Source organism: Thunnus thynnus, chromosome 12 (genome assembly GCF_963924715.1).
Source record: "Thunnus thynnus chromosome 12, fThuThy2.1, whole genome shotgun sequence".
NCBI lineage: Eukaryota > Metazoa > Chordata > Actinopteri > Scombriformes > Scombridae > Thunnus > Thunnus thynnus.
In genome coordinates, this window is record NC_089528.1 from 13,379,311 (window position 1) to 13,440,432 (window position 61,122).

The 61,122-nt window shown below is 42.5% G+C and overlaps 2 protein-coding genes across 5 annotated transcripts; one reads left to right on the forward strand and one right to left on the reverse strand.

Annotated features, from left to right (window-relative positions):
* The first annotated feature begins 514 nt into the window (after positions 1 to 514).
* On the forward strand, positions 515 to 16,068 carry onecut3b (one cut homeobox 3b). Its single transcript, XM_067605603.1, has 2 exons — positions 515 to 1,595; positions 10,881 to 16,068. Exons 1-2 carry the CDS (start codon positions 515 to 517, stop codon positions 11,240 to 11,242), a joined length of 1,443 nt encoding a protein of 480 aa, XP_067461704.1. The 3' UTR covers positions 11,243 to 16,068.
* A 1,902-nt stretch (positions 16,069 to 17,970) lies between these two features.
* Positions 17,971 to 57,189, reverse strand: LOC137194070 (leucine-rich repeat and immunoglobulin-like domain-containing nogo receptor-interacting protein 3). Of its 4 annotated transcripts, none has more exons than XM_067605605.1 (4): positions 56,901 to 57,189; positions 27,748 to 28,357; positions 26,416 to 27,159; positions 17,971 to 26,222 (listed from the first exon to the last, which is right to left on the reverse strand). In XM_067605605.1, exons 2-4 carry the CDS (start codon positions 28,300 to 28,302, stop codon positions 25,653 to 25,655), a joined length of 1,869 nt encoding a protein of 622 aa, XP_067461706.1. In that variant the 5' UTR covers positions 28,303 to 28,357; positions 56,901 to 57,189; the 3' UTR covers positions 17,971 to 25,652. The 4 variants fall into 4 exon arrangements, with proteins under 4 accessions (XP_067461706.1, XP_067461705.1, XP_067461709.1 ...); XM_067605604.1 differs by lacking the exon at positions 56,901 to 57,189 and adding an exon at positions 38,350 to 38,461; XM_067605608.1 differs by lacking the exon at positions 56,901 to 57,189 and adding an exon at positions 38,345 to 38,416.
* Positions 57,190 to 61,122: the final 3,933 nt, after the last annotated feature.

Genomic DNA, 61,122 nt, shown 5'->3' on the forward strand with positions numbered 1-61,122 from the left:
AATAAAAACTGCAGGGTCAGTTAAAAGTCTGAGATATGTGTGACAGTGTGACATTGTTGTTTTTTTTTTTCACTAGCCGCGATTTCATCCCAATGAGGAAGACTATTTAGAAAACTCTGCTCGTGCCCGCCCCACATTTTAAATACAAGGAGGCGCGCTCCCATCTCTCTGACACGCGGCTCAGCCTGCTCTTAGTGGAAGCGCTGTTGGACCAGAGATGAGATACAGCCCGGGAGAGCTGCCATCCACGTGAATGCATAAAGCGCCACGACGCCGCGGAGACGCTCGGTTCTGTACCTGCGCTGGAACATCAGAACTTATCCACAACACTCTGGATTGATCGGAGAATCTTAATCAATGGATTGGCGTTCAAATGGTTTGGTAATAAGATCGCTCCAGGAGGGCTAGGGGATTATAGAAAGCGCGAGTCCCTGGGTGAGAGACAGGAGTGAGAGTGAGAGACAGGGGGAGAGGGTGGGGAGGGTGGGACAGGGGAACATATATCCTTTCAGATATGGAGCTCACCATGGAGAACCTTCACAGCGTCTCCTCGCACTCCCAGGCGGGGGACCTCATGAGCTCTCCTCACGGGCGGCCGTCGCCGTCCCCCAGCTCCACTCCCCGGAATCTGGTCTCGCATGCTCCAGGCGCGCGGTCAGCCATGGTCTCCGGCATGGCCTCGATCCTGGAGGGCTCCGGTGGGGACTACCGGACAGACCCGTCCGCGCTGTCCGGACACCTGCACCAGTCTATCAGCATGTGTGAGACCGGGATGAGCCTTAGCAACACGTACACCACCCTGACCCCCCTGCAGCATCTACCTACGATATCCACAGTCTCGGATAAGTTTCACCACCCGCACTCTCACCACCATGCTGCCGCCCACCAACGACTCTCCGCAGGGAACGTCAGCGGCAGCTTCACGCTGATGCGGGACGACCACCGGGGACTCGCCTCCATGGGCAATCTGTACAGTCACTACCCCAAAGAGATGTCCGTGTCCGGCATGGGCCACGGCTCGCTCTCCCCGCTGTCCAGCGGGCTGGGCTCTTTGCACAACTCCCAGCAACCGCTCTCATCTTACGGTCCAAGTGCGCACCTCTCCGCCGACGCTAAGATGCTCTCTCCGGTGTCGGGGTTTGAGTCCCACGCCTCCATGCTTTCCCGAAGTGATCAAGAGCACCTGGCCAGGAGTTTAGGGGGTCATGGTCATGGCATGATCTCCAACCTCAACGGCATGCACCACCACCCACACAGTCACCTCCACTCCCAGGCGAACGGCGCGGTGATGCTGGGGGATCGGGAGAGGCACGGCCATGGAGGCGGCCAGGGAGTAGCAGGGTCAGGCGTCCAGGCGGAGGAGATCAACACAAAGGAAGTGGCTCAGAGGATAACGGCCGAATTAAAGCGGTACTCCATCCCGCAGGCCATATTCGCCCAGAGGATCTTGAGCCGGTCGCAAGGAACCCTCTCAGACCTGCTACGGAACCCCAAACCCTGGAGTAAGCTCAAGTCAGGCCGGGAGACTTTCAGGAGGATGTGGAAGTGGCTGCAAGAGCCCGAGTTTCAGCGGATGTCTGCTCTGCGGCTGGCCGGTAAGATACCGTCCTTTAAGTGTTATTATTTCACATGAAACTGATTAACTTTAAGAGACAGCTCGGTCATCTTCCACCGTTATGATCCAAAATTATAAACAGACACAAACAAACTTCCACAGGCCTAAAAATTTCAGCACCACGGACAGTTCAAGCTGCCAAAACAAAGCGCGCAGAGGCACAGCGGCTTCATCACTGAAATTAACTGTTTCCTCCTAAAACCTGAGACAAATATAGATTGTTTATATAGAGAAACAAGTCTAATTGTGCTTAATGTAGAGCTCTAGTAAGCAAAGGTATTCACGGTTGCTTTGGGCGTGTACATTTACGTTTACGCGGGCTGTTGTAGACTACATTTGCAGGTCTATATTTTTGATCGGCACATAGCAAATCGTCATTGATTCACAATAAACCTCGAAACAGTTGCCCTCCCCCCCGACGCTTTTTCTTTTTCCTCTCTGTCCGACTATAAACACACGGTGGTGCAGGTGGTGGTGCTGGTGGCTTCTGGGCCAACTAGTTGCGCGGGAGAAGCGGGGTGACCCCAGGCTGACTGATCAATACGCCAGTTCCCACTCTCCCTTTTAAATGTGGCACACGGATCAATACTCGTATCGGAGCTGAAAGACGCAATAACCGCACTCTCGTCTCTCCGGCTTTTCATTTAGTGCTCTGTAGTAAAAGCTCTAAATTTAGAACATAGACAGGTATGATCGCTCAAACTCATTACTGGTGTGAGCTTTTTACGCAGGACTTCCTCTGCGCCTTCAGTGGAGCCAGATGAGCTTGAATGTGATCATGAGTTCATTTAATTATAAAACTTCTTAAAATTACAAATTAAAAAAATAAATAAAACATAGATTATACATCTTGTAGCTCTTCATCCAACCCAGCCTACATATGAGCCCCCAGATCTAATTCAAGGCAGCCTTAAGAACTGTTCTGATGAAATATTGATTGCAACTGGGATGGGGAGCAGGGACCAGTATACACAAGATGATATAGAGAATATGGCCTTTTTCATGCTGTAAAAACCTGTAATTATGTACTACTGTTGGATTCAATATACTCAGAAGAATAGATCTCAAAAAGTGCAGCCGCTGTGTAAAATACATCACAGTTATACACCTGATATCCTTCTTTCCGGATGAATATTGCAACATTAGATTCTGCAGAATCAAGTGCTTACAAAAAGTATTGAATCAGACAATAGATAGATAGATAGATAGATAGATAGATAGATAGATAGATAGATAGATAGATAGATGGGGATTAGTAGCTGAGGCTTTGAGTGTCATTAATAGTGTAGTTCTGTCCTTTCAGTGTTTGCCTGGCTTTGCACATAGAAGATCAATAAGGCCGTTTCCCCTTCCCAACCCCCTTCTCTCCCACTCCCTGGTGCTCTCTCTCTCTCTCTCTCTATTTTTCTTTCTTTCACTCTCTCTCTTTCCCTCTCTGCAGCATATGACAATAATATCACTAATCTTTCACTGGTTAACCTGGCAACAAGCAGGCAGGTTGTTTGGCAGAACAAAACAAAGCAAAACAAACAAAACAAAACCCTGATTGGAGGACGAAGGGAGAGGGCGAATGAGAGCTGATGTTTCACAAACTTAAACAATGCACACAGCCATTTTCCCATCCTCCAGATCCCATCTTTTAATGCCCATCAAAGTTGCTCGTCCCATGAAAGATTAATATCGGTCTGCTGTTTCTCATATTTTCTGAAGAATCCAAATGGACAAAAATTGGGATGTACAAAACTTCAGTCGGCCCAGATTTAGTGCAAAAGTGAGAAAAGCAAAACTGACATGTGGAAAAAGAGCTGGGGGAGCCAGGAGATGCCATTGATTGAGCGAGGGCAGGCAGGTTTGGCTTTGTGTGAACAGCCAGATAGAGGCAGGGTAGTGAAAGGATCAATACCAACCTTAATAATTGATAAGTATAAGGGAGATGGAGGGGAGCGGGAAGAAAGAGAGAGTGCAGAGAGTGGTGGTGTTAGCGCTTGTAACAGCATCTTCTAGGTAAGCAACATCAAATATGTGGTTAACAGTTGAGGACCACACACACCAACTCACTGCCTAAACACACAGCAAAGGTTGTGTAAGTGGTTTTTGAAGAATCCTGTTTACACCCCCAAAACATCCTGTGAAATGTCAATAGCACAGATCTGACACCAACAAGGATGGTGTAGACTTACCAGAGCTGAAAACTCACATCAGAACCTATTCATGAAGGCTGGAAGAAGAGCATCTCTGACATGTGTAATTTGTAACAAAGGGGGGATGCGATATTTCAAGAGGAATCAGGGCAGGATGGCTGATACTGTATCACAAAACATCAAAAGATCAGAGCTTAAGGAGCTTCTTACAGTAGACAAAGAGCACCAGAGCATCCAGTTGCCTATAATGAGTGCTTTCTGCTCATGTCAGCGAATCCTCAAAGCAATCCAAGGTTGTGATGTCATTTGATTTTAAAGGTTGCTATGCTTTATGGGGTTTGTAATGCGTCTTTATGGAGGCATGCGAGCACATTTCACCAAGTGTGTGTGTGCATGCGTGTGTGTGTGTCTGTGTGAGTGCTTCCACATGCACGTGTGTGTGACTGGGTTATAGAGTGTGTCTGCACTATACATTGTTCAGGCTTATCTGACTCGCTCTGAATCGGTATTGATTTCCTCTCCTCTGCTCTCTTCGGCTCTCTCATTCTCTCTCTCCCTCTCTCCCTCCCTCCCTTCCTCCCTGCCTGCCTTCCTCCCCCCTTCTTTCTCTTCTGGCTCTGTACCAGCATCAGCAAAGCGGGTCCTTTTGCCTTCCGCTCTTGTTTCATCCCTGCTCTCTGGTCATGTCTTTCTGTAACAGACAGAAGTAATTTTGCAATTTAGCCAATATGCAGGCAGGAGCACTGATGTGTTTGAATGAGAGTGAATGTGTTGGATGGACAGGTTTTATATGACCTCATAGAAATGCCAAATATTTGAAATGACCTTTCATGACTTACACCTGATCAAATTATTAATTTCGGGCATTTATGGCCACCCAACTCTCCCCAACACTCTAATCAATCTCATCATTTTAACTCAACCAAACAACAGAAATAATGTGATTTGTGTACAGTGTGCATGGCTGGCTTCATTTAAAATTTGATATCTGTAATATTGCTAGTTAGTAGAAATATATTCACTTTCCTGTTGAAGTATAAACTGTCTTAAGGTCTAAAGTTGTTGATTTGATGTATCTCTAAATTCAAGCTCTTTATTTGGAGTCCAGCCTTACTTTGTTTTGGTGAACCTTCTTCAATTGCCTGATGGTTCTGAAGGGACAGTTCCTGTGAGGTGATTTACTTGTAAAGACCAATAAAAAATTTAAAGAGTCGATTTGTCTCATTAGACATAACTTGTTCCAACATGAGACTCTCTTTTGCTCTGTATGTGTGTGTGTGTGTGTGTGTGTGTGTGTGTGTGTAATTGCTTGGAGCTATATTTTAGACCAGCCTAATTTTTTTTAGCGAGACCCTGTATAGTTCAAGTCACATCATTTCCCAATTAGCCATATTTTATTTATTAAACTAACCGTCAGACATCGTTTAAATACAATTAATCCTCAAACTGGGAATGTTTTTATCCAGATTCATTTTTTTTTCAAAAAAGTAAATTTCAATATATTTTAGTTTAGCTTTTGATTATAGTCAACAGCTTCTAAAATTATAGTTAATTTTTAAAACTGTGTGGTAATCTATATATATATATATATACCGCTGTTGTCAGAAGTGTGTTATAGGCCGCATGTTGTTTAATAATCCTTCTTCTGCTTATCATCAAATCAGATATGTTCCGCGATAAAAAAATAAAACAACAGCATTTGCTTCAAAAACTATGCATGAAAACGATTATAAATACGTTGTTCGAGGCATTAATACGTTTTTTAAAACTAAAAACGCTGAGTAGGCTTTTTAAATTCCTGTAATGACATCTACATTTTAACTAAAGCAACGATCATTGACGTTATATTCTATTACGCTGCTGCTTTCTATTAAATGTTTTTAGGCGTTTCGATAAATATGTAAAGACTCATTTTTAGTTCCCTTTTGATTTAAGAAGTAAGTTTAATTGCTTTCAGTTTTATATTATATTATTATAGATAGAAGCTCTCTGGAGAGAAATTTAATCTTGAGTTGTATTGAAGTAATAAATAAAGTACGTTATTTTCTTTGGAAGAAAAAGGAGAGGCATATATATAAAAAAAACCCATTTAAAAGTACAAGCCAAGCAGACGGTTTATAGACTGCAAGCCGATATCTGATAGGCTGTAAAGCTGCCGATCACTTGTCTCAACAAGACAACACAGGCTTTACACTGACACATAAACGAAAGCTTTCAAATAATCCAATCCTAATCAATTGAGAGTATTTTAAGGATGCAGGGACGGTTTGGTTTGGTGTCACCGCTGCTGTGTGTTAGTAGCTGGGGAGAGAGCTATTCGGGCGTTTTACTTCCCAGCAATGAATAGGCCTATAATATGATCAATATAATCAATAACCGTACATCTGAGAGGTGTGACAGAGAGTGATTGACGCAAAACTGTTTCTCGCCTGCAGTAGTCCGTCCAGGGCGGGAGAGGGCCCGTCTCACCGCACACAAAGCCCGATCTCATCCGTCCGTCCAGGCGCCGGCTAGCAGCAGCACGGTGCGGTTAGTTCACCGTCTGCCCCTCATGCCCCCCCCCATCTCCCCCTTCCCTCCCTCCTTCCCCTCACACACACACACTCACACACACACACACACACACACACACACACACACACACTTTCTCTCTCTCTCTGTCTCTCTCACACACACACACACAAACACACACACACAGACACACACACACTTTTGAAACTGATTTTTTTAATGATAAATTATCAAATTGATTTTTATTGTTTGATAGTTTCCTGCAGCTACAAACTAATTGATTTTTTTTTTGTTTATATTGGTGGTTCTTTAGAGTCACATCATCACCACATCACAGGATATAGATAGACGGCCTTTTAAGTGTGACTCACATCCACTTATTGGTTTTCATCTCACTGTGGTACCTCCAGCTGCCATCTGAAAGAGTCACATTTCCTCTTGCACATTCCACAATTCAAAAACACAACAGGCAAAGTATCTTCAGACAAAATCTTGTTGTTATTTAGAGTCTGGAGTCAGTGTTACTCAGCTATAACACAGCTATAATCCACTGGTTTTATTAATGATTGACTGTCAGTGATAAAGGAGGGGATTTAAAGACCCCCTCCTCTCAAAAAAGTTGTTTATTGTAATTTAACTCAGATGTTTGACCTTCATTGCCCAGAATTTGACACTTTATCTGCTGAAGGAGGAAGGTTTTCCTGTGCTCACCTTAAATATGTACTTACCAGCATAATTTGTGACATGATAACTAGTTTGGAAGCCATTAATGGTCCAATATGCAACTTGCAGGAGTTTGATGCGGAAACTTGAAGCCTCCAGAACACAAACACTGAGAATGGACTTTACAGTGAAGGAGGAGATTTTATTTATTTATAGCACCTCAGAACAAAGTTACTTGGTGCTTTACAGTAAAAACAAGAAGAAAAAAGTAAATAAAATCCAAAACATGAAAAACAAGATAAAATAATCCAGAAAAGCTACACAAGTTACCATCACTTATGAGAAAGTCAGAAGATAAAAATGAGTTTTAAGTAGAGATTTAAAAGAAGATACAAAATTTACAGTTTTGGGGCACAGACAGCAGACAGAGATTGAGGAACCATTAATAACGCCCTGCTCAAGCATCATCAGGCTCATGTGGTGATATCTTGTGTGGTGGTGTGGTGATATCTTGTGTCTAGCTGTTAAACTTTGGAATTTAAAAATATTAGCATATTCATTTTGGATTTCTTAAGGAGAGAGAAGGAGCAGGTGTAATTTTAAGAATATCAAACACACAAATTATTATTCAAAGTTTTATTAGAACATGTCTGCAGGGGATCTTTAAAGAAATTTGGCACTTCTGGATATGAATGTTCATCCAACCCAGTGATTTTTGTCTCCTAGCTTGCTCTTAGCAGTACATCCCTATCAGGAAATCACATGTAATATAACACAAAAGTCATCCCCCATCCACCCATTGCCCTTCTCATCTTCATCTATATATGTGCACAGTCACTTACAGGGGAAGTAGAAACAACAGCCACTTAGGTGATGAAGCAGAAATGCTCTTAAATGATGCACGAGTGCAATTTAGAGCCAGGGAGTTAAACATTGGATCAGCCAGAGGTTGAGATTAAGCAAAGTAGCAGTTGTCATCGTTGACACCAGGACATATGAAAGAGACGACACGAGCAAGTGCCACTTGAGACTGCTCAGTGTCACCGCTTGTCTCTTCAGAAAAGCCCATTTGGTAATGAGGCAACTAAAGATAGCCTACAACGGTTTGGTTCTCGTCTCAAGAGAGGCCCGTTTAATGAGAAGCTCCATCTTTTCCTTCCCTGTGGTCCTATTCATTGCTGTGGAGGGGAATGTTCAGGGGCACAGAGGATTCTCATTTGAAATGGACCTATTGATTATCTGAAATATGTATTGACCAGGCTTGGGCCTTGTGCTAACCCCTTGCTCTCACTTGATGGCGGCTGTGTTGTTCCCACTTCGGGCCTCGGAGCTGCAGAGCTGCATTTGAGCTGATGGAGTAGAACCAGAGTGGTGTTGGCATTGTAAAATGGCCGGTAGCACAAGTTGTTCGAAAACAGGCATTACATATTAAATTATCACTATATTAGCACTAGCATTCAGTCATTACATTAGGGAGTATTGAGTTTGGTTTGAGACAGCACTTAGAGAGCCGCAAGGAGATTCTGGCATGGCTGGGCCTGAACCAATTGAATAAACGTTCCATGAAATGGTTCTGAAGTGCGGATCAATCAATATGGGGGCTATCAATCTGAGGGCAAATTAAAACAATTGAGAAAAACAACAAGAGGAAAACAGTTGAGGAAGTCTTAGAAGAGATGGAGTGATGTGTCTGTGGAGATGCTCTAATAGGGACAAAAGAGAGCATCACTGTTTACATGCATTTTGCTGAGGAAAAATATCTTGTAATTATGCTTTGCTTGCAGTAACAACGCATGAACAATGGCAATGCAAACACATGCACGCTCACACACAGGCATGCATGTGCACATTCATATTGATCCCCCCCCCAGTCAAATCTGTTTACTGCTGTTGTCTAAACCTGCTGTAAAGTCATCAATCATTTGCATACACCACCTCCACACTGCAGCCAGCCTTTCTCCCCCCTTTCGTCCTCTCATCCTTCCCCTTTTGCCTCCCTCCCACAGGCACAGTCCTCTGGGATTGGCTAAATATCAGTCCTCACTTTGTTTCTGTCTTTCTTTCACGCACGCCATATAGCTTGCGCACGCGCGCCCTCTTTCTCAAAAATAAAAATCAGTGACATGTTATGAGAGACATTCCTTTGTCCTCCTCCAGAGCTCTCAGACTGGATGGCTACCACTCTTTTTTTTACGCCACATCTCCTTTGTTCCTCCACAGATAAACAATTTCTTCTCCATCTGTCTGTCACAAAGCGCGCTCCCGAGCCATACTCCCCAGCGCGAGCCGGTGCACGCGCTAACTCCACACACACACACACACACACACACACACACACACACACACACACACACACACACACACACACACACACACGCATAGCCTACACACACACACACCTCGGTCTCGCGGATCGATGGGGATCGATCGGGTGGGGAAGGGAGCCCTGATTACTGGACCACGTGTTCGGGAGAAAACCGCGGAAAATCGATCATTGCAGCTTTTTAGGGCAGCAGAACAGAACAGACTCCCTCCAGTCTCCACAGCTACAGCCGAGCCTACTGACGGTGCATCCAGGCACGGCAGACCGCTTCTTTGTCAGCATTTCACATCACGCTCCTCCAGTTTCAACAAGACGCACACAGACCCACAATCAAAACCATTTTACCCCACTTGCCCGCGTTTTCCTTAAGATCATTTTGTCAGTAGACACAGAAAATAACATGAAGCAAATTGTTCACAAAGAGAAATAACAGTTAAAATCATCCTCTCATATTTAGCCACTGTGGCCCATTGACTAATTAGACTCCTTAATGTTTGTTTATTGTCATATTTTACAGCAGCTGTGAGCAGAGACCTTTAAAAACAAACCTTTGTGGAGCATTCAAGGACAGATCCAAGTGTTGGTAGCAATGTGCTAAAAGGCAGATTACTGCATATAAATTATGTAATGAATATAAACAAATATACATGCTGGTAGTAAAAAATATAATCTGAAAAACAGTTGTTTCTTCTATTTAAAGAAATGCTGTTTAGCAGTTTACTCTTATTCTCAGATTGTTTTTGAACACACCAACAGGAAGAGTTTTCAAACTGGTTCCTGTTTGCAGTTGCTGTAGGCGCCCACATGATGGTAATTTAACTTTGACACGAAAATTGTCTAAAGGCAACTAAATGTTGACTGCTAAGCAGGTTTCATAGCTCCTCAAGTTGATTTTAATGCTATAGTAAAATGAATGGTAAACAAACACTACCTGGAAGGTAAGAAATCAATCAGAAAATGTTATATTATGCTTTGGAAAATAGATGATGTTGAATATGTATTAGTGAAAGGCTGGGAACTTGCAAAAGCACCCTAATGTTCATAAAAGGATCTCCAGGGTGTTTCAGCACTCTGCTTTGGGAAGCAATGCGTTAGGTGAGATCGTGACCGGATGTCTCAGTTTTGACTTTTATCGTCTGTCATGAAATGAAAGGAGACGTTTTAATTTGGCCTCTTTCACTCTGCAGTGTCGACTCGCTGACTTATTGCTTTTCTTTTTGCCTTTCCACTTCCCCTTTGTAGCCTGCATTCCCATCATGTTACATGTTGTGTGTGTGTTATTTTCATCTTTCCATTCAACACAATCATGATACACATTCAGCTGAACTGACAATAAACTGAACACAATATTACAACTCAACATCCATGCATGCACACAAACACCTGCCACTGGTCCATTTTTTAACCCTTTGCTTTCACACTCTGACTTTAACCATTTTAACCTTCATCTTTCATTCATTTTCATTCTTGATTTCTTTGATATTTCCCTTTTTGTCATTATTGGGTGTCATGTTTATTTTGTAGCCATATAATTCTGTATTTAGTACATTTACAAAACCACTGAATATTTTAATGGGAATAAAACTCATCTCTCTTCTTCTGCCCTTTCTCCTCCTCCTCTCTCCAGCATGTAAACGTAAGGAGGAGGACCGAGGACGAGAGCGCAACCAGGTGCCAAAGAAGCAGCGACTGGTCTTCACCGACCTGCAGCGTCGGACCTTGGTAGCCATCTTCAGAGAGAACCGCCGCCCCTCCAAGGAGATGCAGATCACCATCTCCCAGCAGCTGGGCCTGGAGCTTTCCACCGTATCCAACTTCTTCATGAACTCACGCCGCCGCTGTACGGACCGCTGGGACACAGAGGAGCACAGTCACGGGGTGCACGGACACGGCCATGTGCACACTCCTCACGGAAACAGCAACAACAACAACAACGCCTCTCCAATCCACCCCGGTACCTCCTCTGCGACCACTTTCTCTAAGGCCTGATGCTGGCAGGACGGATGGTTGAACAGATGTGTGGAGGATGGAAGTGGGGGTGTGTTTTTCACTAAAGGAGTGAGCTTTAACTCCAATCCTGCAGAGCTACAGTGTGTGTAGCTGTTTGCTTCAGACCATTCATCTGATTCATCTGCTCAACATGCTGATAACTTGTGCAGATGAATCAGATCTTTTCAACGCTCCTTGTGTTTTTCTTTTAATCTGAATGTTACTCTTAGGGACTAAGTTACATCTCAAATTGTGGCTTCAAACCAAAGATCCAGTAGCTTTAAGAGAGTTGCCCTCAAACAACCACACGTGGCTCTTAGTAAATCCACTAAAAACCAAAGAAAATCACTTTACACTAAACCACACTGTGCTGAATAGAGTAGACGGATCTATTATGAAGGTTAAGACCTTGAAAAGGGAGGATTTTACTCCAGGAACTGTGCAGGTTTGCCTGTTGTCAGGGTGTAAACACACCAAAGAATCACACATGACAGGGAACTGATAGCTTTAAGACAGGAAAACCTTGAACAGCCACAGGTTACTCTTCAGAAATCAGCCAGAAATTAGACAACTGGGACGTGATCAACCACATCTCCTCCTCCTTTCCCGTCATTTCAGACACCGAGGCTGATTGAGAGGTGCGTATGTGTGTCAAGTGTCTGTTAAAACGCTCTCGGCAGGTCCTTTGACCTGCTAACCACATTACCACCTTACAGTTCCGCATCGCTGCATGCGTGTGCATGTGTGTAAACGTTCACATGCTGCTGCTGCTGCTGCGTGTGCTCCAGGAGTTTGATTCCTCTGCAGTGATTTGGCCCGTTCCACGTCAGAGCAACAGTGCCACCTGCTGTCCATTTAAACCACATCTGAACATGTTCTGAGGATGTCGATGTCCTGTGTAGTTACAGCTCATATCTCCAGCAGGCCTACAACGAAACTGTAGATTTCTATTTGGATGCAGATACCAAATACTCTATATAAGCATAAGTGTAGCCCCGCAAACACCAAACACACCGAGACAACATGATAGCCACACACCCTTTGATACACATTTGAATGTTCGTTTCTTAAGACTTCTTGTTGTAATGGCTACACGGCCGCTTGAGAGGTTATTTTCAGGTTACATGAGGAGAACAATCATAAAGGGACGGCACCCCCCCCAACCCCCCCCCCCAACGTTAAGAGTGTCGTCCCCGGAGTGTAGGGAGCGAGGGAGCGAGGGAGGGAGGTCTGCTCTGTTCTAGTGGCCAAACGCAGGAGGTCAAATGTCACAATATAGGATCCTGAGTGCCAATGATGTTTGCCTCTTTATGATAATCAGTGAACAGGTGCAGCTCGCTCCGTCGCAACACGCCCCCCCCCCCCTGCTGTGTCTGGCCTGTGTCATAACAACCTTCAAACTGCGAGCACTATGGGCAAGTTGCCTATTCCATACCTCAGATTTAAAAAAAAAAAAACATGACTTTATTGATGTGATCCACATGAAACACGATGAAAGTGTAAATAATCTTTGATTTCATCTCTCTTTCCCTCTATCTTATCTATCCTCTATTTATCTACTCTCTTGCTACTCCCCCCGTTGTGTCTTTCTTTCTCTTTTCCCTCCTTAATATTGATGCGGGTAATAATAGTACCATAGACACATGGTTTCTCTCTCATGACTATTGTGCTATGTTGTGCTGATATGTAAAGAAGCACCTTGTCGACAAAATGTAAAAACTTAAAGATGAAAAAAAAAAACAGAAAGAAGAATCAACATGTCATAGACTGATCCTATGCACAGACAAGGAAGGGTTACCATGAGTGACTAACTGTGCATTTATGTGAATACCTGTGTGATGGAATAGATGGACCTCTTCCTTGATCTCTGGACTTTGAATCCCTTTGAACTTGGACTGTCGCTGCATTCCTCTGCTGATGGTGTTTTTTGGTTACCACGAGAGCCGCCTCATTTCCTTTGTGTCTTTCTTATATTTTATTTATTTATTTATTTGTGGGCAAAGCCACTTGTTGTGTAGCATCTTCTAGCGGGAGATAATCATACTAGAGAGGAGACGCAGACAGGAGGAAGAAGGGTGCAGCAGGAGCATCAGAGGCCCATCATCAGACTGGAAGGAAAAAAAAAAATCTAAGTGACATTCCTCTGTTAATTTGGGTTGTGGTCGTGCACTATAACAGATTCCCTTTTGGAGGTGTTATTTAAGACTTCCTCTAGAGTCCAGAGGGGAAAAACTGTAGGTTTTCAGTGCAGATGTTTGTGCAGATACGCTCAAACCCAAAGCAGAGAGTTAGCGGTGGAAACAGTTGTGCGTGTGGCTACCTCACAGAATAGAGTGGACTGTGACACAGCCATCAATACCAAAGATACTTTAAGCCTGCCGTGTCCACACTGGACCTGGGACGTGCACATACACACACAGTCTTGCACATATGCGTACACATACACACACACACCGTTTCTGAGACGTGCACACACACATTTCCACAGAGCAGTCGTGCTGCATGGCAAACACACAGAGGTGTTTGTTATGTGGGAAGAGTTGAGTGCCTTTTTCCTTCAACCAGGGGTTGGACTGCTCTGAACACACACACACACACACACACACACACACGCAAACACACAGCGTTTAAAGTGAAGGGGGGCACACAAGGGGGAGCAACACTGGAGGGGTCCTCATGATGTTAAAAAGCCACTTTTGTTGTAATTCAAGTAGCACTTTTTTCACACAATTGGTTGCAAAAGATTGTTTACCAACACAATTTTGTTTTTTTTTTAAATATATTTTTTAAATTACTGTGAGATTACATCATCTCGCCATGATACACACATTCACACACACTCCTGCCAGAGATATTTTTGTGTAATTTGTAATCCGAGTGTATGTGTGTGTGTGTATCTGACTGTTTACAATGCCCTCTGATATCCCCCTCTCTCATTGGCTGGCATCCAAACTTAACCTGTGCAACAATCAACCAATGACCAATCAGTACAAAATTGATTTCCTCTCCCAAAGACATGATGGCCGCCGGTGACCCCGCCCGTCCAAACCCTCTTCGCTGGTCCCTCCGTCCAGGGTAGCATCACACCTAGGCAGGCATGTGTAGACAATTCATCTTGATATACCTCAAATCTTTATTGTAAAGGTTATGTAGTGAAACAATAATGACCATGTTTAGCAATGAGAGTGACATTAAAGTCACAGCAAAATGATTGTTCTGTTTTCTTTTTATTTCTTTAAGGAGCGTGTGAAGTATTTAAGCCGTCTTATGGTTTGACATTTGAGTTGTTTTGATTTCTTTGTGTGTTTGCACGTTGTCCTTTTTATGCTTAAGAGAAAGACTAAGAACGTCTCTGAAATGAAGAGGGCATAGGGAATAAATAAATTGGCATTAAAGGACATAATATATGATTAAGTAAGAGAGGAGAGGAAGACATCACTGACAAAGGATTATAAAAACAAAGCAAAGTGTGGAAATTGAGAAAATCAAGGTCAAAATGACACATCAAGGACACTCTGCGTTCTGTTTTGCATCTTTTTTTTGGCTTATTTTGTGTTTGAAGATTGTCTCCTATGTGTGTTAAAGTGATTCCCATATTAAAAAAAGAGAACCAACCAAAGCACCTCTGTCATTAGGGGTGGGATGAGCGATTCTTTTATGCATGGATACTATATAAGTGTATATAAACTGCAGGATGAACTGTACCTCTACAGGTGGAGGAGAGGGGGAGAAACAGGGAAAAAAACAAAACTGGGTTTTGGTTTCTAAGTAATCTTTACATTCTTTTTTAGCTCTGTCTCTCTTATGTGATGTGTATTTGTATAAAATATGTGTATTTGTATGTGTATCAGCTTCATCACTGTGTCTCCCTTCTGATCTCTATCAGTTGTAACCCCCTCCCTTTGTGTGGAAATAGTCTCCACACTGTATTTATCCTTTGTTTCATCACACAGGTGCGAGTGTGAGTTTGTGTGGTGCGTACGTGTGAGTTTCTTTGTTATGTTCCTGTATTTCAGCTCATCCGTATTTAATCTCGTGCTAACTTCGATCGGCCTGGGTGTTTGTCTGCTTTAGGAGCTGGCTGAAGCCTAAACAAACAGACAGCCAGGCAGCTGACGTACGGTTTCTTCCAGTGCATCAAAATAGCGTCATTTGCTTTTCCTTCAGACAGACCTCAGAGCTCTGGAAGCCCCAGTGTCAATGTTCTCTCCCTCTTCCCTTACCAATCAATCAATCAGAACCAAGTGTCTTTGTGATGGTAGAAGACAATCAATTTCAAATAGAGCAGAGACAAAAAAAAGAGAAGAAGGAGGGAGAGAGAAAAAGAGCGATGGAGGAGGAGGGCAGTGAAACTGACTGGACAGGAGAGATGAGAGGGAGAGAGGAAGGATGGCTCTCAGAGAAATGTGTGTGTGTGTGTGTGTGTGTGTGTGTGTGTGTGTGTGTGTGTGTGTGGTCACCTTTAACCTCTGAAGAGTGACCTTTACGGTGGGGGCCAAGGCACCCAGGACCCCACTCCCCTGGTGGGGAGGATGGATCTGACTTGTTAAGTGGACACCTAATCGAAGATGTTGATCAAATGCCTGCAGACATGCACATACAAACACGTGCACAAACACACACACACACACACACACACACACACACGCACATATATATATGTAACACACACACACACACAGCCATCGCCCACAGAGCTGTTCTTCTGATCTTCATCTCATGTAAGTCTGTCAGTCACGTTTGTCTGCCTTCACCCCATAAAGTAATAACTGGAACAAATAATACACCAAGTGATAAACCAGTATGGTTAAATTGTGTGTTTTGACTAAAACGAATAAAGAAACAAGCAATTGGCTAACTGGTCTTTTATTTCCTGTGTGATGGTTTCTTGCTGTGGTGCTCTGTTGCCATCTTGTGGCATAAAATTAAACTGTGCTTTCTCAGTCTGAGCCTGTTCATAATTTCTCACTATGAGTGATGGAGTCCAGCATCAATGCATAGTTATCTGTCAGAGTCAGAAGTTAGTGATTTTACATTTTTAGATTCCTGTCTGTGCTGTTTTCTCTGTGCTCTTCTAGGTGGTTTGAAGTATGTGGAGCCTAGTTGGAAAAAGCGTTTTCAGGATTTAGCAATATTTTAATATAACCTGGTGAGAGTTGTGGGGTTGTTTGCTTATGTTGCCAGGTCACTGTCAATCAAATGTAATCAAAAAACACCCACACAACCTGATGAAGTAGGATAACTGAATTTTTGAGTATAAAACCCTTATACTCAACCCTTAGGTGCAATATATGACATTCAGCCACACCAAATGTCACACTAGAGCAACAGCATCTCAGACCAAATCAAATGTGTGCTCAGATCAAATTGTCAAACTAGGCAGTGCTGATCAAATACCAATCAATATTCTGTTGCTGCATTGCATTTTTCAGAAACATATTTTAGTTTACTGTTTAGCTGTAATATGAGAAACTTTGTGATCCATCCACCGGTGAGGAGGGGAACCCACATGCGCGAACATGCACACACGGTTGGTCAGCTTCCAAAACAAAGAACAGAGAAGCTCGGATAACACACACAGAGGGAGTGTGACTTCATTCTCTGCTCAGGACGCCATTACTTCACTATATCTTTACATAGTAAATACTTGTTTGCTGACATCTAGCAGGGCTGAATGTTGTATATTGTACCTCTAAAGTCCCCCTCCACTAAAAAATGTGTTTTTCTACTTGTTGCTTCAGTTGGATGGTTGAGCTTCACTTTGCAGAATGATGAGTTTGACACTAGAAGGTTGTTTTTACATTTATCTGCTGAGGAGAAAGAGTTTCTCTGTGCTCACTGAAAAGCTGAGTCTAAGTTGTGTACCTACGAGCATAATTTGTGTCATCATAACTAGCTTGGAGGCAGTCGTGGTCCAGTATACAACTTACACAAGTGTGATGAGGAAACTTGAAGCCTTCAGTGCACATATACTGAGAACAGACTTTTCAGTGAAGTAGGAGACATGCTGTGTCTAGTAGTTAAACTTTTTAAATGAAAAATATTTGCATATTCATAGAATATGGATTTTTCAATGAGTGAGAAGGAATAGATTTTTAACAAGGTAATTGATTTTGTTTGGGGGGGAAACTGTATTGGACAAATTTTATTTTTCCAAGCAGAGGATTTTTATATATCTTAAAACATGACTGGAGGGGATCTTTAATAAATAGGATGTTTCTGAACTTTGGACCTTTTAAATTTGGTTGTTGCTAATTTAGTCATGAACTTTATAATTTCACTGAAAAAAACAAACTTTTAATTTTATTTCCCAATATCTATTTCAAAGCCTTCTTCACAGAGCCAGCAACACAATTCAGTTGGAGAAATACTACATCTAATCCTTCATGAATTATTTTTGTCAACTTAAAAACAATCAATTTCAAATACACTCAGTCTAAATTGACTGTAAAACAGAAAGAAACATTTATTTATTCAACACTTTTGCTCTCCACGCTTATCAACATCTGTTTCTGACCTAACAAATGGGAGCAAATTCCTGCAGGCAGCCTCAAACTCTTGTGGGAAGCCTTTTCTAGAAGAGTGGAGGCTGTTATAGCATCTTATTACGCCTGTAATTTTGAATGACATGTTTAACAATCACGTCGGCCATGTAGTGTAGCTTTCATGTGTGCGGCTGTTTAAACATCAGGCGACTCAAGCAGACGATGAAAAGAGACACAGGACACTTTTGACAGAGTCACATCATGCTTTTATGACGAAAAGGAGTTCATTTACAAGACAGACAGTATATAAAACATACATTGAAATAAAAAAAGAACTCATACGTGTTTTATAGACAAATACATTATTGTCTTATCCTTTCCGTTTGAGACCAAGCAGCCATGGGACTGAGCAAAACGTGGGTGATCCCTGGAGAAAAGAAGCAGCAGTTAAGTCCTCTGTTACTATACCTACAATATTTACAGTTCAACAGTCATTTTCCTCTGTCAGACATGGCAAGGAGGTCTACAGATTTGATGACATGATATGGCTAATAGATCTAATATGTACAGTTTCTGTTCTTCACATCCAAGGATCCACACATCACGGTGCAAAATATGAATGTTATAATTCAGGTACAGCCAGAGAGGATGAGAGTCCAGATTTGGTAATTACTCTGTAACAGTCTCTTTTATGAGCCAGTAATATGCTTTAATGATCGATCATTTCACACCATTCGATCCAACAAGCTGAATAGCTTGTCTTTATATTAGCTCTGCATTTAGTTGGAGCCCTCAGCACCCATTCCTAGGTTTCAGAAGTCAGCAACGGCCATGTCAAAGAGGAACAAATATGCATTAGCGCAAAAACTAGGACTATTCTATGAAATGTGTTCTGAAACGTTTAACGAGGTCGGTGCCAGGTTGATAGAGAGAGAAGCAGAAAGCGAGAGAAAGAAAGAAAGGGGATAAAGAGAGAGAAGCGGGGAGAGGGAGAGAGGAGAGAATACCCCAGCCAAATGTTGGAGATAAACTTGATAATTTTTCAATATTATTAGAGTATCAGAGGGCTCCAACAAATACAGAGCTATAACACAGCTTCCTCTGTAGAGTAAGAGAGGTGAGAGAGCGTTACATTGTCTTTGACCTGGGCAAAAACAAAAGTCAAAATCTGGCACCATCTCGTTTCTTAAAAGAGAAAAAAAGGAAACATTTTAAAAGCTAAAGTGGAAACCTAGGAATGAGTGCCAACCAGGTCTAAGAGCTCTGTACGCCTCCTCCTACTCCAGAGGGATTCTGGGAGTGACAAGGTTCAAGATAGATCAATGAAAGTATGTCATTAATAATCATATCCCCATACAGCATTGATCAGTCCCACCATCCTGCTTGGAATATCAATCGCTTTATCTACAGCTTACACATCTGAGCAGATCTGTGTATGTGGATAGATGCGTGTAAAAGTACAATCATCCCAAGTAAACAAGTGATTCTTTGTAGAATATTCGTGAACGCAGGTGCAGGTGATTATTTGCCCCTGGCTTTAATTGGTACCAGATTCAAAACATTTTAATGGTCTCACTTGCTCTAACTCCGAGTACAGCTTGACTTTACAGCAATTTGTTTCAACCAGTCCCATGGCCAGCGACAATGGCACCCATAGCTCTCCATACAAGTGTAGGTGAGAGTTTGGCAAGACCGATCACTGTATACAAAAGGCATGCATAGATTAAACCTGCTATGACCACAAGAAAGAAAGTTGTTTTTCTCTAGAGAGAAGCCGACCGCTTGCCGATCAGCTCTCAGTCATATACAGAAAAAGAATGATACTGTGAGTTATTATTGTTTGTTATGTTAGCGGTGTGACAGGTGGGGCATCAGAAAGTGTTGTCTAATCTACAAACTGAGTCCCAGCAAACCAGGTCACAACTGTTGCTTTTGATCAGATGGAGACCTCTCCTGATAACTACACTTCACTCTCAGGTGGCTGAGAGGAAACAATGTCCCAGACACCCAGAGCAGAGAGGAGGTCCAGCTATGGCCATAAGAAAATCAGTGAAGCACTGACTTATGAAGCTAACAGTCAATTTGCTCTCTTTAGTGTTTTGCTGTATGACACTCAGCTATTGTTTATTATTTTCCCCATACATACAATACTGTATAAGCATCAGCATGTGTTGCTGATGCTCACAGTCACCATCAGGGGGCAGTATTGCCATAGAAAGGGGGGCACTTGGAATTGTTTGGTCAAGGTTAAGATGAAGCAGTTTTATGTCCACTGTGCCAAAAGCAATCCTTCAGCAATGCTCTATTACATGTCCATTTATACCTAAATATCATTTGTATGAATATCTCTTTGTCCAATTAGAGAAAATTATCATATGTAATATATATCTGCCTGACAGATGTGTAAAAAATCTAAAAAAAGACAACAAAGTCAGCCTCCAGTGTTTGTAAAGCGCCCTGTTCTCCCCGTTCTGAGAGGTCTGTTATGGAAATGGGATTAATAAACCAAGTAATCACCAAATCAGCCAAGCTCTCTTCTTCATCATTCCATTACTGCTCCTCTCAGCTGTGATAATTCAACTCAAGTCTAATCCAATCAAAACAGCTGTTGTAGGATCTGGAGTGGGAGATAGGGAGACCATTGCTGTATTTAAGCCCAGTCTTAAAGGTGACAGTAAAATCCTCCTTTCTCAGCCAAAATAGTGAAAGAAGCGCTAAGAGTATTGAGAGAAAAACCTCCTTTCACTGAGAAGTAGAACATAAACAATGTTACAAACCAAAAAATGAATAATTCAGGCTTAGCTGATAATGACGCCATGATTATTGGTGTCTGGGGTTTGTCTTATTTTGGTCTGGGTCTTTGAAGAGTTCCCCGGTGGAAGGTATCCTGATAGTGAGTTTGGTGCTGCTGCTGTAAGTGGGCCGTCAAGACTACGGTACACCAACCCCAGGCAAGGACGAACCAGAGGAGGGAGCAGGGGGATCACTCAGCCTACTTTCTCAAGAATCACAGCAGAGGAGATGAATTGAGCTTGGCTCCACTGGTATCCACAAACACTAAGAGTCTGTCAACCAGACTGAGGCAACGGCTTGGCTCTAAAGCTGTGTGTACTGGCACCTTTTTTCGAGGAGAGCTGCTGAAGAATTGTTTGGCAAAGTGTCAGTTATATCAATTAAAATGTTTAACTTGCTCCAAAAACCTTTGATAATGGACCTCTGAGAGGCAAATGAGCTAGAGGGGACAGATTTATTTCAAAGAGTATTTAGCTTGAAGCAAAAATAAATTTCTCCAGGTTTAAAGGACTTGTGGGGCTTGAATAGATGATAGAAGCACTGATTTTCAACCCTGACCGACATGGAAATGTCCAATGAATGAGATGCTTCCTTGTGAAAATGACTCAGTGTACCACAGTAGGCAGAAAGTGAGTGTAGGCTTGTAGTCATGGTATTACAACAACCCAACCCCCCCTTTCTACATTTGTAAGTAAAAGTGTGACAAGATATCAGCCAAGGAAATACATACAGTCCATGTGTTTTCATATCCAGAGAAAGATCCCAGAGCGGCGCTGTGCAGAGCGGGAAAGTTGGTTTTTCAGGAATGGGGCAGGGTGCGAGATGGGAACCAATGTTTTTTAGGGAACCTGGGTCACCCCTTTCATCTTTTGTCTTCACCGATCCGATCACTGCTCCGTGTCCGATGGCATCACGAGGAGCAACAAATCATAACACGACGACACTGACTCACCAATCACACGGAACACGTGTCTACTACCACACAACCATATTCCAGCCTAATACTGTGAACAGGGACAAGGGTTGGAAATGTTAAGAAAACAGGGGAAAAGAAGGGGGAGCAGGACGGGAAAGAGCGGGAGAAGGAGAAGAAGATAAAATGAAACACACCCTCATCTACACTTACATTTGTGATTGATGTTTACACAATAACACCATCGACAATCACTACAGACATTCTCACTGTCTTCTAAACCTAGTTTCCATTGAGAAATACCGGGGAATGGAAACACAAAAGGGTCAGCTCAGGGAGAGGAAACGTCCGTGAAGGCAATGTCCTGTTCTCTACCACATGAGAGCCAAAATGGTCGCCGACACCATTAAAGGCAGTTTTAAAAACCAGGCCAATTTGTTCATCTATTCTCATTTGGCTTCATGAATCTTTAAGAGCTGCTCAGTTATTCATCCTGACACAGAAGCCGTGGTTTCATCATCCCTCACAAGGGATAAAAAAAGGAGTTTGCAGGATTATTTTGCAAATGTTTTGAGAATCTGAGATATTCTTTTTACCTGGGGCAAATTATTTCCAAACCATATCACCACCATTAAACAGTGTTTTAGTTGTGCTTTGTACCAGAGTTTCCCAACTTTTGTATGTATTCTTTATCTCTAAATGCTAATATCAGATTATGCTAACGTAATTGACATAACGTTTTATAGGCTGTGTCTGAAATCACTCCCTATGTACTATATAGTGCACTACATTTACCCTCCGTCCATTTATTTGAGTGTCTGAATACTGAGTGTGTAAATGTATGCACTATGTAGTGCCCTCAAAATTTCCACAATGCAATGAAAAAAGTAAGTGTCCATGGCATGTACACTACTTTCTGCTAACAATTGCACAATCGCCATCCTCCACATTTTGATGATGACATGACGACAAAAAAATGATTAGTTAGTGTCTGAAATCTTAATTTGCTGCTCGCTACTGAGTTAACTATTTAGTGCCAATTATATTGGGAGTAGTGAACAAGTGAATAAGGGAGTGATTTCGGACACAGCAGTAAAGTAAATTGTGTTATTTTTGTCAAATGTAATTCACAATTGTTAAACAACATCTGGCTGAGGTGTGAGTATGTCAACCATATTCCATTACTTCTTTAATCTAAACAGGTCACATTAGCAAGCTAATGTTAGCTGTGTCAGCTACATGTAACAGCCACGTAACAGTTACACCTGGCAGTTAATGGATTAAGTTATTTAGTATCTCTATGGAAGAACTAGTTCGTGTGGTACATCCTGCTTTAATTTAGTGATACAAATCTTCAGTTAGTAAACACTAAAGGACCAGTGTGTAGGATTTGGTGGCATCTAGTGGTGAGGTTGCAGGTTGCAACCAACTGAATACCCCTTCCATCAACCCCTCCCTTTTAAGCGTGTAGGAGAATCTATGGTGGCCGTGAAACTCACAAAAAATGTGAAAGACCCTCTCTAGAGCCAGTGTTTGATTTGTCCATTCTGGGCTACTGTAGGAACATGGTGGTGTAACATTGTGGGCTCTGTGGAAGAGGAACCGCTACCTATGTAGATATAAAAGGGTCATTCTAAGGTAATGAAATTACTATGATAACGATTATTAGTCTCAGGTGATTATACACCAATGAAAACATACTTATGAATATTATATTCCATTTCTGCCAATAGATCCCCCTAAATCTTACACACTCGTCCTTTAAGTTGTTACTGGGCTAAGTTTGAATTTAAGAACAGCTGGTACAACTCAACAAAAAAGTCAAATTTAGATAAAAGTCATCATCTCATGATGTCTACAATTTACCTTATGACACCACTACTGCTTTAGATTTTGGCTCATTTCTTGAACAAGATATTGCTCTGCATTTTTGCTTTTAGTTGGCATGCACACTGATTGCACACAACAAGCAGACACACTCTCTAGTGTTTGGGAACTTTGTTAGGTGTTGAGAACAGAACAGTCCAACACGGAGGACGGGGAGCTTTAAAACGGTAAACAGCCAAAAGGTCACTGAGAACAACAACCGAGGAAATTAAAATGAAGGACAAACAAGAAGCAACAGAACACTTCAACGAAAATTTTTTGTTATTTTTTTTGTGTTGTTTTTAAAACCACAGTACTACTCTCCACTATACGATGCACATGGCGTGGGTAGGGTTAACACGACTTCATTTACATTTGAATCCTCGGTCTCCAGCCAGGGACCCCTCCCAAAGGAGGACCCAGTGGGGGTGTATAGGGGATGGGGGTGAGGAGGGGGGATGCACTGGGCTAGGGGGGCAGAGACATTTGCACACTGACCGTCTCAGAGACAGAGAAAGAGCAGTCAGTATCACACTTTGTGATCGCTGTTGTGAATCAATTGGTATGCTTACTCGGGTGTAATTGTGATTGTTGTTCCTCTCAGTCCAAATCAATCTGATGTGGTTTTCTCCTGTGTGTGTACGTGTGTGTGTGTGTGAGTGTGTGTGTGTTATGGAGTGCAACTATATGCAAGCCCAGCGACAGCAGATGGTCTTGTGATCATCACAACAGCTTGTAAGATGGCAGTGGTAATAATTATTATTATATAACTGAATCATGCACACACTACTGTATAAAAAAACAGTGTTACCAAAAGACAACCTACACTTAGCCTACTATGGCTTTGTTTCTTCACTCAGTTCTCTCTCGGAGAATGAATCTTGGCTTTATGGCTATACACACAGTATTGCTGGAATGTTATCTTGTCACAGAGTTAGTGTGAATGTGTAATCACACTCACTCTGTTGGCTAGTCATTTCACTTTTCCTGAGAAAAGGTGCTATTCATGTGTTGCTGTATGTGCTTTCCACAAATGCTCATTGCCTTCTGCTAGGATGTGTATATGTTTATGTGGAGACCTCTACAGTGTTACCGTGTGTCCTCTGTCTGCCTCTGAGTAGGTCCCAACTCTTCCCGGCTGCTCCCCCCTGGCAGCACTGGGAAGGTCAGGCATCCACTAACGCAGCAGAGGGCGGGGACAGGGGGCTGGAGGCTTGGTGGGTCGTCCCTCTCCTGTTGATGAAAGGCCATGAATGGGAGCTTGTGATGGAGAGGAAGAAGAGGCCACATTGACTTCTTTCTTCCTCTCCCTCCCGTTTCATTCAGCAACCCTCCTGTAGCCCAGTCCTACATCCGCCGCTCTCTCTTGTGTTAGTCGCTATGGTTTCCGTGGCAACCCGTGTCCAGTGGGCTTGACTTCCTAACCAAACCCTCCGGTCCACGGGCTGCCACGGCAGCTCTCGGCCAGTGTGCTCGTCCCAAACTCACACAGCTAACGTTGTCGCAAAATCACACAAAGAAGAAAAGGCCAAATCATGTCTCTTTTTCAGAATGATCCAAATCCATCTCTTCTTAATAGATGTTGTTATAATATCATATTCTACATCCATTAGGTTTTTGTTTAAGCCTTGACCCTATAGAGCCTCTTCACCATTTAGCTGTGGTCAGAATAGATACATCTGACCCTTAGAAAACATATTCAAACTGTCTTTCAAAACCATTTGTTTTATTCAGTGGTATGAATTTACAACTTAACTCTCTACAAGCATGATCCTTAACAAGGCAGGCTTTAGAAGAGCATAGCTACAAATTCCATAAATGAATGGGAGTGAGGTCTTGCTGTATTACATTTCTTTTAAATTCCTGTACTGCACAGAGACAGTACAGGAATTTAAATGAAAAAGGAAATCATTTTCAATTTCTCATTAATATAACCAAGAGACAGGACTGCCCATATTCCACAGCTCAGTAATCATGCTAATTTACAACTTAACACCTATAATTCTTCACTCTATTATTTGTATCAGGCATGAATGACAAGTAGATCTTTCAAATCTATCAGAATTGTTTTTCCTTACAGTATCACTCAAACATGTTTTTAACCACATGCTGAATAAAACCACTGAGAGGCAGAAAGATCAGGGTCATTTTGTTTTCATTCACAGATCAAACCAAATCGAGACATGGCTCCGGTTTTGATGTGGTCATTCAATTTTGAATAGAGCCATGAACAGCAACTATTTTTGCTCTTTCAAACTTCTTTGCGAGTCAGTGGCTGTGTGTGTTTGCGTGTGTCAAACACGTTTTTGGGACGTGTTCATGCCTCCCCCGAGGGACCCCTGGCTGCGTTGTTTCATATCATCTTCATGTTGAACTTCCTGGTCCCTCCCGAGGCGCCTCCAGTGGCGGGCTCGGATTTCCGGAAAGAGTACTCCACTGTGAAGTTGTTCTTGCGTTGGCCGCGTCCTCGGCTCCACACGAACAACAGCAGGAAACAGAAGAGGACCACCCCCAGGAAGGTGATGCAACCCATCGCTGTGGAGACCAAGATGGTGGTCAGGTCCAAGGTGAACTTGAGGAAAACACGCGTGCTGTTCAGATTTGTGTCGTTGAAGAACTCGCCGCTGTACAGCGAGCGGTTGAGAAAGAAGGCTGAGGCAGCGTCTAGCGGCTGGCCACGGACTGTGAGCGTAGCGAAGTAGGTGTCATTGCCTCCGGCGTTACTGGCAATGCAGATGTATGTTCCGCTGTCAGTAAGCTGGGCGTAGCGGATCTCCAGGGTGCCACTAGGGAGAACAGTAATGCGCCCTGAACTCTTAGCAGTGATCCGTCTGCGCTGTGGGGAAATCCAGACAATAGCAGGTGCAGGTTCTCCTTCAGCACGACAGAGGAAACTCACTGGCTGGCCCTCACGAGCGATCACCTGCGGTAAGATGGAGGAAAGGAGTGTGTGGACTAATAAATGCAGGAGTCAGAAAACATAGCAGAACATATACACAACCCAATCTGGCAATATTACAGAATATTTTTGTGCTTGTGGAAGCGATTAGCGTAAACAATGAGTATTTACTTATTATTTGCTAAGTATTGAACCTAAATGTAATCATCTTCATTACCTGCTGGAGCTTACGGTTGCGTATCTTAGGTTTCTGGCATGTAAAGTGATCGAAGAGTGCAGAATCGGTGAAGGTGCTCAGGCTGACCCCTTGCACCTCCACCGGCCCCGCACACACCGGCACTCTGCCGTCAAAGTTGAGGGTCTTGCGTCTTTGCAGGATCCACAACAGACGGCAGTCACACATCAGGGGGTTTCCATCCACTCTGAGGGTCTCCAGACTGTTGACAGAGTGGAAGGAGCCCTCTTCCAAAGTCTGCAGGTCGTTGGAGGAGAAGTTGAGGACCCGGATCTGTCGGAGGCCTCCAAGGGCATGGGGCTCCACTGTCATCAACCCTGTGCTTACCATGATGAGCTCCTTCAGCCTCAGCAGGTCTCTGAAGGCCCAGGGCTCGAGTGTGGTGATGGGATTGTAGGAGAGGTTGAGGTGTGTGAGGTGCACCATGTTCTTGAAGGAAGCAGAGGGGACAGAGGTGATGTTGGTGTTGGTGATGGAGAGCCAGTGGAGATCCAGGCCCTGGAAACTAAGAGGGGAGATGTACTCCAGGTATGGCCAGTGATCGATATCCAGACCCCGCAGGTTGGAGAGCTTGCGGAAGTTCTGATCCTCCAGGGCGGAGATGCTGAGATGACGGAGACGAAGGGTGACCAGGCTGCGGAGATAGGACAGCGTCTGGCCAGAAATGGATGTCAGGTTGCAGCGCTCTATTGTGAGATCTTCCAGCCCCAGCAACCCTGAGAATGCCTGGGAAGCAGGAAGACAGAGGACTCTTTAATTTTACACAGACAAAAATGCATAAAGGTTATTTGTTCTTAATATAAACAAACAGAAGAAAGAGGTGAAAGATGAAAGAAAAGAAGAAAGAAGTTATTGGGGAACTGTGTACTGATGCCAAAAACAAAAAGGGAATATACATTTATCAAATTCTTAATTCGTATCATCTTAAGTATCATAAGAGCATTTATATAATTATTGGACAATTATTAATTATGACAATATTGGACAACATGACAATATATAGGACAATATTTTGATTCTGTTAAGTAATTTTATGACATATACATTTTAATAGAAGAACATATTTTTCCACATATAATCTACAGTCTCTCAGGATTTTAAATAATAAGAAATCTGTGTTTAATGATATTATTATGGCATTATTAACTCAGTAGACATTAATGCCAAGTAGTGCAAAATATATACCACAGAAAATATTTCATTAATATGATGTGAGGGTGATTTCCAAGAAAGACTTTTAAAAATAAATCAGTAACTTTTCTTTCATTCATTAGTGAGGCAGTCATGATGCTAATAAGATGCTGGAGAACTTACCTTGTGGGATATATAAACTAGGTCGTTATCTCCCACCTCCAGACGTTTCAGACTCTTTAGATCCTGGAAGGTGTAGTCCAGTAAAATCACCATCTTGTTCTCACTCAGGTCCAGGCTGGTCAGATTGCCCAGCTTGGCGAAGGCCCCCATGGGCACTAACTTCAGCTGGTTCCCTCTCAACTTAAGCACTTTAAGACTCTGGAGGGTGGCAAAGGCATTGGGCTCTAATGTTGCGATGAGGTTCTCACTGAGGTCCACTTCTTCCAACCGTGGGTACGGTGCCAGGTCACCTGCTTGCACCCAGCGGAGGCGGTTCTTGCTTAGGTCTAGGAGTTGTGTCTCTGTGGGAATGCCCTCTGGGATGTTGGTGAGCCGCCTCCGCTGGCACGACACTGACCTCAGCTGAGCCGAGCACTCGCACCGTGGCGGGCAGGCTTGGCTACTTCCAGGCAGTGTCAAAGTTACAATGGCGACCAGAGAAGCAGCCAGGACCCACCGCCACATCCTCGGCCATGGCACTAAGGCACGCCCACCAGGACCAGGAGAGCCAGTCATGGCCCTGCTCCTCTGACTCCTCGCCTGTCACAGGCAGGGTCACTGCACCATACACCTGCAGGATGAGATAGAGGGAAGACAGGGAGAGGAGAAAAAAATATTAGTAGTTTGAATTAAGACATGGTACTCTTGAGAGAGAGAGAAAGAGGTTGTGAAAAAGAAAGATGGAGCCTATCATGTATCATCTGCAGGCTCATAAAAATTATATCTACCCTGCTGTAAATTATCTATGCGTCCTGTGGTTTAAGTCATATAGCACTGAAAGCTGGAAAGATTTGAGACATATCATGACACAGCTTTAAAGTACAACTGACGAGATCCCATCAGGAACATGGATCCGTTTAAGATATTTAAGATAATTTGTCTTTTCACTAATTCATCTATAGTCTCAGTTGGAGAACTGGGACACAGGGTGCCATGTGAGAGAGCCTCTTGCTACAGCTGAATTCATGCATGTTGCATCTCCCCTGCTCTCCTTGCAGCACAGAGACTCTCTGCTCCATTTTGACAAACACAATGAATTTATTATCACAGCTCCTCAACAATCACGTTAGGCTTGGAAGTCTCGCATGCCATGCCATGGCGAAATAGATGTTTGAATCACTGTGTACTTAAGTCATATTATGTGTTTGATCAGGTATGTGTCAATGCATGTATGCGTGGGATGTGGCATTTTGCTGGGTATGAATTAAAAATCATTTTAGTCCTCCTTGTACAGAGATGAGATGAATCACTCCTGCTTTAACATTTCTTCAGGCAACCTGTCATCTCTCCCACACACTGTTTTCAACTCGGAGACAGTCAAAGAGCACCTGGCATTAGAGATCTGGAACACAACTCAGTGTCCAACCAGCCAGCAGGAAGTGATAGGACTGCTTGAGGAAAATGCTGCTAAACGAGGGAGTGTGGAAAGAGGAAAGTTTGCTTTCTCAGTAAAAAAAAAATGCTCAGCAGAAACCCCAGATGATAAACTCTTTACTGTTTGCTTGGTTGTTTGTTTTTCGGATGAAGCGGAAATAGAAGAGAATATATCATCATCACCAGGGAGTATCATGTTAAAATGCACTCTGATATTGGCAGTGGAGGGAGGCAGAGCCAAACAGATTAATAATATATGAGCTGGTTTGTGCTTAATGGGCAGCGTTCAGAGGGCGAGTCACTGAGTAAAAAAAAGCCAAAAGTCACCAGTGTCTCTTTGCTGCGGGCCTCGCCTCAGTCTCTTTGTAGCAAGGTGGATTTAGAAAACAGCCTCTTGAATGCCTAATCATATCCGACTGTTTCAGTGCGTCGGCATCAATGGGATCAAACAGGATGAAATGAGATTTAAGCTAAATTTAAATGATGGCAGACATAAATTCTTTGCACACACACACACATTCTCACTCACAATCACATACAAAAACTGCAGTAAACCCCCCCCAGAGCTTGTGTCTCATCTCCTATGCCTCAGGGTGGATAAGTCCCACAATTTTAGACAGGCTTGGAAAACACTGTTTACAGATCCTGTATCTGAAGGATCTGGTTGAAATCTGGCACAATTTTTTCTTCTTGCTGTGAGACAAAATGCAGGCACAGCGAGGCGGCTGTGCAGACTGCCGCACAAACTGACCCAGTTCTCAGCAACGACTCAGCCTCGCACTGTCAACCAGCAGCAACTCACCATGACCACAACAACAAAGCAGCAAACCTCAACGTCTCTGTGGAATAGAGCCCAGGAGAGGAACAGAGAGATCTGAAAAACAAACACGCGTATACAGATGTTCTGAAATAACGAGCTATTTATATGACGTAATCAAACAAAATTAGTGTCTGTGTCCCTGTACTCCCTGGCTGATTTTTTTGATGGTGGCGTGATGATATTTCCTTCCTTCCTTGCACCTTTTTCTCCACCAAATGTTTCAAATTTTTATATTCTGAGTGTATGTAGAGTCTCTGTGTGTCAGTGCACATCTGCCTGGCTCTTAGGCAGTGTGATGGATGCAACCTGTCTCCAACACCCCCCACCCCCCACCCCATGAGAGTCATCCTACGGGTCGGTGGCAGAGTCGCAGCATGAATCAGTGAGCTGACATCGTTGAGGCAGATAAGGTCCTCACTGCTTGACTCAAGGACAGGCGGGGATCCTTAAAAAACACACACACACACACACACACACACACACACGCACACACACCTCATCAAACACATGGACCCAGAGGAGTCTACACATCATCCAGTGAACAGGCGGATAAATACACACCTTTTCTCTCACTCCCCTGCCAAATACTGAGGATAGTTTTTCTACTATTGTTGCAGCAGGTGGTTTTTATCGCCACCGGGTCCTGTCCTCTCCTGTGGATCTGATTGCTTCCATATTCTGCTTCAAAATTAAAGACCACAGGGTCAGTCTTACAGCTTGTTCCGGCACCTGGACAGCCGACATACGGCAGTGGTGAATCTTGCAGCCATCCAGACAGCGAGGAAGGCAGATTCTGCCACAGGCCAGCTGTCCAGGGAGGAAAAAGGAGAATAATGGGAGGAAAATCAGCCCAGAAGCTAAAAATAACTAACTTTCACATAGCTGACCTAATGGACAGATGTTGGGGAACAACATCCCTGACCAATCACATGTACATGATCAGCCTGCGGAGGCGTGACACTGATGACCACGGCCAGATGTCTAAAAACTAAGGTTGTTTCACCTGATTTATACAGTCTGGTTAGTCTGATTAAAGATGCCATGTTCCCAAGAAAAGATACCAGTGGAGAAAAAATAAGGTTGTGGTCATTGTCTGGTGTGTATTTGTGTGTTTGTGTGATAGTGTGTCTGACTGTAAATAGGTCATCCATGTTGACTGGTAGCCTTTATAAGCCTTTATATTTGGCCAGCAGAGCGTGGATCTCCTCAACCCTATCCTGCCTTCTTAAGCTTTGTCTGGCTTTTACTCTCTCTCTCTCCCTCTATCTCACTCTCACACACACGCACATACACACACACACACACTCACACACTCAATGAAAACCTCTCAGAGAGACACAATTTAGCATCAGTGGTGTCGGAGCAGTCAAGCAGTCAGCAGGTTATTAGAGAAAGCTTTTACATTTTATTGTTGCAAACAAACCGGGGTGCAAACTTGACATGTTCCTACTTTTCAGAGGAAAGCTGACAGTTTGTACTTTCCATTGCTAAGTAGCTATGAGTCCAATATTAAATCTGTGCTTAGTCACTCCATTTTAAGTCCAAGTCAAGTGTGGAATACAGCTTAGCTGCTCTGTGGTGCGGCTGCACTGACGGGGGGAGAGATGGAGAATGTGAACAGTCGGGAGGGAAGATGAGTGTGGTAAATTTGTTCAAAGTAGAGATTTATGATTTCACTAAAGTCTGGAAATTCTCAGTGTGGCCATATTCATTTACAGGAAATATCCACTAATCCAAGTCAACATAAAAGTTTAGTTTGTCTGATTTGTCAGATCAAATTGCTCCTCATCGATGTTCAAGACTCAAAAGGATTCACAATGCCCACATTGTAATCTAGTAAAAACAAAAAACAAAACAACGCCCGAACTTAATGATAACAAAGGAAAACCACCATCACAACATAATTAGGAGAAAAAAAAATGCCCTGGGAAGAGGCTCACAGAGAAGGTTCTCCACAGTGACAAGGCGTACAACGCCTTGAGTGGGAACAGAAAGATAAAGTATGATGGAAAGAATAAATAGAACATGAACACTGAGTCAGCATTCAGAAAGTTTGGGTTGCTTTTCTTGACACTGACGACTGTCTGACCATAAACCACAGTGTTCACAAAAGAGAACAGAACTCTTTTTCAAGCTGATATCAGTTCAGTGGGCTGCAGTGTGTGATGTAAAGGACACTGCAGTTGTTTAGAGTTTGCAAAGAGTGATGATACTCACGACGGTGCTCGGTGTCATTCTATCTTACAGTAGCTGCATCGTCTTCCTCTAAGAACTCTGAGTCACTGAGGCAGCAAGTGAGCTGACTGAGACTGACATGCTGCCTGGTTTGACCTTTGGCTGATTGGAGCCAAAAACACAAACCTTTGACTTGACTGGTACAGTGGTGTTTCGTTGGACAGCTGACTGCAATATACATGACTTAAACATTAATTTAACAAAGTAAACAAGATGTTTAGTCTCATATGAAGCCTTCAAAAGATACATTCTGACTTTGGGGTGAGATAATTCAACTTGTTTTCAGTGCAGTTTAGTCTGTTTCAGGAATTTTATAGAAACAAGCATCAGTATTTTTATTTGCCATGCTAGCATCATGGCGGATGGTACTGTCTGTATGTTAGTCATTCCGGTGGTCCACCACTTTGGTTCACACTAAAATATCATCCTTGTGTCGATACACCCGTAGCGACAAGCGAGAAGTGGCAGAGTCGATGTTGAGCGTTTTGTTCGCTTCCAATGGGTCTTCACCTTTAGTCTTCTTAAATAAAACAGATTGCTGATTATTATCCACACAATTATACTTTTACATTTCAATGAAGTTTTTGTAGTTGGCAGAAATAATAGTTTTAGGACTCAAACCATGACTAATTAGTATGATTGAGATTTTTCTGCAGTAAGTAGTTCTGTGCACAAATGCACACAAGGTCACACACTCGCTGTATGCATGTACACCCAGTAAATGGGTTACTGAGCTGAGGATGCGGTAACATATCCACACTGTCAGTTTCAATCCTCTCTTTGGCTCCTGACGATATGAGTCTGCAGTACAGCAAGAGGCTTGCAGCGCACACACATACACACACACATATATACACACACCCCTAAACAAACACACACTTCATCATCCTTTGGGGAAGCATCACCCCTCTGCTGATGACTGTCACCTCGTACAGGGGATGATGTTTCATGAGAGTCTTTCTGACTCACTCGGCATCTTACTGTACTTTTTCCCCTCTAACCGGGTGATCCCCAAAATACTTCACAGATCTCAGATGATTTCTCAGAGCCGGTATATGTTTGCATCATTCCTGAGAAGCACAGCAAAGTGAAACAAAAATACTGAGAGTTTAGTTAGCAAAAATTGTCACGAACTAAGAAAGTCAAACCCCAGCCTCAGTTCTCTAACTGTATCAAAGTCAGCCAAAATCACATTAAAACTGAACATCAGCGAGGGAAACACAGTGCATCAAGAACAATGCCTGACAGTCACAGAGGAACAACAACACAACAAACAAAGCTAAAGCTAGCTAAGACAAAACCCCAGAAGACATGAAATGAAAAAAAAATCCATGTGCTGCTTGTTCATTAAGAGAGAGATTCTCTTGCTGCCCTCAAATGACATCTTCAACAAACACCACACCCAGAAAACACTTTACTTTCATTGTGCTTAAAATAATTTTAATGTTAGAATAACTTTTAGTTGAATAATGCTCCAACACACACACACACACACATGCATTCATCATAAATGTCCCTGCATTCAGACAAGAGCTGTCTGGGTTGGTGTGTGGGCAGGAGGTAGACAACTCTAAGTGGATTAGAAGGGAGATGAGCCCAAAAGGTCGATTCATGCATGCGTGTGTGTGTGTGTGTGTGTGTGTCATGTTCTCACTTTGAACTTCACCAACACTGAGACCTCAGTGAGGGGTGCCAGGCACAGCAGGGAGTCTGACTAGCAAATCCCATGACACTGATAGCTTTAGTCTGTATCAGTTTCACTCAGTTCACCAGCAGTTACTCAAAGTGATTAGTCACGAGCTCCTATTCCATAAAACATAGTACTGATCTGGTAAATCAATCAGTCAACCATTCAATCATTCAATCTATCTATCTATCTATGAAAATAACATGTTGTGTTTGTATGTTTGTGTTTTCATTGCAGTAAAGTATTTGAAACATTCAGTTCATTCAGGTCTGTACTGTACATGTCAGGACTGTATAAACACACCACACAGGGTGGAAGATTGAAGCTGTATTGTACTGGTGGGTGTGGGTGATGCATAGATTATCTCGCAATTTAAATATCCCAGAGCACTATAAAATAAAGATCATTCAGAACAGCTCAAACAGGCCTAAATAATCTCTTTCATACACACACACACACACACACACACACACACACTTACATTATGAACTCCACCTTCTTCACTTACTTCAAAGGAAAAAATCATTAGACCAAATAATAAATCAATCAGTGCAAGACTGACAACATTTGATCTACAAAGGATCAAATTAATTTCTGTTACCCTGTAAAGTGACATTTCACCTTAATCTTAATATTATGTACAGTCTATGTCTTCTGCTTTTACTATGCGTGTAGATGTACAGCTAGTAAAACACACTTCTAATAAAGGTAGCAGGTTGCCATTGAGGTTTTTACTGGAAGCAATGGTGAAACTGTGAAAATGGTATTGGACAACAAATGATGGTGATGGTGAAACTGGATTCACAAAAGTATAAACTAGCAGTCAAATTAGTTACATTTTTTCATAACAGGAAGAAATAAAGTATCATTTGTAAAAATCAACATTAGGTCCTCATAGCACTGCACACTTACTCAAGTAAACACACACATAGAGCCCACAAGACTAAAAGTAAAGAGTAAAATACTTAACATCCCAACAGGTTGTGGGGACAGATCAGACAAAATGGTGGATGTGACGATGTCAGTTAAGCTGCAGCAGCTATAGAGTTGTGAAGTGAAAGGGGCCGCTGCTTCCAGAAAAGTTTTTCCCCACTCTGTATTCCCATTTAAAAATTTTCTTTAAACAACATTGTCAATATTACTTAAAAACTCAGGACTCTCCTGGATGATGTAATGATCCTATAGGTTTATACTACGACTACTAGCTTCAATTATTTCAGCTTCATTTCTGAGAAATAATGTTTTGTCTGTGATTTTGGCATGGTGGATTGCTAAGAGTACTACAATACACATGAGCCCCGGCCACTGTTGCTGTGGTGAAGAAGCCATGAGCGCGAATCATAGCGTAATGAATTCAAAATTCTTTGTCGCTAAAGTTGTAAACATCAGCCAGAGTTGCTGAATGAATTCAAAAGTGACCCAGAAATTAACAGTAAACTGATTCACTTTCTTTTCTTGATATTGTTATCCTGAACATCTGCCCGCCGTTAAAGGTGAATTTTAAAGTCGGTGATTGGCTCTTTTTGCTGAAATGCACCTTGGGAATCGTAGTAAACTTCTACCCCTAAATTTATATGTACACAGTCTTGTACCTTTGACTTTTTACCGAAGAACCAGATATTTTCTAACACAGTTGTTCATCTTTTCGTACTGATGATTTAACGGGGAGAGTTTTGTGCCAATCCATGCTGTAGAAGAGCTCAAACTGTGAGTTATGTTCACTATTGGAAAAAAGAATGGTATCCTTTCTTCCAGAATGTTCTCTATGGGAAAAAAGAATGGGATCTTTACTTCTGGAACCAGGGCAAGTCAGGGTTGCTACTAGCAACAGAATGTTCAATTGAAACCAACAGACAGCTGCTGCTGCAGGTAAATAACACCTTACATGTGCGCTGAGAAATATATTAAATTAGCTGGCGATAGATTATAAAATCCATAGCTGCAAAGTCAACACTTGTGTCTGGGAGACAACAAACTTCCCCAGAGCAGAGAATCGATTATGAGACACAGGATTTAACTTTCTCATTGGTTTCAAATATGTCTGTACAGTAGAGTAGTGCTACTCTTGTTTTTCAGTCAATGTCTGGTTTATAAGTGGATTTCAAGATCTAGCTCTTCTAGATGGTAGATGTTGCATCAAGTGTGTCACTGAGAACATGCATATTGAGAAAGATGCAATATTTTCACTTCACTTCTTTGATGTCTTGTGTTACTTTGTTCCTTGCTTGATTGCGCTCCCACTCAATACTGGCTTTGTTATTTTCCTCTCTGTTATAATGAGCACCAGTGCTGTGCAGTCCAGATCATGAAATCCATGACAAACATCAATGAAATGTGTGTGTGTGTGTGTGTGTGTGTGTGTGTGTGTGTGTGTGTGTGTGTGTGTGTGTGTGTGAGTGAGAGAGAGTGTGTGGGCATGTTTCAGTCCTCTGAAGTGATTGTATCTGTACATCAACTTTTTTCTGCTGTAATTATTTTTTCTGTGCTCACTGCAAACGAGACCAGCAAGAAAAACTCTGTTGAATGCTTCGTTAAACCATCCACCTGACGAAAAAAAGGAGCATCTATTCTTTTATGGTCAATCCTATCTACTCATTCATATTTCTGTAATAACTGGTGATTTTAAAAAACATAAATTAGCCGAAAGTATTTTAAAAAGATTTTCAGAGCTTTGGTAGTATCAGTTATTTGACGTTTATGTGAAATCATCTTTGCACCTCAAATAGATTGAAGTGGAATCCTACATACACACACAGTCTCTTTCCGTCTCTCTTCCCCATTCTGTCTTTGTTTCGTCTTTCTCTTTTGAGGTGTAATCTGACAGCTGCAGAGAGTCCCTGTGTTTGACAACCCTGATAAATATACACTGTGGGACGGTGGGATAAAAGGTGCAGAGTGTAGAATTTAGTGGCAGAAATGTTTTAATTAGTGTATAATCCCATGAAAATAAGAATCACTGTGTTTTTGTTACGTTAGATTGAGCCTTTTATATCTACATAGGGAGCGGGTCCTCTTCCATGGAGCCTGCCATGTTTCTACAGTAGTCCGAAATGGACAAACCAAACACTGGCTGTAGAGAGGACCTTTTGTGTTTTTCGTGAGTTTCGCGGCCACCGTAGGCTCTCCTACACGCTTGGAAGGGGAGGGGGAGGGAAGGGCTATTCAGTTGGTTGCAATCTGCAAACTAGATGCCACTAAATCTTACACACTGGTAGTTTAAAGGGAAAAACAACAAAAAACACAACACTGCAGCATCCAGCGAATCACTTCAAACGCTGTTTGTTCTCTTCAAAAGTAGAACAAACATCTATGAATTTATCTATGACTTTGTTTCGTCCCATCTGTTGCCTCTTTATGACAATCTCACATTAAAGACCCTTAAAGGGGACATAACTTTTAGCTTTTAGTGATTTTCTGTCATCTGTCTGTTATAATGTTGGATGTCTATGTTGAACATAGTAAAAGTTCCAAAACTTGAGATGAACGTCTGTAAAATATTGCATAAAAACACTCCATTTGCTGTTACCTTGCTCATTCATGCATGCCCACAAATGGGTATCCGTGCTGTAGCCTTTGTTGCTAATATAAATATAGACCTGGAAATGTGCATGATACGTGCCCTTTAAGGGAAAAACACACACGGACATGAATTGACCAAGAGATTATTAGAGTATAAAAGTACACGAATTTAAACCAATCAACTGTTATTTATCCAGTGATCCGTTGGTACACACGTCATACACAAATGAGCATATGCAACATGCATGAAGAAACATGCATATACAATGGCACAACTCCTCAAATGTGTAAATCTACTAAATTAACTATTAATTTCCTTCTCATCCCTTAAATCTAAGTACTCATATCTGTTTTTCCTCACATGATACATGTCTTTTTGTTGGAAAATGTGATTTAAATGATTGTCCTAACATTCTAATATACTAACATAAAACATGAGAAAATCAATCATCCTCTTGTTTATGTTATTGCAAACCCCTTGGGATGAACATTCAAGCCAACAGTATATTCTCTATTTAAAGTGGACACTGGGTCAACAGTATATTTAATATTTACAGTGGACACTGGGTCTGAAGGGGTTAATGGTTACTCTTACTGGTGATCTAAACTCATCAAGAATGTAATATTTTAAATCCAAAGAGCATTTTCAGTCAGTACTCACAGTGAACATGGATCCTTTAGTTTTACTCAAAGGCCTGGCACATTTAATTAGCTGTAGCTATTCTGATGATTCTCACACCCTGCGGTGTTTTGACCTGTTTTTCTCTGGCTCAAACCTGAGCACATGGCTACACATACTGAAAGCACGCACACACACATATGCAGACAGGCAGGCAGGCAGGCAGGCAGGCAGGCGGATATATATAGTGTAGTAAACAAACAACAGAGGGCAGCCCAGGAACACAGCTTATTAGATAGGTAACCTTGCCTGCAACCATATGGTCTCTTCTCAGGTGTTATGTCTTTAGGTTTTCAGTTGAGTCTCTCACTGCAAATCTCACTCACTATTTCTACCATGTGATGTCACAATTTTCTCTCAGCTCTTAAGAAAGTCATGTGATCTAAAGGTTCAGGGGTCAGGTGTTATCATAAATCTGCAGCGCAGTATTCATTTCGGCTTGGTTGGCAGACATTAGTGGCATGCCACGGCTAAAAGGGGAGCAGATTGGTTTACATCCCATCAAAAGTCACCCACACATTATCACTAAACTTAGGTCTGTTTCAACTCATATACTCACATATTCACTTATGTCACAGGCAGCTCTGACTCACACGTACACACTCACAGCTTACAAACACAGACACCTTAGACAAGCTTTCTAAACGGGCTGCCAAATCCTCAAGAGCAAAGAATCAGAATCACAAAAACTTTATTGTCCATCGCAAGGCGATAGAAATTTGTCTTTGATGTGGTTCACAAGTAAGTTAAGTACAAGAATGTTTCCCTAACAGAGACTTTCCTCACCCACACATTGTAACCTAATTCATCTGCATTCAGCAGGGATAGCAGTGTCACTACAAGTGTGGTCCTGTTATCCAGAATGAGTATTCGCCTCATTAGCGAGCAGGTTGGAGCTGCTACAGAGCCCATTTCTTCATGCTGAAAGATGTACAAAATCACCTTTTTCTTCTCAGTTCAGCTCTGAGCAGAATCACTGTGATGTGTTGAAATGGTATGTGTGCCGGTCTGTGTGATACGGTACAACATGCGCACCATAATATTTTCGGGAATGATGAAGAGCTCGTTCTGCGGATCAGAGGTTTGGCCACACGCCAGCTGGTAGGCAGATAGAAGACTTACAAGTCATTAAGTCTGGTACGTGCACGACTGAAGCTACACAAAGCTGCGCAAATTGTGCCTGTGTGTGCACGCGCATAAGCCTGTGTTTACATGGCTTTTTATAAATGTTTTGTGGGAAAGCATTTAGTGTGCCAATTGTTTATCCTGGGGTGTAATTAACTAGCAAGTGCAGAGATTATCACACTATTAGCAAGAGAAAGAGTTAATAATAGCAGGGAGATAAAATCAAAGAACTTTATTTAATCAAACTTGACCTGTCTCAGGGAGAAAAAAGAAACTTTCACACGTGCAGACACCAATCATTTTGAGTGACACAAAGTATGACAAGTGACTGAACAGCCTTGAATTAGTGTTGCCCTTTGGGGATCTGTGGCCTTATTACCGGCATGGATTGAAATGACTCATTAATTATCTCACACATGCTCCCAAAAAGCTTGGTCACCACAATGAGCTTTATATGACCGTATTTCCTCATGCTTGTAAAATACAATTCTTCTTACATGTCAGTGTGGTATTTTGTGGGTAGATGAGGTTTGTTATTGTTGCATAAGAGGACAAACCTCTCCTTCATGCAAACAGGAGGTTGCTGTCATCACTGTTCTGATTACTGGGCTCAAGACGGGATATGAAGGCAGTTCATTTCTGGTGTCATTTCCTTTCTAAAGGCTAATGAGTTTCCAGATAACAAAATGGTGGGGCAATCCCAAGGGTTGGTCATTGGGAAGTTAAATCACGTCTTCTTCTCAGTGGCAAACTGAGCAGCCACAGATTGTGATGATAGCTGAGCGATTTCTGCGAAGAAAAACATTTCCCTAGAGACGTCTCACCTGAAAGGCAACAGCCCCTGTTTCACCCTGTACAGCTCAGCGTTTGTGTGTGTGTATGTGTGCATGTTTGTGAGTATGTATGAGGTGTGGGAGTGTGTTTTCATATCCCTTTGGTATAGGAAGAAAAGAAATTAATTCAATTCTTCAGCTCGTTAGATAGGTGAAAGCCAAACGGGGAATTTAAAACCAAGACAGCCGGCGCCTCCTCGATATACCACCATGAATAAGAAGGAAGAAGTGTGATGAAAAGAAATTGAAGGGGAAGATTGAAATAGATAAATGTAGAGCTGCATAATATGACCACAATGTGAGGGATGGATAGATTTGAGTATCAGGGGAGGGATGATGGACATGGAGGACAGGAAAGAAGTGAGCGTGATGGATGAAACAGGAGGAAAAGAGCAGGAGGGGGGGGCCCTTTGTTTCACTCTGTCACTAATGATGGAGGAAGGTCAAAGCTATTCCACAGTTGAGAGAATCTAATGATGCAAATTAGGCTTGATGCTCAGTCAGATGCCACAGGAGAGGCCGAGCAATCCTGATGTTTCTCGATAACACACAGCGGCATTGTCTGATGCCTACAGCAAAACTCAAGACCCCAGCTGAGCCAAAATTTTGTATTTTCAATCCTCTGTTTATAGCACAGGGTGTCAAAACCTAAAATGGGCTCAGTGGCATTTTACAGAGTGAAAAGGCCACATCTGTCCACAGAAGAAAGGAGGAAAACTTGTGTGATTTGCACAGCTGATCGCAGCCTGGTTGATTGGTACGTGGTGCAAATATATAACTGGCTTTGTGGCAAGTAAACAGCGAGAAAAGAAATGAGTTGGAGGGAGAAAGAAGGGGGAGGGGAGGCGTGTGACAGCTTTCCTTCCCTGGTCTTTGAAGAGCGGCATGGTGCCGGATTCACATGGGGAGAATTTACGATGAATATGTACATAGCTTTGACCTGAATGCATAAAATGATTGCAAATGTATACTTAGACTGAACAGGAGTCTCTCTATTTAAAAAATGCATCTTGCCTAAAAATGCATAAATGCAAAATGTGGAAAATGCAAGTAGTTGACATTAAATTAGCCCCCTAGAAGATAAAAACGACCTTTCGCTCTCAGTTGAGCTGTTGTAAATAAACACTACATCCAAGGAGGATATTCATTTACACTGGAAATGTGCAGTATAGGTACAAGGAAGGGGAAAGCATTGCATATGCATACATGGCAGGGATGTAGATGGCAGAGTAATAGCACTGCTCCATGGATAATAGTGACCCTGTTAGCCTGACAGCTTATTGGCTGCCTGTTTCTCTGATTCCGCCAGCAGAACCAATAGGAGCTGTCGCTACCGTTTCAGATGTGGGGATGAAGGGGCAGAAAAAGGGGGGAGAGGAAGACAGAGAAATAGAGGTGAAGGCAGAAAAAACGGATGACGTGGGGAGGGGAGAGAAATGGAGAGTGACAAGGATGGAGATGTGGAAGAAAAGAAAGCAGGGGATGTGGAGGAGAGAGCTGAATCCTTTGTACTGAGGAAACAAAGACGACAATCCCTGAGCACTGATAATACCGTTCAGCCTGTGGTTGTACAACACCAACAGAGTATGTGTGTGTGTACGTGATGTGCAGCTTTGTGTATGTGTGTGTAGTAAAAATATGGTGCTTCACAGAACATTAGGTGATGATCACACTTCCTGGATCCTCTTCTCACCAGAGATCCTAGAGGAGGATATACCATGCAGACTCCTCCCCCGCCCCCCGCTTTCTCTCTCTCACACACACAAACACAGGTATGTATACACACATATGACTGTGAAGGCTTTGTAAACACTGCAGAGCAAGGTGGTGAAAAGAAACAGATCGCTAAGAGGAGGAGGTGGTGGAGGAGGAGGAGGAGGAGGAAGAGAGGGATCACAAGGGAGGAAGTTTCTGGAAAGGTCATAAAGGCAGCTGAACAAATAAGGGATGTTGGAGGAGTGAGGAGAAGGTAAACTGATGAAAAAACACAAGTAGGTAAGAAGAGGCGAATAAAACGGAGGATGAGCCAGAGGTAGGAAGAGCTCTGGGCGATAAACGGGTTGCTGAGTTTGAAAGAGTTCAGGGTTGGTTTGTTGACTGACAGCTGGTGATGTTATCAAAACCATCTGGACTTACAGCACTGACAGCTCCTATAGCCAGTCCATGTCTGCTCCTACATGCAAGGACACACACACAGACACACACACACACACACACACACACACACACACACACACACACATGCACACACACAGACACTGACATTGACGGTGAATTCCAGTTTCATACAATCTGGGTCTTTTTTTTCTAGCTTTGGCCATCACTCCTACCTTTTGTAACGATGTACTAATACAAGTGAATTGCTGAGATCTGAGATCTGGTGACATCGCTACAAACAAGTCCAATGGGGCAAGAAACAATCGTACCAGTTTTGAACAAAGCCAAAGGTTAGCCAAGCTTTTGGGAGGAGAAAACAAAGCTGAAAAGTAAAAATTTTACCCAAATTTTTCATTGTAAATAGTAATCAGTTTTTGTGTTGTTTGGGAAAGACAAATGTGAGAACTGACAAAACAATCTTGCCACAAGTTCCTTTACTAGATACTCTGGAGCTTTTGATCGTATCACATGACCCTTCCTAGGCAGTAGATGTTCAGATTTCTATTTTTCTAATTTCTCATCCATATTGGCTTAAAAATTGAGATTGAAATTTGTTCTTGATCTTGGAAACAAGATATGAAAGGCTACAAGGTCAGTAATAAACTGGAAGATTGTGTGATATGACCATAAGCTTCAGAACAGTTACTAATGCACCTTGTGGTGAGATTGCATTGTCAACTACTTTTTACTTTTTACTACAATTTTTCAAGAATGAACTTTCAGTCTTAAATGCAAAAATATTTATGTGCTGCAGAGTAAAAATCTTTTTGTTGAGAATGTGTTGGATGGTGAATGTTTGCCCTCATCCCTGAAGTAGCTTTTTGTTTGTATGTGTTTTATCAGTAATGAACTGAAGTGAGGTGACGCCGCTGGAGACAAATTGAACTCACCACGGCTCAGGTGAGGCCTGCATCTGATGGCACTTATTATATGTTGCAGGCTGGAGGTAGCTAGAATAGCCTTGAGGCTTGCTGTGTATTTCTACAGACGCAAAATAAAATCTGCTACTGCCCGTGCTGTGACTTCCCTTTAGATAAATGGTTGGCTTGCTCACAACCTGTCCTCATTGTAGCTATGCTGCCGTTTATCCAGATATTTTAATTAAATATATTATTAAAGGTAATAGAAATGCTGGCCAAAACTGCAAAAATAAAACCCAAATGGCAATAAATGAATTTTCCTCTAAAGAACACACTATCATAGGAGGTGATGTAGCTGGAACCCTGATCACATTACTGATAACTGATGGTGACATTTATCCTCTGGTACATCCTCTGCTCTAAAGGAATTGGCTATGGCTGCAGGAATGTCATTATCCAGCGCAAAAACTGGATAAGAGAAACCCTTTGCTACTGATTCATCGAATGATTTTTCTCCTAAAAAGAAGCTATAAAGTGAACGATGGCAGACGAGCTTCCCTGAGAGAATATTAGAGCAGTAAGGGTCCTTGAGCTCCTAAAGGAAGCTGTGGGGCTCTGGCACTGAAGACACACAGCGATGATGGGAGTTCTCCCCAGGGAGCATCCGGTTAAAATTCAAGGACTCTCTCCATCTCTTATTTTCGCTCCCTCTAATGCTCATCCTGCTCTCTCTCTCCCTCTTAGCGAGGTCACGGCTGAAAAGTTTCAATGATGCCCCAGGAGGAGGCCTGGGAATAATCATCCAAGTGTGCATCTACATCTATATGTGTGTATCCGAGCGCATGATTGACCTTATGTGCACATTGTGCTTGTGTGTCTGTGTTTTCGTCCATGTGAAGATCATGTATGTACGTGTACGTGGTTGGTTGACCGCCCAGTGGCCTCTGTTGCATCCTCACAAGGTTATCAGATCCCTGCCGGTTGGTAACTGCACCATTTTGCATCCCAAACAGGCTGTCTGATGTAAAGCAATAAGCATTTTAGCCTCTCCTCTGTGATTTCCTCTTCGTAAAGTGTCATAAAAGACAAACTGAGAGCCTGTGGAACTCATTTCAGGGCATTCAATAACTGTCATTCAACATCTAAAACACCAAACATCGAATGCGAGTCAAACAGAGTGAGATGGCAAGAGCTCCGTAATGAGATCAATGGCTGTCTTTGAGGGAGAAAGCTGGGGAAATAAACTGTCTGTTGCATGTTATGCCATCAAAGCTATTCAACAGAAATCTGCAAAACAGCATCCATAATCACCACTTACATACTGACAAACAACCTCAGGGATTGGTACTGGAACCTATCAACAAACAGACAGACAAGAAAAGACAGCAGATGATGCATGGATGAATGCAAACACAACCCAACCATAAATACAAAGAAACAAGCAGACAAAGAACAAGGCTGACTTTATCCACCACCAATCCCATCCTATCTGCTTAGTATGCAGTCCTTTCCCAAGGACAGAGAAGACAGAGAAGAATCTGCTCTATCTCCATGTGATAGCGAGTGAACTAGTGGGAGAAATGAGAGAGAGCATGAACAGACGGAGAAGAAAGAGTGAGTGCTGCAGGAAAGGCGCTGACAGCCCGCCGCTCGAAAATAGCCTGAATTGTGCGGCTCCAAAGTAATTCCCTTTTTCTCCCTGATCCTAATTTCAACCACAGTGGCTGAATTATTCATTCTAGACCAATGACATGCTGGGAAGGGGACAAAGAGTCATTGCTCTATTTTGATTCACATAATAAATTCATGACTCAATGTTTAAAAGGAAGGAGAAATGAGAGGGAGGGAAGGGGGAGACAGTTGAGGGCTCAGGTCAGGTTGTGAGTGCTAGAAAGTATACAGCAGGAAGGAGCAGAGGGAGGGAAACAGGAGATCGAGGAATGAAGACACTTAAAGGGAGAAGGATGTAGAGGGTTCGGAGATAAATATGTTGAAGTAGCTTCTCCGTCACACACATGACGGCGCAGCTGACACAGCATATTAACCCAGGATCAGCAGAAAGTGGAGGTGACTGGCCGCGAAAGGAGAAGAAAAGTGAATGAAATGCTAAATTTTATGAACAGTTTGAAGAGAACAAGGTACCCAGTACTCTACAGAAGGAAAAAAGGAAGTGAAGAAACTTGCCTCATGTGTTTGTACAGTGGCCCTGAGAGCTCAATACATGCAACTTAAGAAAACACATGCAAATAGACAAAACACAAGCAAATTGAGAAAACATCTTCATCAATTTGATGACAGATGCACACACACTGCAACAACGGAAATGTTTCTAGAGGACACTTAAAAGTGATGGACATGTCTAGACGTGATCACAACATTAAAATAAACCAAAAACACTTAAACAATAACACCACTGACAGATAGCCAACTTCAATAACGTAATGAGTCACAAATTGTGGCAACAATAGGCATGTCCAGACATGTTCATCACTTTTAAGTGTCCCCTGGAAACACTTCTGTTGTGTGTCTGTATTTGCAGTAAATGCATTGTACATGTTGTTCTTGCTGTTTTCTTAATTTGCTTGTGTTTTGTCTATTTGCATGTGTTTTCTTAAGTTGCAGTGTATTGAGCACTCAGGGCCACCGTACTTTTGTCCTCTCTAAACAGATGACAGTTACTTAAACAAGCTGCTGAAACACACTGAGTCAAGCGACAAATGGCACTACACAGTCTGTCATGTAGCATGAGCTAATGAACAACTTCTGTCTGTTCGTCCTCACTCACTCTCTTTATGTCTGTTTATGCACAAACGCAGCTGCTGCCCTCCTTGACGTCTCTGTTTTACCTTTCAAGCGAAACAGGAAGTTCTCTGTGGATGTAGCGCCTCTTCTTTAAAATTTGATTTCAAATGCTAAAAAATACCCCGACTGCCTGGCTAAAGGGCAACAAGTCTCTGACCAATTTAAAACTGGTGCTGAACCAGAGGCCAACACGCAATGGAGCACATGATTCAAGACAGTTTTGTTGTATAAACAAGAAGAGAAGCCAAGCAGAGAATGATTCCATTTTAAAGAGGCGGCTAACCTTTAGTGCTACAAGAACCTTAACAGATACTGTATACATTCACCCGCTGACTCAACTATTGGCTTCTTTATTGTACGTCACACATATAAAGGACAAAGCGACACATATGTGCTGGCATCCTCAAGTGACTTCCACATGCCTCCAGTCCTGCAGGGAGGGTGATGCACATGTTTGCCGGCATGAATGTGTGTGTGTTTCTGTATGTGCACACCAATGGTGAACAGTCCCTAGGCTTCTGCAAGCCTGTTTGTGTAGCAGTGAGGCAGAAATAATGTCTGAATCTGTGCTCCCTCAGAGCGAAATGTATGTGTGTGTGTGTGTGTGTGTGTGCAGAATAGGGGGTCAGTGCTGAAGGACATTACAGAAAATCTGTCGGTCTACATTCACCCAAACATAATACTCCCACAGCAGCGTGGAGGATGTTTAATGTAAAGAAATTGCAAGACCAGAAAGAAAACTTACACTGAAAATCTTCTGTCAACGCAAAGTAGACACAGTTTCACATTGTTGTATTTTAGGTATTTCAACTAGAACAACAAGCATTTCTTTACTGACCCTTTCTCTCAGTCTTTCATTAGGGCATCACATTTTAATTTGTGCGGGGAGCAGTGAGCAGTGTTCAAGAAATGATACTTGAATCATTAAAATCCAATTTGCAGGACCGGAGCACAACACTCCATCATGGCTATCAGCTGAGCCCACCTCTTGACATCACAGGAAAACTTGGTTTGTATTGTGCCTGAACAAACTGAGGGAGCAGAGGAGAAATCAATAGCAATAAAGCATTCATTAACAGAGTCCTTACGGATCAGAAAGCCGTTCATCTACTGAGAATCACACATGAAAGAGTGAAACCGAGCGACGAAGAGAAAGAGAAGAGGGAGGGAGAGACGAAAAGTGAAGCATACAAGTGAGACTGATTGACCTTATGTGTGTAAAGAGCATGCTCAACACACACACTCACACTTCGATAGTGCTCTTGCTTAGGAGTCATGCGGTTAGAGTTAATGAATAACGCCCCCCCTGCCCCAAAGGTCTGTTCTACAGATGGCATTAGATGGTAACACACACACATGAACACGCACACACTACAGGACATCAGGAGTCAGGACAGTCACAAATGGCAATTCTGAGACTACGGTATATTCACATTTCAAATTACAGAAGTTCATCACATCAATCTGAACCACAGCAGCATCAAAATAACTGAAAGAGTCTTCTGTCACACACACACACACACACACACACACACACAGAAGACAAGGAAAGAGAGAAGAGGAGAAGTTGAGTAAAGAAAGTAGAGCTCCTGCATCGTGTGTGTGGTCATTAATTGAGTTGCATTATTAAAACAGTAAGGTGATACTATTTAACCTGCTTTAACATTCAATTAACAATTGCAGATATGGGCAAGAGTGCACTTTCACTCAAACACACACACACACACACACACACACACACACACACACACACACACACGTATAGGGTAATCTCATTGACCTGCATTAACATCTGCAGAGGGACGGGAAGCATAGGTGAGCAGAGCCACAAACCTCATGACCCGCATCAACATTTAATGGAGTCTGAGAAACATGAGACCTTAATTCAAGCAGAGCAGGTAATGAGAGGTCTTCCACATACACACACACACTCACTCAAACACACACGCACACAGTCGGTGGACTCTCATTGCAACAGGTGACGAGAGGAAGAGATCATTAGCACACTCTCACCTTCTCTGTTGGTGTTTTTCATGCAGCAGACACTACTACCTATTAAGGCAAAGGCCAATCAAAGCAAAAGGCACTCTCTCAAGCTCAAGAAAAGCTACAAATTTAGGTCACATTTTCCAACAGGAAGTAAGATTTTTTTTAGGTTTTAGTAGTCTCATTTGCATAATAAACACAGAAGCCACAGAGTTTTTGACCACATCAGACAATGTGTATGAGACCGAAACCAGACACAGCATCAACCAGGACAAAGTCAAAGTCATTGATCAGAGGTCAATGGATGACTGGAGAAGAAGCAAGGAGGCAATTCACTTCCAATGTGATGAAGACAGTGAGATGCGATTGAAAACTTAACTAAGCGTCACTTTTAAACTTCTTTCAAATGTAGCCATTGGCAACAGAGCTTCGCTTCTGGACTTACACATAAAACAGTCCAAATTACAAAGTCCCATGTTGCATCCATTTCAGTTAATCTACGTTCACTTCTAACAAATACTGCAGAGATTTCCCATTCTTCACATGCTTACTCATGTAAACTCTACCTTCATTTTCCTTCAACAGCTGATGATTATCATAATCTAATAAACCATAATAATTCCAAAAATCAAATTGAAATAAAAAATTTTTTTAATTCCTGAGTGAAAATGTACTTTACAACTAACACAAAAAGGGCTCTAGCTAGTAAATGAACTTCCATGCTCACAGAAATCTTCCTTTAAAGGTGCCTTGATGTGGTCAGATGGTTGTGAAGGCAGAGCAGGAAAATCCCACTTTGTAATAAGGAAAGAAATTGTTGCTTTACCTTGTGTAGCCAGACGTTGCATGACACTGTCATGTCATTACCTTTCAAGTTGATATGTTGAACTTGTTAGTAAACAGTTGCTTATTTTCTCATCCAGCTGCTATGGAGCAACATTACCATTCACTGGGAGTTGTGTTTCTGCCCACCTGTTGAATATAATCCAATATTCACTCTCTTTTAGCTCTGTTTTTGATCTCTAGCAACTCCTGAGGGAAATATCTAGCTCTAAATGCTCCACAATGTTCACCACCTAGTCACTAACTGTGTCTGTTAGCTGTTTGTTGCTGAGCAGGTAGTGTGCAGTGGATTTTTTTTAGCTGAAAAAAGCTACATGCTGCAGCCAAAAACTATGCTATGAGAACAGTGAGAGTGAACTAAACAGTGAAGTTGCAGCTGGACAGTAAACAATGAGCTGAAACTGAATATAAAGCTCCAAAAAGCTGAGGGGAGCTGCAGAGTTGGTGATAATTCTCTGTAGATTCATCATTATGAGCGACGCCCCTCACAGTACACACTGTCATTTGATATATTGTCATTATAAAAAAAAAATACTGATTATAGCTGCTTTAAGCTCATGGAGGTCTGGGGAAATTCACCAAAAAATACACCGAATTGTCAAAGCACCAGTAAACTACTATGACACAGAGGTCTGCACGATACGTCCTTAGTGTTCCAAAAACAGCATGCATCTCACATTGTCAATTTATTTTATGAGTAAAACTGTCAGTAGGAGTCATTACTTTAATACCAGTGAAACTACATTTACTGATTGGACAGAGAATCCTAGTCTTGCTAGCATAACAGTGCAGTGCCTGTTCAAGGCTTAGCTTGAAGGTCAATAAACTGCACAGATGTGTCCATTGTAAGAACAAAACGATGTATTCTTCATTGTAGACACTAAGCCAGTATATTTGCATGACCTTTTTACTCTGTTTTGTGAAAGCAGTCTGATAATAATGGCTGTTGGCAGAGTGTAACATTAACAGCAGTTATGTGATGTTGTGGTAAAAGGCTCTTTGCCTCCAATGGTTTATTTTTCTGCTTTCTGTGGCTGAAAGAGAAATCTTGTTAAGAAGGCTCAAAGTGAGGTGTCAAAGAGGTAAGAAGCTGCCTTCTGAATGAGACAGAGCCAAAGTATGTATCCAACTCTCTCCACTGTAAACTGCTTTTGACACAGACACCCCATGAGCTGTGAACCATGAGACCTTTTTCAATCAATCTATATCTCACTGAGCAGTCATTCTGACCACAGTGGTGTTGAAATATTTAACAAGAACTGGGATGGACAAACCTTCAAGGACTGTATCTCTCGTCAGGTAAGATTTTTGTAATTTAAAAGAAATATTTAATCATCAGTAAACTCAATATGAGCATTTAGAAATTGAACTCTAGAAATGGTTGTGTCTGACTGAATAATGAAGCAAAGCTAAATACTTATTCATTTTGAGTGTTAGGTGAGAGATATCAGGTGACCTTAAAGGGGACTTATTATACTCATTTCCAGCTCTATATTTTCATTCTGGGACTCCACTAAAGTAGCTTTGCATGATTCAGAGTACGAAAAACTCCTTATTTATGTTATACTGGCCCTTTATGCAGCCCCTCAGTACAGCCTCTGTCTTTTAACAGGCAGTCTTAGCTCTTGTCTTTTTAAGGCCCCCTTACCGATGAGCCCACTCTGTTCTGATTGGCCAGCTTTCCAGAAGCCTGCTTTATCACAGTCGTGTTGAGTTACTGCTGACGCAAACTCAACATTTCCTGCTTTACTGCTTCATATAAAAGCTTTTAGAGCAAAATAAACATTTTCCTCAACAAATTAGCAGAGTTTTGTTAGTGGCTCTAAAAACCAGTCGAAACAATAACATGGAGATATTTGGAGCTCTTTGTTCAGCAGATCAGTTAGAAGTAATGCAGGGAGGAATCATACAAGCAGAAACAGCCACAGTGATGATGATGTTTGATGAGGATCTGCAGACGACCAGCACACCTCCAACAGGAAAAGTAGTTATTTTATTTTGACTAACTGATCTACTGAACCTATGTTTACCTCATTATCTGACACCTTGGCCAAATTTAATCTGACATTGTAACAATAGACTGAAAATAAGGAAAAGAATAATAGGTCACCTTTAAAACTTTCCTATCAGATGCAAGCGGCTAAGGAGGAAAGAAAGAGAGGAAGGAAGTGAAGGAGGCAGACAGACAAACAGACAGACAGAAACTGAATGATCAACAGAATCTAAAGGCCCACGGTCACATCTGAGAAAAGGCAGACAGGAAAGTAAATTAAAGTACATAAAATGGAACGTGAAAGGGCAGAATGAGGAAAACAGGGAAAGTGTGAGAGAGAATAATTTATTGTGAGGGAAGGGAAAGAAAAAGAGAGAAACAACAAGGGGAAGATGGTCAGGAGGTTGCAATAGCACGGTGAAGGAGGCTGAGACTGCAGAGGAGTTGTACTTCTAACCTGCTACTTATTTCATGGCATCAAATACAGGCTTGCTTGTTCGTTATTGACTGGGATCATGCCCTTTATTTTACCCCATACACGTGCGACAACACCAGCGGCCAGCACCTTAAAAGCTTAATAACCTCTGTGAACACACACATACACACTCACACACTCATGCTGTTGGGCTGAGTGATACTAGAAGCAAGACCATTAAATTCAGTTTTTGTGAGTGACCTCTGATGCAACCACAAGGCTGTGTACTGTAATTCCACCGTTTAATAAAGACTGGTGTTTTATTGTGTGCGTGTGTGTGTGTGTGTGTGTGTGTGTGTGTGTGTGTGTGCGTGCGTGCGTGTGTGCGTGCGTGTGTGCGTGTGTGTGTGTGTAAGAAGCTGTGGGCGTTGCATGTGTGTGTCTTTGCCCTTGTCTGTTCACCATCACCATCCAGCAATCTAGTAGCAGCTAGATCCTTGGTGCATTTCTCAAGGTCAACCATCATCCTCTTCTTCACACGCACACACACACACACACACACACACACACACACACACACATCACACACACACATCACACACACACACACACACAAACACACACACACTGAGATCAAAAGCTCCTTCAACACGCCCACATCCCCTCGGTCACCTTCCCAATCAAATCCTCTCACTACGCAGCCCATCATAGCTCCTTTTCTCCTTCCACACACCTCTTCTAGCAGAAACATCACGCTCCAATCTTTCTCCCTGAAGCCTTAACCTTCTGTGTCTCATGAACTCTTCACTCCACAGAGGGTTTTAAGCCTCAAAGGGAATTTTGGTGTCATAAAACCAGGGTCTTATTTTTATAGCTCTGGCCATCATTCCTACTGGTTATGATAACACTGGGAGGGGGGGCGGGAGTGAAGTTTACTGTATGGTGAGGTTAGGGTGGGGGCTGGTCTGTTGATCAGTCTGATTGCCTGAGGATAAAAGCTGTTTGCAGCTGCCCAGAAGCTGCTGAGAATCCTTGATGACATGCCGAATTTCCTCAGTCTCCTTAGAAAGTACAGCCACTGTTGTGCTTTCTTGACCAGCTGGGTGATGTTACATGTCCAGGTGAGGTCATCACCGATGTGGTCACCCAGGTATTTAAAACTGCTGACCCTCTCCACCAGATTCATGGATTGTCAACGATTGATGAGGTCTCCTCTCCCTCCTTATGTCCACTATCATCTCCTTGGTCTTATCTGTGTTGAGAGAGAGGTTGTCGTTGTCACACCATGTCACCAGACTCGCCACCTCTCTCCTGTATGCCATTTCGTCACCCCCAGTGATCAGACCAATGACTGTGGTGTTGCAAGCAAATTTCAGGATGGTGTTGCTCTTGTGTGAGACGGCGGAGTTGTAGGTGAATAGTGTGTCGAGCATGGGGCTGAGGACACATCCTTGTGGGGTGCCAGTGTTCATCATCACATTGTTTGAAGTTAGATTTCCAATTATGACAGACTGCAGTCTGCCAGTGAGGAAATCTAACAGCCAGTCACAGAGTGTGGGGTTCAAGCCAAGGTTGTACAGTTTATTTGTGAGTTTGTTGGGGAGGACTGTATTAAAGACTGATCTGCAATCAATGAAGAGCATTCTGATTTAAGCATCTTTGTCTTCCAGGTGGGTGAGGGCTGTTTGCAGAGCTGAAGAGATAGTGTTCTCAGTGAATCCGTTGGGGTGGTACACATATTGCAGGGGGTCCAGTGACTCAGGTGTATTACTTTGGATGTGGGCCAGAACCACTCTCTCAAAGCACTTCATTATGATTGAAGTGAGTGCAACTGGCCTGTAGTCATTCAGACAAGTGACTAGGCTCCTTTTGGTGACTAGGATGATGGTGGTGGTTTTAAAGTACGTCGGGACTGTGGCTTGTGCAAGGGACAGGTTAAAGATGGTGGTAAAAACATCAGCCAGTTCTATCGTACATGTCTTTCGCTGTCAAAATGTGAAGAACTGTTTTGAGATTAGGCACCAGCTCCAAACTAGCCCTCAAACTGCCTTGGTCAAAAAGGGGTATGTGTTGAACTGTTGGAGGTCTCGAAGCAGGAATAGAATTTAGTAAGCTGTTCAGACAGGGAGCTGGTGGTGTTGGTTATTTCCACGGTGGTGTCATTACAGTCTGTGATCTGTTGTAGACCTTGCAACATGCACCTGGCATCAGCAGTAGAGTAGTAGTTTTCCAGCTTCTGTTTGGATTGCTGTTTTGCCTCTCTGTTTTCTGCAGTCTGGAATTCGCTGTTTTGTATTGCACCTCCCTGTCTGATCTAAATGCAAGAGAGCGAGCGTGCAGCATATGTCGTACTGGACTGTTCAACCAGGGCTTCTGGTTTGGATATTTTCTTACCTGTATGGTGGGTACTATAGTGTCAATGCAGGTACTGATGTAACCAGTAACACATTCAGCATACTCCTCTATGTTTATAGAAGAATCCTCTTGTGTGATGCTGCATAATGCTCTCAGTATCTGGGATGTTGTTGCATACATGATCGAGCGTATTCTTGTCTCTTGTGGAGATATTCACATGCTGGTAATATTTTGGTAGCACAGCCTGTAGATTGCAGTAGTTGAAGTTTCCCGCGACGATAAAAACAGCAGGGTATGCGGTTTCCTGATGACATCATGAAGTAAAGTCAGATGGTTCTGTGTAACAAACCATCTGGCACATCAGCTTAGTGGCTTGGTGTGGAGTGAACAATGTAGTCCAGGTCCAGAGGTATAAGACCAGTGAATACTGTGTTGTGCTGCAGCCTAGTGATGTCCAACAGTGCCTGCTTGTCATAAGCCAGCAGTGTGTGACATTTATGGAGGGTACTAAAAACTAAATAAATAAAAATACAAACAAAAACTTGGCATTCAAGAGTGCAGCCTGCAAAGATGTCTGCCACAGGGGGCACCATCTTTTAAGAATCACAAGCAGATGATCATAGAGAACTCACAGGTCAGCCAAACTTATTTGGAGGCAAAAATCATCCATCACAGTTTATAGACTGACTTCCTGGTTCAACTTTGATCTAATGGAGCCAACATCCCATAATTCATGTCCACTGTATCAGCATTTATGTGAATTTTGAATGTTTATTTAAACCAGCATTAACTGATTTTTGGCCACTTGCAACAAGCTGTAAAAACAACATTTACATCATCTTTATTATCTTGTTGTGGTGAATGTTGTCTATTGACATAATCCAGCAGACACTGAGAACCATTACCACTTATTTAAAGTCATGTTTCTGTCCACCTGATGAATATAAGACCATTATTCGCTCTCCTTTTAGCTCTGTTTTGGACTCCACCAACCCCTGAGAAAACAATCTGACTCTTAAAACTGCTAAATGCTCCACTATGTTCATTAGCTGGTCCCTACCTTTGTCTGCCTGAACAGATACCTGCATCTGGAAACAAGTTTGATGAAAGCAGTGAGTCAACCAAAACACTATATTAGCGGCTGCAAAACCAGAACAATGAAGCAAGCTGAAAGGCGTTAAAATGCTCAGTAGAGGTGTGGGGAAGTGCAGATTCAGGTGATAATTCTCTATGGGATTTTCACAACAAGCAACACCTTTATCATTACACGTAATCATTTGATCCATTGTTGATGTAAAAATATTGATTGGAGCAGCTTTAAATATATGTCCATGTTCATCAAATGTTGTGTATCTCAGGCTCTACGAGGATTGTTTATGAACTCAAGGACAGGTCTTTAGAGTTCAATGTTATCATGAAAATAAGACCTAACTTGTGATAAACTTTAAGAAGATGCAGCAGAAGGTTTTTCATAAGTAAATAAAACACCCTCTGCCTCCAGTGGAAATGAGTGTCTCTGCCGCTGTCTGTCTCTTTCTTCACCTTCTCTCCCCAGGGGTGGCTGCAAACTATCACTTTGCTGCTGTGTCCACTCACAGGAAAAAGACATCAGCAATCAGCACCTGTCAACACCGAGGCCAAACATTTTCACCCACATTCTTCTATTTTTTCGACCTCCTTTCAAACTCTTTCTGTCTGCCCATCTGACTCTTCACCGTCTTCCATTATCGCCACTATCTTCTTTTACTTAATTATGTCTTGCTATTTCCATCTTCCTCTCTCTGTTCATCTGTCTTCTTCCTCTTACGCTTCTACTCTATGATCCTACAGTGGCTTATTTCCAGTCTCAGACTCCATCCTTGTGTTTTTTTACACTATTTTACAGCCTTGGCAGCAGAGAGGACAGTGATGCTATGCTTCAGGTAGCTGTCACACAGCTCTGCTAAAAGGGTTGTACGGGTGGTGGGAGTGTGTGCCTGTTTTTATGTTTCTGTAGGAGTTGAACTGTTGCGGTGAAGAGGCTGTAGGGTGGGATGATTACAAATGAGGCTTAAGGAGAGTAGATAGGGAAAAAGCTACAGAGAAGGACAAGAAGACATGGGAGAAGAGTGGGGGGGTTCAGCTCTCTGGCAGATCTCTCCTCTTCCAGACGCCAACAGCAAGTTTGCCCATATGCTGGGAGCAATCTGCCTGCCAGCTCTGTCTGGGTGAGGTTTTTTTAGTTGTTTTGTTTTGACTTAGAACTTGACTGCGAACAGCGATAAAGTTAGAAGCCCAAACAAGTTAATGAGGAGCAGGAAATAATGAGCTGATTGCACGATTAGGGGAACAATTCCCCCTCAATGCACTGAAAATCTGCCACAGTTATTTCATATTTACTTATCTGCTCTGCATCTAGAAAGCAGAGCAGCGTGGCTGCTCTGTCCAGGCTTCGCCGAGGTCACTTTTTGCTCAGGTTCGGGCAACCATTAGAAAATCGCCATGAAATCACCGCCCACCCTTCACTGTGATTGTTGGAAAGGCAGACAGGGAACTAGCGGGTCATGCTGTCTGGAGAGGCAGAGTCAGGTAAAGGTAATTGCTTAGCAAGAGAATGAAACCGCAGATAGGATCAGGAGGAAAGGGAGAGAAGTGACAGCCTGTAATTGGAAACAGAAAGACGGAAGATGGTGGAGAAATAGAAAGAGGGAGAGGTGGTTTGATGGAGAGAAAGAGCGCACTACACCTCATGCAAACCTGCTGTCTTGAGGCATATGCACTCTGCCACAACGTGACACAACACATGGCCACACATGTCATGTTACCACACATGGTATCCTGCAGTGTAGGGTGCATGGGTAAGCAGAGCTATACATGTCTCAGAGCAGAGCACACAAACAAGTCCTGCCTTCAGCTTCTCTCAGCGGCCAAGTTATCTTTTCAGATTTTTTTTTTTATTGTGCATAATTTATGAGCAAATAACTCATGTAAAAAGTTGATGTAATGAGCAACGTTACAGCCACAAAAACAAAGGTGATGTGATTGTTTAATTTGTCCGACTGCGTGAAACATGACAACATTCCACCAGTGGAGGTTTACTTACATGCATCACTCTGACAGCTTACGAAACCCATTATGAAATGCCTCCAGTGGTGTACAATAATGTTATAACAAGATGTAGATGGTAAGACAGCATAACCAGGCAGACACACACATACACACACACACACACATAATCTTTCATCCTCGTCCTCCTTCTTTTGCTGCAAATATCTGAGGGCAAGTAGGGAGACTTGTCAGGGTGGGTAGTCGTCAACCCTGAAGATCTGCAAACACACACTGTTGCGTTTCTTGTGATTCAATGCTCCTTTGGTAAAAACGCAGAAACAATTGAGGATAAAATGTTCATGCTTCTGTGTGTGTGTGTGTGTGTGTGTGTAGTATAAACATACCCAGGACTGAACTGTGGTCCCTGATGCCTCCTCATCTGTCCAGCTGTGTGCGTATGTGAATGTATTTTCCTTCCTCCGTCTCTCTTGGTCCACAACTTGCCGACACTGCTCCACACGTGCCGCCCCTGCGCTCCTCAGGTCTCCTTCAGTCTCTTTCTGTCTCACACTCAGACCCTGGCATCAGCAGCTGTACCAAACCTGCCACTCACCCCCCTCTTCCACCTCTCCTCCCTCCCCCCCTTCGGCAGGCTCGTGTGTACACACCTCCTTTCACTCCTGGTTGGTTATTGTCCCCAAAAAATGATCCAGGCATTCACAGGAGGGGAGGGGGAAGGGGGGGGAGGGGGCTCGAGTGAGATTTTCCTCTCCTTGAGACAGTGCTCCTCAGCAGGTCAGGGCTCCCTCCATCTCCCCCGGCGTGGAGCTGGGATTATGAGAGAGGAGAGGGAGGATGGGGAAGGAGCGTGCTGTTGCTGTAGCTGTTGCCTCTGCCTCCTTCAGTATGAGCACCTCTCTCTCGCTTAGCATGCTTTTCATCTCTTTCTCTCTCTCTCTCCCTCCCTCACTCTTTATCTCTCACTACCCACCCACAATCCCTCCCTCCCTTTTCTCAGTCACTGCCTATCTGCCGCTGCTCCGGCTGTTTGGATTCACAATTCACTGTGCTGCCGGGTTTACGGCTTAGGGAGTCTCTCCAAACATCCAGTCAGGAAGAAAAACGAAGAGATCTGAGAACAGGGATTAGGGAACGGAAAAACAGGAGAGAAGGAGATAATTGAATTTTAAGACAGGAAGAGATGACAATAAATAATAATAATTCAAAATTAGGCCATGAATATTTACAAAAGATAATACACAAAGAAATGTTTAGATTTGAGTGTAATAAAATGGGAATATATAAGTTTAATAAAACAGAATTTAACAAATGAAATTAAAAGAGACATTACATTTGAGTCACAGAGCTAAGAAATAGATTCTCTACAAGGTAATTTCCTGACGTTCTTTGTAGCAGCACAAAAAAAAAAAAAAAATTAAACCCCTTTCCTAAATTGCAACAGATACGATGAATGCCCCTGCTAGTCATGAAACGGTATTAAAAATTTAATTATCGTTTATATCTGTCCATATTAACATTACTCTCCATTTCATACACAAAAAAGCTGTTTATGTTTATATTTTATCGTATCATGCCTGGCTACCTAGAAATCAAGTCGCAATGGGTGAAAAATCGTACAGCGGATGGAAATTCTTTATGTCAGGATTGTTAGACGAGTCTTTGAGGATTCTGGAAATACCTTCAGAACAATGCTATGCAGTTTTAAACATTAAACCCTCTTAGTTTTTCAAAGATTGTTGGGGATTTAGATTTTTTTAAAAAACTGATCATTAACTGTGTGACTCAAATGTAATGATAACACACAAGAGACACAACTGGGGGCTAAAAGAGACAGAATGAAAAAAAACTCTGTCTCTGTGTTTTGTTTTGGGTTTTTTTTGGAGAAAATAAAGAGCTAAATTGGATCTTGTAAATTGTCTTCTGCAGCATCCCAAATGGCACCAAACTGTTCCTGATATAGTGTGTGAGTATAAAATCAAAAGGGGGATTTAGGTTCCAAAAATTACTCTTTGGGAATGTCATTCTTCCAGTGGGTTTATTCTGTTTAATCACCTCCCCCATTTTGCCAGAGGCATGCAGAGAGAGGGAGTGAAAGAGAGAGAGAGAGAAAATAGACATTTTTATTATTCGGCCCTGTTTCCTTGTCAGGGTGAATCAGATCACAGGGAACTGAGATTCAAACACACACACACACACAGAAACACACACACACAGAAACACACTTTTCTAGCCTGACTGACTGCCCCTGAGGTCAGTTAACAGCTCATCGCAAGAAAGGAGAAGTCTGGCCTGCGACCCACGAGGTCAGGGGTTCAGCATGTCATGAATCCTGGTGGAGGTCAGGTCCAGCAAACACCTAACACTCCAACCTCTGAACCAATCTGACCCTCCCACCCAGACACACACATAAACATAACATATCACATGTATTTTCCAATGCTAAAGTTTAAATGCAGCTCTCATATTTTCACATTAAAGACACTCCATCCAAAATTGACCTTTTGAATAAAAGACATTGTAGGGAGAGAAGTTGGAGCAGATAGTTGAGCATAGAAAGCACAAGACTTAGACACCAGTGACTGGTCTGTCTGCCCTGTGTCCCACTTGTTGTTGGGTTTTGGCTAACAACATGGTTTTGGTTAAAAGATGAGTTCACTTTTTTTTTTCCTTCACCTCAAACAATACTGACATGGCCATATGTGCATTGAAAGGTTCATTGGTTGCTATAATTGTTCCTGCTCTACATACTGGCTGCAAAGGGTTATGCAAAGAAATCTCTTCCGAAAGGAATTTCATTGTAAGTGATGGAGGACAAAATCCACAGTCCTCGTTCAGTGTAAAAATGTACTGTGAAGTTCATCTGAAGCTCACATGAGGCTTCAGCTGTCCAGTTTAGAAAACAGACTATATAAAGATGGATGTAGCGAGGTGTGACATCACCCACTGGCTTTCCCAGAGCCGGGGAGTGCAGCAGGTGAGCGAACTGTCAATCATGCCTGTCAATCAGTGCCCACATGGCAGACATCAAAGCCTGGTATAAGTCTTCAAATCTTATTAACGGAGCAATAATTTCCAAAATGACCATCACACTTATTAGAGGGCCCAAATTTAATAATTGGGACCATAATGACTCACCAAAAAAAAAGACTTATTTCTAGAGAGAAGAGTTGATGCATTTTGAATTGGGGTCTACTGGAGGCTTGGATTTTTTGGAGCCAGCATCTAGCAGCCGTAAGTAGCATTAAGGTACTTCTGTATTGGCTTCAGCCTCAAGCTGTGATAGTTGATGCTTGGTTTAGGCAAATGAAATGGTTATCTTCCACAGTTCCAGTCTTTTTAGCATGGCATTGTCTTGCTGAGCCACAGTGGCGAGATACTAACAGAAAGTGGAAATTGATACTAGAAAGACATTTGGAATTATAGGGAAAGAGATGATAAAGATGATGATAAGAGATGATAAGATAAATTATGGTTAAGGTATGATTAGGGTTAGGAAGATAAAACACTTTGCTTGTCTAATATGGATGTAATCTCTAGGTATACTGGGTTGAAAGATCATGCTTCGGTTGCATGATCAGAGGAGAAAAAGGGGGCTTGCTGTTAAGAAATAAAAATGAATTGTCTGTATGTAGATGCATGGATGCTGAAAAGTTTGATACCGCAACAGGAGGGAATAAGAGGTTTTAGTATGTTCTTTATCTTACCACTAGGATGAGCCTCACTGCATTACACTGAGAAACAAGACAAAGGTGCACAAAATCTGTCTATTGTCCTGTCAATTAGAGGTGGTTTATCTACAGGTAAATCTACTGCAGCAGCGACTGTCACGACCGAGTCAGATTAAGGTCTCTCTAATCTGATGACAGCCAGTGAAACCATTGTGCTTTGATTGAGTGGCGCATATCTAGCAGACTTGCTTGTGGCTCCTTCTGTTCAAGACATGGAGAGGGTCCAGAGTTTTTGGCTGCAGTACTACAGTATTTTAAGAAATGAGGTGGTGCAAAAGTTTTTATGTGCTTCTAAACTAATAAATGGAAGACAACCTGTAACATAATTTGCTGCAACATTTGGTATCCAGGCCATTTTTTTATTGCTTCAGACATTATTGATGGTATGCCATCTGAGTGCAGCACCAGAGGAGCAGGTGGTGTTTTTCCACTGCCGTGTACTTTATGAACAACCTTTACAAAAGGTTAAACAGAGTATCAAAGAACAAACAAATAAATAAATGACTAAACTGCTCTGGTAAACCACATGTATGAATTTAAAAATAATACTTTACATTACTTTAAATTGTCTTTTATGTGTTACATATTGAAGATGAAGTGTTTATTCCCATTCCCCTTCTACTTCAAGGTCATGAAATAATTTCCATCACTCAGCTCCACTGACGATTCTGGCATTTTGTTTAATTTCTCTACCTTGATACCCATGGCAAAGATATCCTTGTGGGTGTACAATGACTGCATGCACAAGATGTCTTCACAGTGGGTGCAGAGCATGAAGATTAAACCGGCGTGGGTCACACACAGCAGCCAAGTGACAGTCTTCTTTCTCAAAGCTCCACTTTTGGGAGGGCTTTCATTTGCACTGACATTTAGGACA

Coding starts and splice junctions, on each gene's coding strand:
- onecut3b (XM_067605603.1), top strand. CDS start 515: ATGGAGCTCACCATGGAGAACCTTCACAGCGTCTCCTCGCACTCCCAG. Junction 1,596..10,880: donor GTCTGCTCTGCGGCTGGCCG/GTAAGATACCGT, acceptor TCCTCTCTCCAG/CATGTAAACGTAAGGAGGAG.
- LOC137194070 (XM_067605605.1), bottom strand. CDS start 28,302: ATGACTGGCTCTCCTGGTCCTGGTGGGCGTGCCTTAGTGCCATGGCCG. Junction 27,160..27,747: donor TAGTTTATATATCCCACAAG/GTAAGTTCTCCA, acceptor CCTGCTTCCCAG/GCATTCTCAGGGTTGCTGGG. Junction 26,223..26,415: donor GCAACCGTAAGCTCCAGCAG/GTAATGAAGATG, acceptor ATCTTACCGCAG/GTGATCGCTCGTGAGGGCCA.